This window comes from Eulemur rufifrons, chromosome 7 (assembly GCF_041146395.1).
Source record: "Eulemur rufifrons isolate Redbay chromosome 7, OSU_ERuf_1, whole genome shotgun sequence".
Classification (NCBI taxonomy): domain Eukaryota; kingdom Metazoa; phylum Chordata; class Mammalia; order Primates; family Lemuridae; genus Eulemur; species Eulemur rufifrons.
The window spans coordinates 105820824-105892912 of NC_090989.1; the positions used below are offsets into that span (position 1 = coordinate 105820824).

Below are 72089 nucleotides of genomic sequence, written 5' to 3' on the forward strand. Positions count from 1 at the left end.
TGGAATGCCAACAAAAATATGATTCATAATTCTCCTATTTTTCTTAGTTTCAAGTTTCTTGAATGATCTATCATGCCCTCTAACTTACAATACTTAGAACCAGAAACAATACAATGTAGCCCTGAAAATTAGTAAGTCCAGATTTTCATTATTAACTATAAATCCCTTTTCATATGCTTGCATATGTTTCCATTTTATTTTTAATATTTTTCTCTAGTTTCAATTTGGGGTTTTCCCCTCCCCATTTTTACACAGTGTGTAACACTTAGTAATGAGCTGAAAGAATCCATGTACTAAATACAATAACAGATCCAATTTAATTATCCTGTAATGCTTTTGACCTGTCTGATGTGATCTGAAGAAATGTGTTTTCACTTGGTGCACACTTTTGCTCCAGCAGCTTAGACGGTAGCACCACTGAACTTTTAAGATGAGAGACTTCATCTTCCCTTCAATTGGCAAAGAATTTGTAAGCAGATAGAAAGGACTTAAAGAGTTCATATCACTCTTTCTTTGTCATAATGACACATAAGGATAATCATCAGATGAATCCCAAAAGAAGCTCTTCTCCAAGAAAATGATCCAAAAGATGCTTGATGTGTGTATATTTAAAGCCAAAAAAACCCAAGAAAGTTAATGCTAAATGACCTTGTGAAATCTATTACATCTTCTAATCTGATCTCACTAGCCAGACCCCAAGAGCCTCAACAAACAGATCATGAACATGATTCTCTAATGACCTGATTCAACACTGTCAGCAAAGGTGACATTGAAATCAGAACAGCATTTCTCTATCCTGACACCAGTGGTAAAATAGAACCCTTTCACTTCTGCAGTGATCTATTTGAATATGTAACATGGTTTCACTAGTGTCAGGCTGTGAGCATTTTCACTCTCATGACACTTACGTTTCTTATAATGTTCACCTTGTTTTTCTCATCTCTCTGATTGCTCAGTCCTCTCAATGCTCCAAAGCTTGTCACAAATCCAACCTTATACAGGAGATTGCCCTACCCTGAAGCAGCTTTCCATTTCTCAATCTTTAGAACATCTATTATAACACATACTTAGTACTTTAAAAATATTATACATTTCATTTAAACATTTTACCAGTATAAATCTTATCTTTCCAAGTAATGGGAATTGCATTTGATTCAAGATTCTATCTTGATGCATGCATGGGTTTTGAGGCAGATCATTTGAATGATTCCAACAGAATGTTTTAAACAGGCATTTTGAAGGGCAAAATGGGGGAGGAACTGTTTATACCAATGGTTTTAGTTTCAATTCCTTTATAAGTATTTGACAATAGGTAGATTTAAGCTGACTGATAGAATGGAGTACATCACTATAATTAGAGGAAGTTGTTCAAAGAGAAAAATGCTGAAGAATTCTCAGAACAACTTTCTTTTTCACAGTTCGTATGTCTCTGCAAATGTTTAGAGGTTTTGTTTTCCTTTCTTGCTCTAGGTGTTTGATTTGTATAAATTTTCAATCTTTGTTGTTTAACCTATAGCCATTTTGAACATTATTTATATTGATAACTTCATAAACAGAGTTAGATTTATGTAGAACATAGACCAAACTTTTAATTATTATTTCCTTGTTTCTACTCTAAAATTCCACTGACTGAAGACTAACCATAAACTTTTAATGGTGCATCCATCTATCTCTATTATGTACAGAAATATTTACAAGAACAATGTTTTCATAGATCTTCCCATCAAAATACAGAACAATCAATGGCCTGACCTCTCAGGTTTCCAACTTATAGATTCTGGAAACAGTCTTCCTAGGAATGCTTAAATTTAATTATGCTCTTAAGGTTGTTTAAAGTGGAGCCTTTGATTTATAAAGACAATCTACTTTACAAAAAATTGACGTCACAAAGGTTGCTGCTCCTGTTAATCAGAAGCAAATTCTGTCCTGGAAATAAGCATGTGCTTTTCACTGCGAAGAAAAAAAAAGTGGTAAGATTGATATGCCCATCACCCATCTTGCCATTGCTTCATTCAGCATTTGTGGAGCATCCATGTCTTTCACCCAAAGGATATAAGCATACTTACATCCTTTAGATTCTGTAATTTACAAAGATGAATAGTATGCCACATCTGACATCAAAGAGCTTACCATTTAAAGTCTAGAACTCAGTTCATTCAATTTCAAATACTTATTGTTAACCTACTCAATTTAATGCTGTTTCAGATGTGTTGAGGATGCAACATTGAACAAAAGGAACCGGATCTCGCTTTCTCTGAATTTAGAGTTAATTGTGCATGATGCACACTAAAACCTGAAAGACAAAAAGCAACTAATCATGCAAAGATACTGAGGAAGGACATTGCTGGCAAAGGGAAAGTAAGGCACCAACCTAGAGAACAATGAAAAGTGTACTATTGTTTGTACTGTAGTGAATAAAAGAAAGGATAAGAGGTGGTAGAAAGAATATGGGTGACAGGAAAGTTCTCACAGAAGAAATTTCATAAAGTGGAAACTCATTAAATGAAAGGTAAGTAGACCTTCATAGGGTAACAGAAGGGAGAGGACCTTAAGACAGAAGGTGCTGCTGGACCCAAGTAGAGAGGCATGAGACAGCAAGATACACCCTTGGAAACGCACACTGACTAATGTGCAATGGCTAGAGTATAGAGTGGTGACAAGCAGTAGAACAGAGTGGCAAAGAAGGGGAGGCAGGCATATCGGTTAGGATTGCTAATGGCTGAAAATAACAAGAGCACAAATAACAGTGGCTTAAGTAATTAAGAATTTATTTTCTAACAAGGAGTTTTGTGGTAAGCAGTTATTGACTTTGACCAGCAGCTTAATTATATCAGAAATAAAGATCAGTCTCTAGGCCTTCCCCTCAATATGGCTGCAGCAGCTCCAATGATACCATCCTGACCCCATATTAAATGCAGAAAGTAAGGAATTGAGCATCACAGAAAAGAACCTTTTCTCTTAGAGCACTTCTTTCTTGTCAGAAATAAAAATTCTTTCCCAGAAACTCTCTAGAAAACTTCCTCCCATACCTGGGTAACATGCTCATCTTAGATGAAGAGTTCCAGGTTTCCTAACATTAAGGAATCTTGCTCTGATAAGTCAAGGTTTTCTTAGCAAGGAAGAAGGAAGGGAAATATATACTGTGGTGGTAACCATCGTGTCTGCCAGAGCAGAAGATGATGATGGAGGACCTTAGATTTTCTTGTGCTAAGCCATAGGCTCCCTCTTGTGAGCAACGGGCCTCTGGTTGAAGCCACAGCTTATGATAGCTTAATGATCATCAAATTTTTTATTCCTTTATATTTCCACATTTAAAACATCTTTGCTGTCATTTGCACATGGCTTCATTTCTTCCCTAGTTTGCCTTCCCTCTTTCTGTGGGTTTCGTAGATGAAATAAGTATTGCCTTAACTCTATTATTGTTTTGTAAGCTAATACATTCAAATCTAATAAATGAAATCCACCAGAATTGTATTCCTTCTAAGCAGTTTTCTAATATAACTTTCTAATAGACTTTTCTCTTAGCTCACAAATGTAGAAAAAAATATCATTTCTACTACCTTATTAATCATTATGTAAACAATGATTCATATATATTAGTTTTCACTCAGGAAAAGTGAAAATTATTCTAGTAAGAGAACGTGGAAAACGTGACGATTGATCCCTTATTTTGCTTTCATAAGCAAAATACCTAATGACCTCTATTTCTTACTCAACCAAGAAAAAGATACAAAACTAACAAGTTCACTGATAATGAAAATAATTTCCTACATTTCATTAGCTTTGCTTTTTTATGCTACATTAAATGAAGGAGTCTAAATAACTCCCTGCCTGCTTAGAAAGTTTCCTCCATTTATGCTGTGTGCAATTTAGTTTGTTGTTTGCTTCTTCTGCCCTAATGAAGAAAAAAGTAATAAATATTCTTATTACAAAAAAAATCTGCAATTGAATGCATTGTCCATTTACTATTTGTAGCAGTTAAGATAGTACTTTTTTTGATATATCGACAACAGAATAACACTATGCTTAGTAGCTGAGACGCATTATGAATATGTAAATAAGGGGCTGAATAGTGCCCATCATGAAATTCTAACTTACGGCAGAAACTATAGGAAATAGCTTTGCAATAGTGAGAGGACAGCAATTGGGAAATTTAGTCCCTTTACAATCTAGACTCTACCAAAGACTTCTGGAATCCCCTCTAGTGACTAATCACTCAGAACTCCACATGACTAGGGACTTCTCAACTTTCTCAGCTTGAGGACTTTTCCCTCAGATATCTTTGTGATGTTCATTTTACACTAATGTTCATTTAGAATCTATGACGAAGAAAACAGAGAATGATAAGAAGTTATTATACATCTAGTAATATTTAAAAATGCATTTGCTACCTGGATTATACGTGAAGGCTTGACTGTAGGTGATTATATCCTCTCCCTCGTAGCACCACAAAAATTATTTTAAAAATTAAAAAATATATATATTTTAACTAATGAGGAAAAAGAGAGGAATAGAAAATACAATATCAGAAAAATCTTTACAGTAAATGTTTAGAAAGTTGAATGAGATGGATGAGGGACATAGCAAAGCAGGGAATGCAAAAACCTAACAGACCACACAGAGGAGTGTCTGATGGTAAGTGAGTTCCTTCACCTCACAAATCCCCTGAGAGTCTCTGACTGTGGGTATGCAAATAAGTAATTCAAAACCTAAGGTGTTGGAATTTTAAAATATTCTGAGCCTTAGAGGAATGTGATTATGGAGCCTAGGTCATATGATAGGAAGCTGTAGCCTAGGTAGCTATAACCTTTCTTTCTCTGATTATAGATTAGTCTTCTTTTTTACCCATATTGTTTTGTAAAATATTGTTGATGACTAGAAGGCACCAGGGAAGATCACTTTCCTCCTCACTGTTGATCTTCATCATAGTTTAACTTCCCTCTTTCTTCTCTCACACAAAGACTTCATGACTATCACCTTGTCTAAGATGGCATGTTAAATACACTCTTTTAAATAGGAAAGGAAATGAAAACAAAATATATGAAAAAGAAAACAAAGTGCAACTAATTAAATTGTTGTAACTCATCAACTAGCCTTGCATAGAAATGTTACAATCCTGTTACATTTCTTTGCATTCTTCCTATATAAGCAACATCTTAACATTTAACTTTGGAGCACTGACCCCATTTCTCTGGAGTCTGTATTTTCCCGGTGACCATTTCCTGCTTTTCATCTGAATTAACCTTTCAAAACTGGATCCTGATCCTTTCAATTATTTCAGGTTTACATGGGAAGCAGGTAACCTGGAAGGTAGAAGTCAGTGTAAAACTGAACACTCAGAGTTTGAAAGTCTCTTTACTCCTCCATAAATATAAACTGAGAAAGCAAAAAGGTTAGTCTCTGGAGAAGTTGATTCAGGAAGCAATGAACAACATGAAATATAGAGGTTTAGAGTGAAAACAGGGTGATTAAATTCTTCTACACATATCCCCTACACTACCCACAGCCCTTTCCTCTGTCATGTTTCCAGAACATTGTTACCATGTTTTATCTTTGCCTGGAAGAAAACTGATGATAGTCTGTGTAAAAAACAAATTGAAAGGCCCCAGATAAAAGACCTCTAGATATTTAGGAATTGCCCAAGACCTATAGGAGTTCACCCCAAGGGATGTCACCTCGTTGGATCAGGTCCTCCCTTCCAACCTTCTTCTCCACCACCCAGAGCTTCTAATAAGCATTTGCACTTTGATTATATAGATTTTTATTGAAGAAGTAATGTATGTGATAGGAAATACTTAGACTAAAACAAATAAATGCTTGTAAAAATTGGACCTAATTAAACAAACAGATCAAATAATATCACATACATAAAACAAGAACAAGAAACTATTTTTTAAAAGATCAAAGAAAAAGGATATTGGAAATTAAGTTACAGTAAAAAATCATTAGAAGTCAGGAAAATCTATAAAGTAGCCAAAACATAGAAAGAGATGGAGAATAAGATGAAAGAGATTAGAAAAACAGAAGATTAATTTAAGTGGTTCAACATCCAACTAGTAGAAACTTTAGAGAGAAGAGAGTATAAAAAGAGGAAAGAAAATGAGGAAAGAAATAAAACAAAATGTCTCTAAAACTGAAGGGCTTATATCTTTAAGTTGAAAAAGACGATTGAATGACCAGCAAAATTAATGAAATAAAAATCACACAAAAGCATGTTATCATGAGGTTTCAGAAGACCTGGGCTAAAGGGAAGATTTTTAAAAACTCACAACATAAATATTAATCAGACTAATAACATGAGAATCCAAAAGATAGTAGAATAATACTACTAAAAATTCTGATGGGGCAGGTAGCTAATGCCTGTAGTCCTAGCTGCTCAGGAGGCTGAGGCAGGAGGATGACGTTAGCCTAGGAGTTCAAGGCTGCAGTGAGATGTGATTGCAGCACTGCACTCCAGCCTGGGTGACAGAGTGAGACCTTGTCTTGAAAGAAAGAAAAGAAAGAAAGACCTGATGAAAAATTATTTTCAGCCTATAATTTTATACCCAGGCAAGGTAGAGTATTAATCAATCAAAAGTGAGAATTGAATAAAGACATTTTCAGTGTAATACAAAAAAATTTACCTCCTATTTACTTTTGTTCTTTTGTCAAAAATTAATTGGATATATTTGTGTGGATCTGTTTCTGGGTTCTCCGTTCTATTCCATTTATCTATGTGTCTGGCTGTCTGTCAGTATCACTGACAGAGATTACTGTGCTAATGCCTTTTTAACACCTCTTTACTGTTTTTAAGTAGGGATTCAGGATATACTGGAAGTTAATGCATGTTTGATCTGCTGTTTTTTTACTGAAAAACTAATTATTTTTAATTTTCACTAGCTGTGGTAAAATTTGCTAATTTTGTGTATTTATAAAAATATTTAATTTCTATTTTAGTTAAAAAAACAGTGTAAGATTTACATGTACTTGAAAAATAATATATAACTATGTGACAAATGCTAAAATGGATACACACAGAAAATAATACCAAATCAGAGAGAAAACAGTAAAATTCACCAGAGGTAATACGGGGAGTAAAAGGAGGATCAGGGAAATTTAATTTAAAAAGATGACAACTGAGTTGTGTTTTCCCATATCTAGAAGGGGTGCCATGGACGAATTAGTGGTTGATCGATAAGATTAATTTCAAAATACAGCATAGGAAGACTTCCACTTCTAGTCAAAAGAGAATAAAAGAAATCAGATTTACCTACCATCTGCCTGAAACAATTAAAGACTAAAAAAAAAAATCAAATAATGACACACAAGGTATCAAACATCAGATAATAAAAGACAGTAAGTCTTCAGAGTCTTGAAACAAATATTAGCCAAAGTAGCAAATCTCATAATTTATGGAGCATTGGCTAGAATTTTCAGAATCTCTTGCTTCTTCCTGGGGAAACATTAACCTTAGTTCTTGTCCCAACCAAAGCTTTAAAGTAAAGCCCCAAAGGATCAAATTGTTTCCAAATAACCACATGCAGAGCAAAGACCAAGAATATTCATAGAAATACAAAAATATCTAAACACAAAAAGGTTAAATGTACAATATCTGGCAATCCAATAAAACAATTATTGTAAGGCATGCAAGAAGCACAAAAATACAACTCCTTAGGAGAAAATTGACCCACTGAAGCTGACTCAAAAATGAAATGAAGTGAAATGAAGGCATATGGAATGCCTTAGTTTTGTATTAATAGCATTCTGAGCTATTAGGAATTGGGATACTCTTCAGCGGGGTTATTAAGCATGGAAAATGACATGGTGATAAATGTAAAGTAGAAATACAGAAGTTAGTGGAACCAAAAGCTTAAAACCTTGAAGTACTCCCAATTATTTGGTAGGATGCTGGTTTTCCTACCACACAATGAGAAGAGGTTGGGAGCAAATTGATTAAAATCTTGAAGCACATGGTAGCCCCAGTAGGCTGGAGGACTTAAGTATGCTGGAAGCTGACTTTTGAGTTACACAAGCAAAACTAGTATCATTTTAGAATGGGTTATTGTAAGTGTGGCTAGGGAAATAGCACCCAGATTTTATACCAAGAACCTCGGGGTGATTTAAGGTCATTTGAAGAGTGCCGAAACTCCATCTGGGCCCTAACCAATACTGGACACAATTACATAGTGCTAACAAGTCAGGTGTTCAAATAATCTCCTTCCTCTTTTTCCTTTTTCTTAGGTTTTAAGGAATAATGAGATAACAAAATTTTATCGAATCTAGTCTCTGTTCATTACAAGAAAGGTATAAATAGACATAAATCTGAAATAGAAATATCCCAACCTCCACACTACCCAGCTCCATGTGTTAGGAACAGTAGTTTTGAAAACTAAAAAAAAAAGCAGGTTCTAAGCTTACTGGAGTTTTACACAAGCTTCAACCTTGGCTGTTCCGCTCTGTCTGTCTGCTCTTGTGGGATCCAACAAGGCACCAGCTCTCCAGCTGTCACTGCTGCTTTGCCCCTGTGCTCCTCTCAGCACTGTCCTCTGCAAGGCAGAGCCCCACAGCCCCCAAGCAAGGCCTATGTGACTGAATAAGGAGCCTCAGCAGCTACTCTGGAACCCTTTTAGAACCTGCCCAGGAGAGTAATTAAATGCAAAATGAAACAAGCTGAATCACAATAGAATTTGATTGATTCATTTATTTAACCAACCCCTAAACAATTTTCTTTGGCTTTAAATGTTAATTTAGATTTAGACAAAAACAGTTTCTTTCTTTTCTTATTTGAAGGTTGATTTCTATCTATGAACAATAATTTAAAAAGCTGTTTGTTTAAAGGGCTTATTTAGTCAGCAAAGTTGAAAGATTGGATTCAATTGATTACAGCTAAGAAATACCATTTTAGAAAGAACAATCTTCCGCTTTCCCAAACAATAACAGGTAGAACTGTAAGATCTTGACCAGGCCAGGATAAGGCTTCAGACAGCTGGGCCCTTGCCCAGGGCACCAATCTATAGGGGCACACAACAGTGTTCCCAGCCGGAGAAAAGTGTATTTATAGAACTTCTCTCTGTATGAATATAAAGTTGAAAGGATTATTTTGTTAAGCTACTTGGGATGGGACAGGTGAGATCCCTGAAGATGTTGTTGAAAAGCCTCACAAAAAGTAAAAACAAAGCTTTTATTTTGCCCAGTGGGTGTGGGGTATAAGTTTGAAGGCAGAATGGAATTGGCACATGACAATGGATGAGAGGCTGAGCCTCCCGCCAGCTGTCTTTTCTTATTTCCTTTCCTACAAGGTCCCTGGCTTCACCCTTAAGGTCTAGTAAACAAATATTTAAGGAAAATCAGTGTGAGGAAGCATGTAATATTTATCTGCTTGGTCCACAATATTATTAAGCCATCACATATCTTGGCCTTATGTTGGGCTTCTAGAACTCTGTCAACTTTAAATAACAAGATTCAGAAAATATAAGGATAGAGTTTATTTGAGCTGAGAGCTTAAGGATGGCCATCCAAGAGCATAGATTCAAGTTCCCCTAAATATACTCTCCAACCAGTAGAAGTTACAAGTGTTTCTTCCTTTTTTGGTCTTGCGACAGGTTCTCATTCCGTTACCCAGGCTGGAGTGCAATGGTGCAATCATAGCTCACAATTGTAGGGAGAGACAACCTTGGTTTGATCTTTTCTACCAAAGTGTCAGGAAGTAACACATTTCTGCATACCTTACTGTGCCTGACTAGCCCGTCAACTCTAAACATTTACCACACTAAGAGCCCCCTACCTCCTCTTCCTTTGTGTCTTAACAACACACCGTAGCCAGTCGGGTAAGAACAAAATTGTGTGGTCAATTGACATCCCAGCCAACGGGATGAGACACAGCCATAGGTCTTCATTAAGGATAAAAGGTGAGGAAACCCCCCTGTACCACGCATTGGCTGGCTGCTCTGACTGCCGCTAGGCGCCCTTCTGAGCAGAAGTAAAGGTTTTGCCTTGCCGAGACAATTTGCTGTGTCTATTTTCTTAACAACACCATGGGTCATTTCTAACAGTACAGCCTTGAACTCCTGGACTCAAGATATCCTCCTGCCTTAGCCTCCCAAGTAGCTGGGACTACAGGTGCACACCATCACTCCTAGCTAATTTTTTAATGATTTTGTAGAGATGGGTCTCATTATGTTGCCCAGGCTAGTCTCCAACTACTTGCCTCAAGTGATCTTCCTGGCTTCCCAAAGTGCTGAGATTAGCCTGGTAGACAACTAGGTTTTTAAGAAAAAAGAAGGGACAGTTCCTAAGTTGTTTGCCAATAATTTACATTAAAATAAATAAGCTACTGATTAGATATACATTGTTCTTTGTATCACAAATTCCAAGACCAGGAAGATAATGGGTGAGGCAGCTAGTCATGAACAAAATGCTTTTAAACAAATGCCCCCGGGGAATGGGTGTGAGGGGACATGGCTGAAGTTCCATACTCATATCTCTCTGGGCCCGACAAATTTTGCATACCTCACATAGATCAGACTCCTCTGAGCTATTCCTCTTTCTCATTTCCCCCTTTTCATCAGTATCTTCTAAAGAAAGGATCTTAGATAAACTCAAATGATTTTGGCTCCTTTTATCCTCAGGAGTTTAGTCCTATGTTGCTAGGAAGGCTCATTCGGGGATGGTCCTGTTCCAAGTTGGGGGTGGGGAGCATATATCTCAGAGAGAGTTTTAAGAGTGCCAAAAGCTGAATTGGGATAGCATTGCAGCGGGGCAAAAATGAGACCTCAGTCAAGCCATTGGTTTATATAGCTCCAAATACCTGTTTTGTTACTTGTTAAATCATCTTTAGTCTTCAGAATACCATGAGTTTCATTTGCTTGGAAGAAATAAAATAATGTGAGATACATAGTAGAAATATAATTTACATAAGAATTATAATGAAAAAGAGAATCTGTATGCCAGAACAACAGCAACCAAAAGCTTCTATTGGGGAGTCAACTAAAAGCATCATGAAAAAATTAAAATTCAGTTATTCTTTAGAGACTTCTTGTGGCCATGAAATAATTCAGGATTTATTAGGTAGACAGCAAGGGACCTCCCGCTCTCCTAGGGACAAAGGCAGGCACCTTGCCTTGCTGCAGCCTCCAGCAATTGTCCTATCTGGGGAAGAAGGACAAGGGTGGGCACCCTGCTTGGTGCTGCCCCACCTTGGTCCCGCCCCAAGCAATTGCCACACCAAGGGGAAGGAGGAATGCCCTGCTACTCTGCAAAACAATGCAGGGAATTCCCCAGGCAGCAGACCAGGCAGCTCAGGCACAATAGGATCTAGAAAGTGACCTAGAGTAACCTAAGGCTAATTTTCATTTCATTAACTGTCCGTCAAAGTGGTTGCATGGTGACATCTGAACCATGAGTGGGGGGTCCAATCCAGACAGTATCAGAAACCTGTACTCAAAAACACTTGTCAGGATCCTTTTCCATGGATTTTCTTGAAGAAGCAGCAAATTTTGGAAAGTAGTTGAGTATAAACCATGGTTTGAGAAGAATCAAAGTAAAACAATTATCTGTGGATGACAAAAGACTTAGAGTAGCCATGATTAAAGAAAATTATGCTTGAATGGTTCATTAAACAACGCTAGCCATCATCTTATTTCTTTGTTAATCACTTTTATACCCTATAATGTTAGACAGTTGCCACCTAAGGAAAGACCCTAGAGTTAAACATATGGGTATTTTACTGATCAAAAGCCACAGTTGTTTTCATAAAACCAATAATAAACTAGTTTTATTTACTGAAGATTTACCCAACTCATGTGACCCAAAGGCATTGATGCAGTGTAACAGGAAATTAGTAGTTGCCCCTCCTCCCATAGATATGGAAGGGTATTGACAGAGGGGAACATAGAAGAAATGGCTTGAAAAAACAGCAAAAATATTATATGTCTCTCTAAAACATCCTCCCTTCCTTTTGGAGAACTAGGACCAACATCCCTGCCTCGGGCCAGCAGTTGGGAGGGACAGGGAAGTGTCCTTTGTTCTTTGTGCCACAGAGGATGGGATTAATCTGGGTAGAGGTCACAAAGTTTGTCTTAGCCAAAGATAGGACTATGGGATTAATCAGAACCTTTAAAAGCTCTGTACTTCTGCTCAGAAGCAGGACATTGGTACGTTAGGACAAGAGTCTGCCAGCCTCCTCATTTGCCTCTTCTTTCCTTTTCCTCATACCACTTGTCCTCACTCTGCTGATCCTCAGAGATAAGTGCCAAACTTTCAGTAACAAAAATTTATATTTTTCTGATAAAATAATTCATTTAAGTGCTTACTTTTTCTTCAAGCCAACTAATTAGAGCTCTTTGATACATTTTTTTAGTGAAATACCACACACATGACCCATATAAAAATATAGACACACAGACACACAGAAGCAGGTTTTGCCAGTTTTTAAATAGTATCTCTCTCACATTAGACTATCAAGCTCTAAACCATTTTTAGCTAGGAAACTCAAAATTTGCATTCCAAATACATGACTCTTAGGTGAAAATTTATTATATATCCCAAAGGCATAGAACTTACATCTAAACACCATTATCTGCTGAGACAAAGAAGGGCATAAGTAAAGGCCCAGTCAGGACAAAATTGCCAGGAAAAATATTTTAAATAAAGGTAATTTTTGTTATGTAAGCTTTAAGCCAATGTTTATAGTGCTTTAGGTGCAAGGAAGAAGATGCCCTTATAAATGGAGATTGCCTTTATAGACGCAAATCTCTTTTGTAAAGAGTTTCAAAATAGCCAGCTAAATGCCAGAAAGTCATATTTGGGGAGATAAATCTAGTTTTATAGGTGATCTTTTCAACTTAGCTTGTTTCTTGATTAGATTATTGACTTCAGAGGGTGGAGCCCTTTAATGAAGAGGACAATGAAAGCATTTGTAGTTAATATTTAAATATGTAAAAAGCAGGCACAACTGGAAGGCAGCACATCTAGATCTTTAAAAATCAAGGATCTCACTTTTACATTGAATACCAGGTTATCCAAAGGGAAAGAGATCAGGTACTATTTTTACTAGCTCTTATAATTCTTTGTTATTTAACTACTTGGTTTCCTCCATGATAATATGAATTATAATTTGTGAATTAAAAGGATCATATTTCAAAAAATTATTGAACCTAATAATTCTATTTCATCTTAAAATTCTAAATACATTTCCCCCTTTTAAGAGAAGGAGATGTAGGTATTATATTAATATAATCTACAAAACTTTTTGAAATGTCCAGGCTTTTTGCAGTAATTGCAAAATAAGGGATTGTCAGTTTGGGAAATGATTAGGCTATTTAGGGCTGGAAAACTGTTTTAGTTGTAAATTCATGACCTTCTTTGATTTTCCTCTCTACTTAACTTTCTATTACTTTTCTTCCTTGGTTAGGATTTGAGACATTTGATCAATGAAATTAACTAGATCATGAATTTGAGAGGTAGCCCTACCGGCAATTATAATTGCCAATTCTTTATCTGATCCATTTGTGAAGTTTGTTAAGAGGGTATAATTTTGGTTGTTTACATAACTTTCTTCTGACAGGCCTGAATATTGTTTAAACCTTTTTTTTAAACCTCTCATAGCATGATAATATAGGCTTATCAAGATTTTTTCAGCATTATTATATTTTGTTTTAATTAATTAATCTTTGGAAAACTAAGGGGATAGCATCTAGTAAATCTTTGGCAGTGTTGCAGGCCTGTTCACAATCTACTTCAGAAACTATATGGAAGTCCTTTAAGGCTGTGGTCCCCAACCCCGAGTACCAGTCCATGGCATGTTAGGAAATAGGCCATTCATCACCGTCTCATCTCTGCACCATCACTCCAGCCCACCCACCACACCCTACCCCACCACACCCCTGGTCCATGGAAAAATTGTCTTGCATGAAACTGGTCCCTGGTGCCAAAAAGTTTGGGTACTGCTGCAGGATTTCTCCAACTTGCCTTTGCTATCCAATCTTTAGCTTTACTTTCTGAGACTAACATGTGAACCAGTTAATATAAATCAGAGAATTTGGGATCAAAAGTTTGAATGCTTAATGTGAATTCTCTAATGAATCCACCAAGGTACTGAAAAGGATCTGGGAATCTTTTAATTATGCCTTTAAGTTCTACTTTTGACAAGGTTGATAAACCAAGGCAGGTTCTTCACCACTAGGGTATTCCCCAAATGGAGCTAGGAGAGAAGCAGCAGAAGAAGGAGGGCCAAGGGAAGGCAGATGCTGGGCAAGGCATTTCAGATAATAAAGGATCAAGAGAAGGAGAAGTTAGAAGCTATGAGAGGTCAAAGAAAAATTTGGCAGCCTTTTTTAATTTTTTTTTTATTTCAGCATATTACAGGGGTACAGATATTTAGGTTACGTATATTGCCTTAGCCCCACCTGAGTCAGAGCTTCAAGAGTGTCCATCCCCCAAACAGTGAGCACCACACCCATTAGGTGTGAATATATCCATCCCCTCCTCCCCTCTCCCATCTGCCCAACACCTGATGAATGTTATTATTGTATGTGCACTTAAGTGTTGATCAGTTAAAACCAATTTGATGGTGAGTTCATGTGTTGCTTGTTTTTCCATTCTTGTGATACTTCACTTAGTAGAATGGGCTCCCACTCTATCCAGGATAATACAAGAGGTGCTAGATCACCATTGTTTTTTTGCTGCTGAATAGAACTCCATGATATACATACACCACATTTTATAAATCCACTCATGTATTGATGGGCACTTGGGTTGTTTCCACATCTTTGCAATTGTGAATTATGTCAGCAGCCTTTTTCAATTCATAAATTGCTTTAGACAGTCTTATTTTCCACTTGCAAAGAAATAACTTTTTTAAAACCTCTTTTAGAAACTTCTAAGTATCATTGAAAGTAAACTCTCCCAGTTATTTTGTTTTATTTTAGAATTGTTTTTCGAATTGAGCAAGCAGATAAACTAGGTTAGATACTTCAAAGTCATCCCATTTTGGCCACGATAATTTGAGGTCATCATGAGCTATCTTGACCAGTTTTCTAAATATTCGCATGAGGAGTTGCTGTAAGTATTAAACATAAATCCAGCTGGTGTTTCTAGTGGTAGATCTCTCCTTAAGTAGGAAGCCTCAGTTTTAGAAGTACAACTGGTTATAATTTAGGTTTTCCTTTTGAATGACCAAGAATACCTAGTGGAAGGAAGTTCTGTCACTCAAGAAGACAGTTTATATTTTTCAATTGAACTGAGCTTCAGAATATGACTGATTTTAAAGACTACAAATTCTTCACTTCAGCCACAAAGATTCACTTCTTCTTTTCAGAGAGAAACTGTTTTCTCCCTGATCAAAATTTTGAACAAGAGAAAAGGTTGTAAACTCTAATGAGTAAGACAAATAAAACCTTAACCTCAGAGAAAAGAGAAAATCACAAATCTGCAATCAGCAGAACCTCTAGAGAATAACAAACCAAACTCCTACCTTATGGTAGAACTTCAATTCCAACTCCAACAAATAGGAATGTGTATAGCTGTGTTCCCAAAAGCTTGGTACTTGTCCAGAGGCCAAAGCAGCAAGAATGAAGAAGGAGGACAAGTGGTTTGAGGAAAAGGAAAGAGAAGTTTATTAATTTACCAGCAAATGAGGAGAGCAGCAGACTAGCATCTCAAAAGACCACTACCCTGCCTCTAAGCAGAAAAAGGCGGCTTTTTAAAGGGGCTGGAGTTGGTGGTTGGGTTCGGGTCTATGTGACCAGTGTCACATGTTGTGGCTTCAGGCTACTATTGTTTAACTATAATTGGTGGTTTTGGTCAACCTTATCTCTGGTGATGATGATCTTGTGACCTTCGTCTGGACAGTTCTGTTGAGCCATCTCTTGTGGTTTAAGATACTAGAAAACAAACAACAAAGAACATTTTTTCTGCCTCTTTGATTACTGGCCTTGGGAAGGAATACAGGTTTTAATTCCCAAAAAGGGCGGGGGGGGGAGGTTTAAAGAGAGAACCCATAAAACATTTTGTCATCCTTTTATAGACCTTTACCTCTTTTACAGCTGGAATAAAGTCTGAATCCTTACCCAAGCTGGGAGGATTTGAACTAGAGAAAGGCCTTATCTGAGATTCCCTGCTGACTTTGGTGAGGGTGAATGAAAGTCATTTTTGCTGGTACCAAGGCTCTGAATGAGCTCTAAACAAAGTGGTGGAGATCACTAGAGGCCTGCCTTGGGTCTCACCTAGTGTGCCAAAATGTTAACCTTAAATAATGAGATTCAGAAAATATAATTAAGTGTAGAGTTTATTCAAGCTCAAAGCTTGAGGATGGTCACCCAGGAGGATAGAGTCAAGTTACCTTGAATATACAATCCAACTAGCAGAATTTGCAAGTGGGTTTTTAAGGAAAAAAATAAGAGGCAGTTGCTAAGTTGTTTACTACCAATTTACATTAAAATGACATAAGCTATTGATTAGCCATACATTGTTCTTTGTATCACAAATTCCAGGAAAATGAAGATGAGGGAGGAGGCAGATAGTTATTCAGGAATAAAATGTCTTTAAACAATTGTCCCTGGGCGTATGTGGGGGGTTTGGAGAGGGTGGGGATGACTGAATGGGTCTGATCAATTTTGCATACCTCAGGTGGTCAGACTGCTCTGAGCTATTTTTATTTTCTCAATTCTAATGTTGTATATCTAGCTGTGTATCACTGAAAAACAGAGATACAGGTAAGATAATATTTATACAACAGCTCAGAGAGGAAACATAAAGCATAATACAAAACTACACTTAGCGTAAATTACACAGTGCAGGTGCTCAATATTTACTTTTCATTAGGTTCATTCCACCTGTCCTGACATACTTTCTTTCTTTCTTTTTTTTTTTTTTTGAGACAGAGTCTCACTCTGTTGCCTGGGCTAGAGTGCCATGCGTCAGCCTAGCTCACAGCAACCTCAAACTCCTGGGCTCAAGCAATCCTTCTGCCTCAGCCTCCCCAGTAGCTGGGACTACAGGCATGCGCCACCATGCCTGGCTAATTTTTTCTGTGTGTATTTTTAGTTGTACAACTAATTTCTTCCTATTTTTAGTAGAGACATGGTCTTGCTCTTGCTCAGGCTGGTCTCGAACTCCTGAGCTCAAACAATCCGCCCGCCTAGGCCTCCCAGAGTGCTAGGATTATAGGTGTGAGCCACTGCACCAGGCCTAACACACTTTCTAACTCACCTGATGAAAAGTAGTAAAATGTTATCTTGTGCATTTTAGCATATTGTTTAACTGCTGTTTGGGGTTTATTTGTAAATTGAAAAATATCTTAGAGGCAGGAAGTCAGTGGAGAAGGTGACAAAACCAGAGTCCTATTTTCTGCAGAAATTGTGGAAAAAATAAGTTGAAAAATTATTGTCTTAGAGTTGAAGAAGGAAAATGTTGCACTACAATAAAGTAGGACCTACACATGTATTTATTCACCCACTTAACATATTTGAGCATAAAAATCTATGCTCCAGGCATTTTTTGTGGCACTGGGGAAAGAGCAAAAAACAAAACAATGTCCTGTCCCTGTAAAGATTCCATTCTGGAGAGATGAGAGAGACAATGATCTATTAACTATATACACTACGTCAAATGGAGATGAGTGCTATGGAGAAAAATAAGGTAGGGAAATGGGGAAAGGTTATACTGGCTGGGGATTGACTGATTTGCAGTTTTATTTGACATGGAGTGATCTGGGAACACATAACTAGTAAGATAAAGCTTAAGCAGAGATCTGTAGGAAGTGAGGGAGTGAGCCATGGAGTTCATCCAGAGGAATGATTCAGGTAAAGGGAGCAGCAATCACAAGAACTGGAGCATTGGTGCATTTGACTAACAAGAAGAAGGTCAATATGTGTGGTCATTAGAACAGAGGAGAGAGTAGCGGGAGAGGTCGGAGAGAGAGCAGAGGGCCCAAGTCACATAAGGCTAACTGTTTATTGTGAAACATTGGATTCCAAGCAAGATGGGAAACTACAAGAGAGTTTTGAACAGAGGAATGACATGATCTCATGAATGTTTTTAAAGGATGACTTTGCTACTGTATTAAGCCTGTACTGTAGAAGAGAGGCAGGGGAATGTCCATGGAGGTCAGTGGGGAGCTACTTTAATAACATGAAAGGAAAGAGGAGAGTATGGACTAGGAAATGGCCAAGTCCTGGGTATGTGGAGAAGGGAAAGACCACAGAATTTACTGATCATTTAGATATGGGGTTGAAGAGGAAGTGAGAGTAAAGGAAGAAAGACTCCCAACAGCAGGAAAGATACTTTATCTTCATTTAAGGTGGTTCCAAATGTGATAATTACCAATCTATTTAAAATTTTCTTTTGATGAAAAGCGTATATTTCTGGGGCAAGTTTTCCTTCAGAAAGATCCGTGAAATTATTTTAGTGGGAACATTTGAGGTGAGCCCCTACCTAAAAAGTAAATTTAGAGTAGCAGTTTAATACCTATAAGGCCTCAAGGAGTATTACTTACATGATTTCAGTAGTGGTTGACTATAAGCAAAGGATCTCACTAAAGGATAATTAATCTAATATGATTAAAATATAGAAGAAAAATTAATTTTATACAGATTCAGTTAAAATTATCTATGAAGAGGTGAACATAAAGTTGTTTTTAAAACAAAACCCTGGCCGGGCGCGGTGGCTCACGCCTGTAATCCTAGCACTCTGGGAGGCCGAGGTGGGCGGATCGTTTGAGCTCAGGAGTTCGAGACCAGCCTGAGCAAGAGCGAGACCCCATCTCTACTAAAAATAGAAAGAAATTATATGGACAGCTAAAAATATATATAGAAAAAATTAGCCGGGCATGGTGGCACATGCCTGTAGTCCCAGCTACTCGGGAGGCTGAGACAGGAGGATCGCTTGAGCTCAGGAGTTTGAGGTTGCTGTGAGCTAGGCTAACGCCACGGCACTCACTCTAGCCTGGGCAACAGAGTGAGACTCTGTCTCAAAAAAAAAAAACAAAAAAAACAAAAAAAACCAAAACCCTAAATTCAAAATTGTTAGGAAACCAATCTCTATTCTGACGACTTTTCATGTTCAAATGTATGTTTTAAAGATTTGTTTTATTTTATCTGTGATATATGATAAAAACTGGCTACAAGTACCAAAAGAAAAAAAAAAGATTATGGAACCAGTCAGGAATGTTGACATCTCACAATGTAAATGAGAGATTCTTTTTTTTACTTTTTCTTTTTTATTTCTTAATAATTTGCAAATAATTCCAAAGATACTGGGGGGTGGGATTAAAATTACAGGGAAAGTAAAAAGTGAAGTTCACATAAAACCCAACAAGAACATGTGTTGGGCTGGGTAAATAGACAAAAGATTATGGTCAGTTCAAGGCTATGTTGACAACTGTTACTTCTTTTGCCAGGAGAAAGCAATAAGTAGAGATCACCAATATTGACCTTAATCAAATCAAGGCAAAGGATAGGGTAGAAACTTCTGTGTGTTAGCAAAAGATATTTGTTTCCTTTGAACCATAAGAAATTAATTTGGGGAAGCAAAGTGAATGGCAAAATCGAGGAAATGGCCTGTGGAAGAAAGCTCAAGACTAAATGCAGAAAGATAGAATGAATATTGAAATTTTAACAGAAGGAGAGAATGCTGAAATGTCTTATTTATTTAATCCATCACATTATTGCTGGAACCTAAAATTCAAAAGAATTAGACAAGGGCAGATTTAATAGATGTTGATATATGTCTATGATTTCTTGGCCCAGGGAGTAAAAACTAAACAAGCAATAAGTTAATAGAGGAAGTGATTAATTTTTATTGACAAATATTATCACATTTAGCTTTTGAAGAAATACATAAATTACTTTTGCTACTTCCTTGTCAAGTTAACAAAAATCAGAAATCCCAAGTATGTTCACACATTTACATGGGGAGTAAACTCCCAGTCTGGTGTTTGAGCACCATGCAATTTCCTGATGTTATTATATTTGCTACAACAGGCAACTTCTCAATATTAGGATTTAATTATAATCTCTTAGGACAAAAAAAGCTTTTAAAAAAAGAATCTTATAAAGGCTTGTCTGTATTTCCAGCTCTCACTCTCAATCCCCCACTGTCTTCTTTACCTCTCCATAGTTCCAGTTGATTCAGGAATATTAGAAAAATAAGTAAATAAATAAACATTATAAACTTCTGATTGTTGTCACTTCATATTCAGCACAGTTCTCACTGCTGTTTGAAAAATCCTTTGTTGATTTTCTTTTGTAGTTACAACAAACGACTCTCCATTCTTTTCCCATTTTCCCTGAGCCCATATCCCTTACACTCTGAGAGAGAATCTTTTTTCATTTTTAAATGAAAACTTTGAATCTGAAGTAGGAATATTAAATTCACCTTTTCTCTATTCCAAAAGCTCTCTGTCATTACTTTCCTTACTTTGTTCTATTAAAATCTTCTCTGAGAGAAGGACCCTGTCCTCTTCAGAGATCCACTCTACCCTTTTAAGGCCACAGTGGTTCTGGATTAATTTCCACATACCCTCACATTCCATCCAGGACTGTCTGCATCCCTCCTACCCAATACCATGATATGTTGTGAGTTTCTTTCCCCCATTTCCTATAAATATGGTCCATTCCCCAATCTCCTTACATTAAGGATCTTTCTTCTTCATTTCCTAGATAAATGTCTAAAAATAGCCACAATTCCTCCACTTCCTTCTTACTTACCCCTTAGTGCCTTCTGCTTTACTGAAAATGTTGTCTTGAGGTCACTGGGACCTTCCTAAACACCAACTTTGTCTTTTGAGGAGTCCTCAATCGCTTCTGTTTTCTGCAGCATCTGTACCTGCTGATAGAAATTTTAATAATCTCTCTTCTCTAGTATTTTTTATAATAGTGAATTCTCCTTTGTCTCTTGGGCCATCCCTTCCTTGTCTCCTCTCATTGTTCCATTCTCTAAATGCAAGTCATTCCAATGCTCTATCATAAATGTCTCCTCTTTATTGTAATTCTTTCCTTTTTTAATGTCATTTACTCCCATAACAATCAACTATTACCTTTAAAGTTTCTGAAACTTACTTTCAATTAATTTCTTTTTTATATTTTTATATCCAGAAAGTTTAATTCTTCTATTTATCCATGTATTGATTCATTCAAAGATGTATTAGTACTCATTAAAGTTTAGATAATAGCATTACTTAATGAGCTCTGGTATCAATTTTTAGTTCATTATAACTTACAATAAAATATATATAAAATATAAATGACAGAACAAGATAAAATGATAGGATCAAAGTAATGAAAGAGGCAAGAAGTACTAAATGATTCTATGACTATCTTAGTTTGTTTTCTGTTGCTGAAACAGAATATCACAGACTGGATAATTTGTAAAGAAAAGAGATTTATTTGGCCATGGGAAGGCTGGGAAGTCCAAGATCAAGGGGCCATCTCTGGTAAGGGCCTTCTTGCTGTATCATCCCAGGGCAGATGGGTGAAGCAAGCATGTGAGACAGAGAGAGAAAAGGAACGAAACTCCTGAGATAAATAACCCACTCCCACAATAATAGCATTAATCCATTCATGAGAGTTTTGTCCTCATCATCTAATCACCTCTTAAAGGTCCCACCTCATAATACCATCACAATGGCAATTAAATTTCAACATGCATTTGGAAGAAACATTCAAACCACGGCAATTACAACCTAGAATAGAAGGAACATATAGTTCATTATGAAAGTAAGACAGAGTTTCCTAGCAAATATAGTTAAAAGGGAAACACACTATTGTGCATGTCTAATTATTTAAGAAAAAGACAAGTACAAAATCATTAAAATTCTATTCTCCAAGAAGAATTTGTAGCATGATAAAAATTTTCATATTGTGACAACAAACAATAAACAAGTAAGTATGCATAGTGATACACCAAACAACAAATAATGCTTCCCTTAGTTTGCCATTTATTTTAGAAAAAAGTAGAAATATAGGGGTAAAGTTAAGCTCAACAGGCAGATGCTGTTTTTTCTCAACATGTAACTTGTCAACAAAAGTTGACAAGGTGCCACTTTGCTATCCTTCTGAGGAATGCCTTCTGAAAATTACTGAAACAGATTTTATGGCTAAGGTTATAAAAGTAATATTCCTTTTGGTGAGCTTCACATTCTAGCTTCTTATACTTCAGATGTACTTCATATATGAAAGTAATACATTGACACAATTTTTTTCCACAGGAATAACTTGAAGCTAGTGAAAGTTTCCTTGATCTATTTTTCTACTAAAGTGAATAAGCTACTATGACTAAATTCCAGTAATCAATGGTTATAAACACACCAACTCAAATTTGGCAAAAATTAGAATGTCTGCAAAAAAGAGAATAAATGCATTTGTACACATATCTATCATGATATTATTTAATTTGGGTCACTATAAGACAAAGATCTGGCATCCACAAATGTCAAGAGGTTATGGCTGAGACCTGAATTTTGTGTTCTGACTAGGAGTAAAAGAAATCACATCATGCTGCTTACTCATCATCTCAACATATATTTGGACTGTCGGTGACACAAACTTGGGTAGTTTTAGATAAATTTGTATTACTCCTTGAAGTCATTTGTTATTTAATTACATTTTGTCCTACAGTGACTTTAGACTGCAAAGAGATTTCAAACCAAAGTGAAACTTACACATTTGAGGCTTTTTGCCAGTTTCTTTGAAGGCAAAAGTTAAATTTTGTATTGTTCCACCAAAAAAAACAAAATTTTTCCTGTTTATAATTGCTTTCTCCTACAATGACTACCATGCTGAATAACTAATTTCTCAAAATGCACCAATGTATTCTTCAATAGAAACAGACTTCTGCCAGTCATTTTGAATACTGGTTCTCAACAGGAGAATAATATATTTCCACCACAATGTTGGACACCAGCCTCAAAAAAACAATGCATTATTGTATAGAAATTATATATTTATTCACTGTGTTTTCAGAAAAATACTACCCAATTGCATAAAGAGGAAGAAAGAAAACAGTTGGAAAGAAAACAAATAATTTTGCTTACAGAAAAACAAAGTCATCAGTTAACCGTGGCTTATATTTTAACCTTAAGCTTAAAATGGTCATGGTCCTGAAATAATTCCATTTGTTAACAAGCTACCAGGGGAGAAAATGTATGATTCAACTGCCTTCTTTAAATTTCAGAAGGTTTTTTAGAACTAAGAAAACTAGTCTTTAAATTGATACATGTAAGCTACTTGAGAAGTATTTGTAAAAATGACATTGTTTACAATGGGTAAGGAATGGGTATTATTATTTATTTTAAAAGCTTTATGATAAAAAGATAGAATAAACATACATAAGCAATTAACTATTCTGAATCATTCATATAATAGGTAACCCAAGAACAGCATGGGGAAAATGTACATATATTTTATTTATTTATTTACTTATTTATTTAGCTTTTAAACAACAGAAATGTATTTCTCACAGTTCTGGAATCTGGTAGTTCAAAATCAGGGTGCCAGCATGATCAGGTTCTTGTGAAGTTCCTCTTCCAGTTGCAAACTACTGATTTCTCCCTGTGTCCTTACGTGGTGGAAGAGCTCTTTTAAAATACAACTTATACAGAGAAAATATTATACTGTCAATTAACTAAAGTTTATTTAGAGCCACAGGCAAAGTTTCCTCTCACAATGTTATCTCATTTAGTCCTTATTAGACCCCCGTGAGTGGTATTATTTAAGAAAAAAGACACAAATGAAACTAATTAAATTACCGAATTTTTCAAAGCTAAAGTTTAGTCATCATTAAAGAGGGATATTTCTTTACAAACCCAAGTCTATGAAGAGGGAAGGTCATTGCCTCTGCCCTACACATGGGGAATCACAGTCAAATGGAAGCTTTCTCACAACATATTGCACAGCAGATGTAAACCACTGAAAGGAAGTTGGGAACAGACATAGCCAACTGCCAGGGAAGAGCTACTGCTAGGACATGTACAGCTTCAGCAGACACACCTCTGGGTCTGGCTGAAGCACATATTAAGAAAGACAGGGGATTCATAGGTATTCCTTGATCATCACAACAAGATCCCAGAAAGAAGAGAATAGTACAGTCTAATTAATAATACAAAATAATGTCAGAAGAAGAAAAATAACAAATTTTTGGAGTGTAAATTAAAGATATTTAAGAAAGCACTAATAAATGTCCAGAGAGTTGCATAAGTTGTGGCAAAACCTAAATTTTTAAATATATCCAATTATTTATAGAATTTTGCTAATTTCTTTTTAGAAATTACACAGCTGCTGCAAGTGTTGGCTTTTAAGGGCTCACAACTGTCCCTTCCCAGGAGAATTGTTCTTAGCTAACGAGAGCTGCCTCCTTTCCTAGAGTAATACAGCCTATGACTGACTAGCCTAAGTGAAAGAGAGAGACTGTGTCTCAAAGAAAAAAGAAAAGTCACATGTACCCTACAAAGATATACAACTGTTATGTACACATAATAAACATTTTTTAAAAACTTAAAAAAAGAAGAAAGTATCACATCAGAAAGTTCCCAGTCTAGTGAGAGTTAGACAACTAGACATATTTGAGTACAGTTGAGATTATATAAACATACAGACAGATGTATCATAAGCAAGCTCTGGGAAGATACAGGATGAACACCTAAAGAAGAAAAATTGGCATATGCTGGGTCTTGAAGAATAATTAGGAGTTTTACAGGAAAAGAAAGAAATTTGATTTTTAGGCAAAGTAACAGTCTATGCAAGGCCAAAGAGATAAGTGAGAGAGTATGATCCATTAGAGGAACAGTAAGGATTTCTTTATGACTGAACCGTGGATTGTAAATTAAGATGTGGCAAGTGATGTGATTGGACAGGCTTGAGTCAGATTGGGAAGAATCTTGCGTTAAATAGTTTGAATTTATCCTTGAAGCACTCGGGAATATTTGGAGTTTGGAGAATGTTAAGCAATCGAATAATGTAACTATATATTTAGCCCCAAGGAACTTTTATGCTAACAACTTGCAACTTGAGCACACCATTTCTTGATAACACTCAAACTTAGAATAGAAGGGAACTTCCTCAACCTAATGTAGGGCACCTAAGGGAAACATCACATTTAATGGTAAAATATTGCAAGCTTTCTCCCTAAGATCAGGGGAGGGCAAGTATGTCCACTCTAACCATTTTTATTCAGCATTGTACTAGAGGTTATAGCCAGGGCAATTAGGCAAGAAAAAGAAATAAAAGATATCTAGATTGGAAAGAAAGAAGTAAAACTACCTCTAATTGCAGATGATATGATCTTCTATACAGAAAATGCTAAGCAATTAACAAAAATAAACTATTAGAGCTAACAAATGAGTTCATGAAGGTTGTAGGATACAAGATTCATATACAAAAATCAATTGTATTTTTCTACGCTAGCAATGAATAACTAAAAATGAAATTAAGAAAATAAATTCACTTACAACATCAAAAATAATAAAATACTTATAAATATATTTAACAAAAGAAGTGCCAGTTTATACACTGAAAGCTGTAAGATATCATTGAAAGAAATTAAAGAAGTTTAAATAAATAAAAAGACATCTCATGTTCTTGGATTAGAAGACAGTATTATTGAAATGGCAATAATCTGCAAATTAACCTACTGATTCAATGCAATCCCTATCAAAATCTAGCTGCCAGGTTTTGCAGAAATTGACAAGCTCTTCTTAAAATTTATATGTGAGTGAAAATGACTCAGAATGGCCAAAACAGTCTTTAAAAGGAAGAACAAATTTGGAGGATTCAAACTTCCCAATTCCAAAAGTTACTACCAAGCTATAGTAATCAAGACTGTGTGGAACTGGGATAAGTATACATATATAGATCAATGGAATAGAATTGAGACCACAAATAAATCCTCCCTTTGTGAGTAACTGATGTTTGACAAGGATGCTGAAAGAAATTTACTCGGGAATAAGCATAGCCTTTTCAATAAATGTATCTGGGACAACTAGATATCCACATGCAAAATAATGAAATTGAACTCCTACCTGACATCATGTGAAAAAACTAATTCCAAATGGATCAAAAACCTAAATGTCAGAACTAAAACTATTAAATTCTTAGAAGAAAAGGTAGGAGTAAACTTTCATGATTTTGGCTTTGAAAAGAGTTTCTTAGATATGACACTTAAACATAATCTATAAAATATAGATAAATGACATCAAAATTTAAAATTTTGTGCTTCAAAGAATGCTATCAAGAAAGCGAAAAGACCACATACAAGGATGGGAGAAAATAGCTGCAAATCATATGTGTGATAATAGTCTGATATCCAGAATACATAAAGAATTCTTACAACTAAATAATAAAAAGATAATAACTCAATTTGAAAACGGCCAAAATGCTTTTCTTCCCTGGCTGCTTGAGGATCAACCACCATCATGAACGACACAGGAACTACCTGGACTGGAAAGTTCATGACCAACTGACTACTTCAGAGAAAACAAATTGTCATCAATGTCCCTCACCCCAGGGAAGGCAACAGTACCAAAGACAGAAATTCAGGAAAAATTCAGCTGAAATGTACAAGACCACACCAGAAGTCTTCTCTGTATTTGGATTCAGAACTCACTTTGGTGGTGGCAAGACAGCTGGCTTTGGCATGATTTACAATTCTTTGGATTATGCAAAGAAAAATGAACCCAAACACAGACTTGCAAAACATGGCCTAGATGAGAAGAAAAAGATTTCAATTCAAGAAAGCAATGAAAGGAGCACAAGAACAGAATGAAGAAGCTCAGGGGGACTGCAAAGGCCAATGTTGGTGCTGACAAAAAGTTGAAGGAATAAAGATTCTGCAATGACATTCATTATCTGCAGCCATTGTGTAGGTTTTTCACAAGAAGATTAATAAGCTAAAAACTTTTACGTGAAAAAATGGCCAAAATTGAATAGACATTTCTCCAAAGATCTATAAATGGTCAATAAACACATGAAAAGATGCTCATCATGATTAGTCATGAGGGAAATTCAAGTCAAAACCATAATGAGATACTACTTCATGCACACGAGGATGACTGTAATAAAAAAGATAGACAATATCAAGTGTTGGTAAGGATGCAGAAAAATTGGAACCCTCATACATTGGTAGTGGGAATGTAAAATGCCACAGCTGACTTGGTAAATAGGCAGTTCCTCAAATATTGTAATCATGCTAAACATGGAGTTACCATGGCTCAGCAATTCCACACCTAACTACATACTCAAGAGATTGAAAACGTATGTTTGCATAAAAACTTATACATAATGTTTATAGCAGCATTATTCACAACAGCCAAAAAAGGAAACAACTCAAATGTCCAAAACTGATGAATGGATAAAACAAAATGACCACACATAGGGATATTATTTAGCCATAAAAAGGAATGAAATACTGATGCATACTGCAACATGGATGAACTTTAAAACATTATGCCAAGTGAAAGAAGCCAGACACAAAATGCCACATATTGTGTGATTGGATTTATATGAAATGTCTAGAATAGACAAATTATTAAAGAAATAAAATAGATTATTGATTGACAGGAACTAGAGAAATCAGGGATTAAGGAATAACTTCTAGTGAGTTCCAATTTTTTTTAGTGTGATAATATTCTGGAATCACATAGTAGTAATTGTACAATCCTGTGAATATACTTAAAAAAACACTGAATTGTACACTTTAAAAGAACTCATTTTATAGTAATAGAATATCTCACTTAAAAACGTGTCATGTAAATTACATAGGAATAAGTTTCCTTTGCAAATAAGTGATGTAAAGTACATTCTGATATATAGTTCATATCCAACAAATATTTGTTGAAAATATGAATACATAGTAACTATGCTTAATAATAGAAATTATAGAAAACTATAATATACCAGGTATAATTAAGAATTTAATCACGAACAGAAAAGATCAGAAAACCAAAAATAGAATTGTTTTTGAAAATGAAAACTGTTACAGAGATTTAAACCATTTTCCCTAAAAATGTACCAATTTTTTTCTGAGTAGAATTACTAAGTAATATCTAAATATAGTGCTGCCAAAAATTACTTGCTAAGGGTTATTCAAAATGGACATTGAGTAGGTTCATTAAGGTTCCATTTAAGAATCGTGACTTTTGCAAAGGTTTTAGGTTAATATGAAATTTTAGGAGAGATTAATCAACTCTGACTTGTAACAAAATATTGTAATCATGCTAAGTCCTAAATTATTCTCTAGCATATTCTGTATCTAAAATTGATGAAGAGACTTTTTGTCTTTCACCTTTCACTTAGGACACGTATTTTAAAGGATGGTTATATTTATTCCAAATTTATTTAGCTAAAGATAGTGATCAATTTTGACTTCATTTGAGATGAATATGACAGAAAATAGAAGCTGGGTAAGGCTGCTCTTTTAATTATTTCATTCCTAACCTCTTTAGTTCCTTTAACAATGATCTTATTTGAAGGGTATATATATATTTACATATCACATCTATGAATTATCACATGTATATTTACTGGCATATATTCAGGCAGTTAACAAGTAAGTTAATCATATCAGTTATCATACATTTCAAAGAGGAAAGAGAATAACATTTTAACTATAAATTGCAGGTTATAACTAAAATAAGATGTATTTTTAGACTGTAATGCTGTTAGATTAGTCAGAGAATATTCTTGTGTTAAAACTGACAACCGACTTGACTCAAGCAGTGAAGGTATGTCCTAATTAAGCTTAATGTTCTTGATGGTGAAGGGGCATTTTCTTGGTATATGTTAAACGGTAGTGAGATGTACTGATTCAATTGCTCTGGAGTAAATCTAATTTTGTTATCAGTCTTTACTTCATAAGAGTGAGAACAAATGAACACATCCTGTCTAACTTGGCTTTGGTCATTTGCAGATTGATTTTTACAATTAATCCACCATATATACCTATTTGTTTGACAGATTTGCAAGTGTCTTCAAGTTATTTTGAAGCTCTTGATGGCATTCACTCTTTCTGTTAGGGTGTTGCTTTCCTTGATGACATCCTCACGATTCAGGGATCACAATCGAGTATGCAACAGATATTTTTCCCTAGTCAACTTTCCTGTTCAAAAAGAAGGACTACAGTGGCGCTGCCAAAAGAGGATTGATGCACCTAAACACAAACATAATTGGAAAGAGCAAGTATCCACTTGAAAACCAGAGATATCCCTTAGGGCTACGGTCCCCAACCCCCAGGCCACTGACCGGAGACCTCCACCCCCGACACTCTCCCTCATCTCCGTGGAAAAATTGTCCTCCGTGAAACTTAGGAACTGCGGCCAGACAAGCAAGCAAACTTCATCTGTATTTACAGCGGCTCCACATCCCTCATCGCTGGCATCACTGCCTGAGCTCCGCCTCCTCCCCCTTCCCTCCCACCAACCCCTGTGCCTGGAAAAATTGTCTTTCGGGAAACTGGTCCCTGGGGCCAAAAAGGTTGGGGACCGCTTCTTAGGGGACACCTTACGCCTCTCATTTCTCCAATTGGTAAACTAAGGAGCAGAGAGTACCCAGAGTTACAGAAGGAATAACCAGGACCCCAGCTCAGGCTCCTGGCACCTACCCCCTGCCTGTTCACGACAGCTGGGTGTAACGTGTATGTCATTTCTGCAGCAATTCTCCTCTTAAATGTGATGAAGACAGCACCAGAGAGTCTCCTTTCTTCTTGTGTTCATACTCATGTTCACACATGCTGTTTTAATTGATTTTATAATACAAATACAGCAACATGAACATTATCCTAATGAGAGAGATATTTCTCTCACAGTCATGGCAACTTACAAAATAAAACTCTCCACAAACACTTCTAGACTCTGGCACTAAGCAACCTTTAGATTCATTTAGTTGCCATCTCAGTGTGACCACAGCTTTGACCCCTGCTTTTCTCACTTAACGTAACAGTACGTAGATACTTTCTGTTGCTGTACGGAGAAAATTATACATACATTTCATATTTTTCATCTTCAAAACTGCCCAATATTTTAATATTCTGATGTGCCCTAAATAACTTAGTTATTCCTACAAATGGACATTTGATTACTTTTTTCTATTTATTTATTTATATTTATTTATTTATTTATTTATTTATTTTTGAGACAGAGTCTCACTCTGTTGCCTAGGCTAGAGTGCCGTGGCGTCAGCCTAGCTCACAGCAACCTCAAACTCCTGGGCTCAAGCGATCCTCCTGCCTTAGCCTCCCAAGTAGCTGGGACGACAGGCATGCACCACCATGCCTGGCTAATTTTTTCTATATATATTTTTAGCTGTCCATATCATTTCTTTCTATTTTTAGTAGAGACGAGATCTCGCTCTTGCTCAGGCTGGTCTCGAACTCCTGAGCTCAAACAATCCTCCCACCTCGGCCTCCCAGAGTGTTTTTCTATTTTTTTAAAAGACAGTGGTGTAAGGAATATATTTCTGAGTTTTTCCCTCCAAATTTTATAATTATTGCCTTAAGGTCTATACTCATATATAAAATTAACCTGATGAACAGTATTTATAGTTTTAATTGTTCTTGATTCTTATTATTATCATATTGCTCCCCAAAAGGGCTCTACCAGTTAGTTGCTTCTAATAATGCATAAGGGTATTTTTCATTGGATCCTCACCAACAATGGGTATTATTGCTACAACATTTTTCAAATGGTCAAAATACTATATTTTATATTAATTAATTTATTTTAATTTTGGCTAAATTAGGTTGATTATTATTTTTCTGTATGTTTTATGTATGGATTCGTTACTTCTTAAATACTAATTACCTTTTTCAACGATCAATTAATATTAATATATTTATTTTATGTTTGATTTTCTTTAAAATTTCATTCACTAATTAACTCATTCAAACAGTTGCTGAATACCTAGTGCATATAACTGGCCTGAGACTTCATAGCCCCTACCCTCAAAGAGCAATATAGATTGTGAAATATAGATTGTGATTAGGAATCATGGCAAGGAACTTATCACTACCGTATAAGGAGCCCTATTCCAGGCATATGAGCTAGATTTAATCTGCCTGGAGGCACAGGTGGATATGACAAAGAGCAAAGTACTGAAGGAACAGGGTATGCAAAGAAGCTCCTTTGCTGCTTTTTAATTTCACGTTTGACAAATGGAGTCACATACATTCTAGAGAGAAGAGTCTCAGCTCTGCAGCTTTTTACTGCTTTGGGGGATCCTGTATCCTAACACAGACTAATATGCCTTATGAGTCAGAGGAGGCCTAGAGTTTGTGTTCATACTCAGCCAGCTAGTTGGAGAGACTTTAGGCTTTGATATACTGGACCACACTCAGGGATTCCCAAACCAACTCAATCACTTCAGCGAAATTCTCTAGAGATAACATGGAAATATCAACTCTAAAAATCTATCAATATACTCCATCTTATTTTCTCTTTCTACTTCTGCCAAGATAACTATTCACAGGTGTGTCTTTTCTCCACGTGGCACCAGCCGTGTAAGAATCTGGCCATGTAATGTATGTTAATAATGTAATAGCCAGCCTGAGCAAGAGCGAGACCCTGTCTCTACTAAAAATAGAAAGAAATGATCTGGACAGCTAAAATGTATATATAGAAAAAATTAGCTGGGCATGGTGGCACATGCCTGTAGTCTGAGGCTGAGGCAAGCCCAGGAGTTTGAGGTTGCTGTGAGCTAGGCTGAGGCCACGGCACTCACTTTAGCCCGGGTAACAGAGCGAGACTGTCTCAAAAAATAAAAATAAAAATAAATAATAAAATAAAATACAAAAATAAAAAATAATGTAATGGGTGCGGAAAGGTTTTGAATCTGAGATGGATCATATACACTTTAGTTTTTGCTTCTGTCTTTTTGTGTTACTTTTGTGCTAGAGGTGATGAATTATTCTTAAACATTTACACATTCTCTTTTTTCATATACAACCAGCTGAATAGCAGCTTCTACTGTTCCTGTGGAAATAGAAATCAAGCTCCCCTTCTCCTTTATGTGGCAACTATAGAGGTTAACTTTATAGAGAGGCTAACTTTACATGGCAATTATATCTGTTTTCATTCATTTTTTTTAAAAAACAGAGCAAAATAACTGTCAACTGGAAATGTGTTTACAATATTATCAAGTGCTTGGAAGATTTGACTCAGATCCGTTGGGGTGGTCACACATTATATGAGAGGAAAGAATGGTTACATTTTGAGGGGCATGGTCTAAATTAAAATTTCATTTCCTAAGTTTGGATAATGAGGATAGTTATTGGAAAGTAGAGTGAAGCAAAGACAGCTTAATTATTAAACGTCAACACCAAAATAAAAAAAAAATCAACAAAGCAGCAATTACCACATTTGGTTAATTTTAAGAAACAAACAAACAGTGTTCAATTTTTAAAAATCCATAAAATGTATGTATTTCTATATTGGAAATTCATAAGAGTAGTGTGATAATAACAATAAATTATACCCCCCCCCAACTTCATTATTTTCTGGCTCTGGCCCTTCCTATTTTAAATAGTGTCTGAGATGAGTATTCTTATGGGCAGATGGGTAAAATATTGTTAATATTAATTAGACTTCTGGTAATTTTTTAAGAAAAAGCTTACATATAAGAATGTAAACTAAAAAGTATACTACAGAGATGAGGTATTTAGAGGGCAATATGCATAATTGCACTTGAATATTATTTTTGAAAACTGTGAAATATAGGTTGTGAGTAGGAATCAAGGCAAGGGAAAATTATCACTACTGCATAGGGAGTCCTATCCCAGGAGATAGAGCTAGATTTCCCTAGAGGTATCTCATTCTATGTATCTAGTCACAAAACACCTATTTCTTTTTTGAAAAATTTTTAAATTTCAATGAATTTAGAGGGTACAAGTTGAATTCCTTTACATGTATTAATGTTAATATATATTGTAGTGGCAGATTCTGGGCTTTTAGTGTACTCATCACCTGAGTAGGTGGCCATTGTACCCCATGGGTAATTTTTTGTCCTTTACCCCTTCAAAACCACCCCCTTTTTAAGTCTTCAATGTCCATTATACCACTCTGTGTGCCTTTGCAAAGCACCTGCTTCTGTAAGTTTTTTTACTTTGCAAAAGGAATATTCCTCTTTATTGATTTCCATAAATGAAAATTCAAGTGATGGAAATAACCTGAAAACTTTAACTGTAGACTTCCTTTTAGCTCTGCCTGACATTATGTGGACCTTAACTGGCAAGTGTGTTGTGAGAATGTAATGAATACCAGGAGCAGAAATAATCAGTCCCATCATTCTTCGCCTTGTTTAAACAATGGTTTATACAGTGACATGAACAGCAAGAAATCTGGTCTCCTCTTCCAGCTGGAATAGTCATGCTGAGATGATTTATTTAATAATTACTAGCTAAATATTTACAACAGTGAGTTGCGTTTGTTTTAAAGTTCAGAGTCAAGAAATTTAGAAACTATGATGAGTTTATTTCCAGTGGTAACAAATTGACTTTCTTGACTTTAGGAAAAGATGATCATATTTGGTATAACATTTTTACACATGTTGGTGTTCCTGATTGGGTGTGAAACATTGAGTTCATCTCTGTCAAAGCTTACCAAAAAGTTAGGAATCGTTTTCACTGTTAATTTATTTAATGCTTAAACTACTACCTGTTCTCTTTCATAGGTACTGAAGATTATAAAACTTGAACTAATTAATCACCAATCATGTTCAATCAGCATTATGGGATTATCATCTGGTGTCTTAATCAGATTTCATGAGACTGTGATTTTGTTCTATTTAATCCTGTAGAAAAAAGGTAAAACTATGTCATATAATTTAATTTCTTGTAATGTGATTTTACAGGTAGAAGCACTTATTGAAGAGAATCCTAAGAATAAAGAGATTGGGTTTTTCAAAATAACCTACCACACACAAGCTAGGTAGCAATGTGCATTTCAGCATTGCTGCCAGACACTGCAGAGACTGGGCCCTGATACCCTTTCAGCCCCAACTTTTTGGGCTCCTCACTTCCTTCCCCAAACTTCAATAGCATCTTCCTTCCTGATCCTCCAACATGCAATTCCCTTTCCACTTCAAGGAGCTCGTAGATTCTGTGTTCTCTTACAATAACTTCTCCCTTCATGGCCTACTCTCCAGAGAATTGTAAGTTACCCTTCCAACTTTATAGGCCGTTTGTGTGTACAATTGTATGAAACAAAATGTATATACAAGAGAAGTGCACAAAACAAAAATGTATAGTTTAATGATGCATTGTTTTCATTCTTAATAGTATCTATCAATGAACACAAGTTCTTTATTTTAATGTTCTCTGATTTGTAATTTTTTTCCTTTATGTTAGTGTTTTTGTTTGTCCAATTTCATAAATTTTTCCCTACCCAGTGTTGCAGACTGAGTGTTTATTTCCCCCACTCTCAAATTCTTACATTAAAATCTAATCTCCAATGTGATGGTGTTAGGAGGTAGAGCCTCTGAGTGGTGATTAGATCATGGAGCTAGAGCCCTCATGAGTGGGATTGTGCTCTTATAAAAGAAGCCTCAGAGAGCTCTTTTGCCTATTCCATCATGGGAGGACACAGCGAGAAGGTACTATCTATGAACCAAAATATGGGCCTTCACAAGACAGTAAATCTTCCAGTTGATCCCAGCCTCCAGAATTGTAAGAAATATATACAGCATCAGTTGTTTATGAATCACTCAGTCTGTACTAGTTTGTTATAGCAGCCCAAAGACACTGAAAGCAATGAATGTATTTTTTTGTTTCTTTCTAAACTCTTTATTGTTTTGACTTTTGCGAATGGTTTTTCCTTTCAGAGTTCACCAGGAATTGATTTTGTTTTTGTATTTTTATATTAATAATTCCTATGAGGTAGAATTTAACATCCCAGGCAGAAAGAATAGGCAACGCAAAGACTTTGAGAGGTCAGGGTTCTGTGTCTGATGAGGTAGAGGAAGAGGCTGGAGGCAGTAAATGAAGCAAGAATAGAAAATGAGGTTATAGAAGCAGCCATTTCCAGGTACTGAAGAGCTTCTTTGACCCTGGTAAGTTTTAAATTTTATTCTAAATGTATAGAAAGGTATTGGAGAGTTGGAAACAGGAGAGTTATATGATAAGATTTATGTCTTTAAGAACTACTAACAACTGTGAGAATAAATAACAGAGATGCAAAAGTAAGTGCAGGTGGACCAGTTGGGAAGATTCTGCACTTTGCCATGTGAGAGATGATGGAGGCTTGGACTGGGAGCTCAACAGTGAAACGTGAACAGATCTGAGGTTTATTTTGAAAATAAAGCAAACAAGATTTTCTGATAGATGAGATACGGATTTGAGAGAGAGAAATGTATCAAATATGATTCCAAGGTGATGATATTTACTGAAAATAACAGGAAAAAATATCAGTTAACATTTTACTGGCTTAATAAAACTCTGGTCCATGTTATGAATATTTCCAGAAGTAGTCTATACCACCAATTTTGCACTTGATAATAAAAAGTTACCGGTATACTTGATAATGCCTCCTAATTAATGTATCACCTCAATTCCTATATTTAAAATGATTACGACACATAACTTTCAGATATTTGCCAAGCATTCTCATAGGCACTATTTCACCCAACCATTCTCTTGACATGTAGGTAGAACCATTAGCCCCCCTAATTTTCAGCTGAGGAACAGTAAATATAATATTTAACAGGTAGTGAAGCTGAATCTTCAACTGTCTCTGACTCTAGAATTCCTTGCTTCTTTTGTATGTCTTGTGTAACCTCAGTAACTACTATATCAATGGCCAAGCACAAAAAAACACTCATAAAATGTTTGCTAATTGGTTGACTGAATGGTACACAGCTGCTGTATCTGGGCAAGAAAGAGATTTTAGCCTCTTGTTAACTATCCACTGATTATATCATGAAGCCAAAACCTGGAATTCTATTTCTTCTACTTAAAGCTGCTATCTGTTTTTAATTAAGTTTATCTAGAAACATTTAACTTTTAAGCCCAAACCTATTTTCTAATTAAAATACATGAACATACCCTGGAATTATCCCCCTGCTAAATTTTTCTAATCTGTTTGTTTCAATTCTCCTTAGCAAGTAAGTGTGAATTGAAGCATGAATGATAAAGAACAAATTGCTGTTTCTACCTGAACTTAAAAATTCAACAGAAAGAACTGTCAGCAGCAATTAGTGGTGAAACCCAGATGGTCAGATGAGACAGGCTGTCACCTGATTTTATTAATTTATTAAGGAAATGTTCAACGTTAAGATGGAATCTTCAGAAATGTACCCCAAATATGCTATTTTTCTAACAGGATAATTAATTCCAAGTGGATTGATTTGAACACATTACCATTATTTATCTAAAGAGAAAGAACAGGTACAATGAGTTCTAATACAGTGGCGTAAACACAAGACTGAACACTTTAAATAATTAACATGAATTCAGATAACAATAGTTTAGAATCTGAACATGTTGAACTGTTCTTTTAGAATAAGAACCAAAATAAACTTGTAATACCTGGCATTTGTCTAGTGCTTTATAACTTCCACAAAGCACCTGTACATATTCTGATTCCATCCTTACCCTTAATTATATCTATAGTTCATACTCATTGATTGCTTGCGCCAGGCACTATGCTCAATGTTTTACATACATTACTGTATTTCATTTTTTCCTAATAATCTGCAAGTTAGATGAATTGATTAATGGTTTTGGTGATAAGCAAAACTGGCTAACGTAAGCAAAATAAAGAACATACTAAAATTGAAGACTAGAACTAAGGTAATTTGAAGCATTTCCTTTGAAACCAACTAGTTACAATGTTTTTTCAAGCTTTATGAGATTCTGTGCAAGGTTCACATTCTTAGGAGCACTGTTTGGCCTGATTTGGACCATTGCCTCTTTCTCTTGCTCAGATGTTTTAATCTGGTTAGGACTAATTTCTGAGATTTAAAGGTGTAACTAAAGGAAGGTTCCTTTCCCTGTAACCAATCTGGCATTTACACAGAAAATAAAGCATATCACATATAAGTTAAGGGGGAAAAAAAACACAAGAAGAGTTCATTCTACCTCTCAGAATTCCAGACCCAGTAGAGACAAAGGGGAGGAATCCCAGGCTATACAGAGAAGACAAAGAAGAGGTCATATGGTTTTGCAGCTTTTAGGTCTGCATTTTCCTGAGTATTTAGAGATAAACTGCAGTTGGTCAGATGATAGCTAATAAGAATGACTGATGAACTATGGTTTTCTGTTGGATGGACCTTTCTTCTCTGAAAAAATATCTATTTTTTTCTCTTTCAGCTCACTGACTGACACAGACTAGGGTCTGGCCTTCAGATTTTCCTTAGTATTCATTCATTCCAAACGGAGTGGCTGCTATTCTTAGGAAAACCTAAGCTCACAAACTAAAAAAACTGGAAAACCAGTAAGTACAGCTACTATGAATAAAAACAAAAAAACTGTAGAACATATACTCTCTGAGGCAAATGCCATTATTATTGGCACTCACACACTATTCGTGCACAATGTAGTATTTAAATTCAAAGTGCTGCGTTAAAAATCCAAGCAATACTGGCTATCAATTAAAGTTTGCACCAATGTGAAGACTGTTATTGAAAACATGGATGCTGGTCACACAAAACCAATGGCATTTTGAAGACTGAAATGATGTAAATAAAGTGCCTACATGCCTGGCATATAGTAGTGGTTAGTAGGTTTGAATTTCTCTCTCACTTTTAACAATAATACTCTTAGAGAAGATTTGTGTCTGTTTTTTTTTTTTTTAATTGCTATAGCTTCTGGCACTGTATTAGTTTCCCGAGGCTGCTGTAACAAATTACTACAAACATGGTGGCCTAAAACAGAAATTTATTCCCTCACAGCTCTGGAAATCAGAGTCTGAAATCAATAGCACTTACCTGAATCAAGGTGTTTGCAGGGCTGTGCTCCTTCTGGAAACTCCAGGGGAGAATCTATTTCCTGTCCCTTCCTGTTTCTGGTGGCTGCTGACATTGCTTGGCTTGTGGCTGTGTCACTCCAATCTTCAAGGCCAGCATCTTCAAATTTCCCTCCGCATTGTCTTCATATTCCTTCTATGTTGATTTCAAATGTCCCTCTGTCTCTCTCTTTTAAGGACACTTGTGATTATATTGGATCCACCCAGAAAATCCAGGATAATCTCCCCATCTCAGGATTCTTAACTTAATCACATATATAGAGGCCTTTTTTTTTTTTGTCACATAAGGTAAAATTCACAAGTTCTAGGTATTAAGGTGTGGGATGCATTTTTCAGCCTATACCATAAGCACCTATGCCTACACATAATAAATGGTCAATGAATATTTTTTGAGTAAAGTCTGTCCAAAGTCTCTTTCCACTGCCTCTCCTAGCTCCTATGACCTGTATTATCGACAGCACTTTGTCATGTACTCTATAGATATTTTATGTGCATGTTTTCTCTTCATTGTTTCTAGTGATCAGCTAAGAAAAGTATTTCTAAACAACATGGTTGTGAAGAAGATGTCATAAACATATTAGACTGGAACCAGATGTTAGCCTTAAAATTTTGTGTCATGATAGAAAGTAGCAAGCAACAAGAGGATGGCTCATTTAAAAGTTTGTGGTTTTCCCAGTGTACACATTTTGCTAGTCATTCTTCCAAAACGTGAATAAGAAGAACATTAAGGACTTCTGTAACTTGGAAGTAAGTTTACCATCAGAAGTTTAAGCCATAAGAGTGACCTATCATGGATAACACCAGAATGGTCTTCAAAACAGTGGTTTTTATAGTTGAAGAAATAATGCAATTATTAAAGGCCTGATATGGTCAGTGAGAGTATATCTTAAACAAATGAATCATGAGCATGAATGACTAGATTCTTGGAAAGAGGGTGTGTTCCCAGTCATGGACTTATACAGTCTCATGGGTGGGTGAGGACATGCTCTGTTTCCATCCTTTTTAAGAAACCTGTTGTATTAATAGTTGGGGAAGTTCATAGTCATCATTCAATACTGAAAACAACTATAGGTTGTCTCTGTCTTCCAACATAGAACTGTTCACAAGGAGATAATGAACTTGTGATGGAGACATTAGTAGTCAGGAAAATGTTATAGCCACAACTCTCACCACAAGCAAATAAATTAGAATTTTACTCATTTATTCATCCTCCTGAGCATTCTGAAGCTATTCATTAAATCAAAAAATACTTATTGAGCATCTACCATATGTCTGATACCTATAAGGTGCTTGGTATATAATGGGGAGCTACATGAGTTTAGCCCCTTTCTGCATTCCTTTGTACTGACAAAGTCATATCCTGTAAAATTTCAACCCTTTACAAAAAACAAATGAATAAGCTGATGGTCTAGCAAAAATATGTCACCAATAACTGCAGCAACGTTCATTCATTTATTCATTCACTGATGAACATATGCTGATACAATGATATGATGATTAAAAATACAATGATATAATGATACAAAAATACATATGATATAATGATATCAATGCAATGATAAGATGATATAAAAATGATAAGACCATAATGGATTTTATTTAATTAACTAATTAGGCACTGAGAATATTGAAATAAATAAAAATGTTGAATCAGCTAAATAATAACATCTTAGTTATCAGAAATAACAGCTGTGGTAAACAATATAATTGAGTAATGCAGATAAATCAAGGATAGTATATCTTAAAAATGTTTATTACCAAAAAAAGTGAAAATAAGATTTAGTATAAAATTGTACATCCAAAAAGAAAAAAAAATTCGCAGTTGAAAAAAACCAGACTTCAGTACATAATACTTTAGGGGACAAAGAGTCTAATCAATAAAATCATAAAAGAAGTTCCTTTATCAAGAAGAAATTTAAAAAAACTTTCAAATTAATTTCTGCATCAGACTACATGGTGAAAGCTAAGATGCAGACATTTTAAATGTAATTAAAATAGCAATTAGATTACTATCTGAAGGAAAGCAGGTGAAAAGCTACTTCTGGAGAACTGGTATGATTTATAGGACTAACTGATTATGCAACATGCATGACTCATTTTTCTTTCATGCTACTGAGCATGGAATAGACAGGCATTCACAATGTCCCACTACATGAAACATTCTTCAACATTACATCTTTAAGTCCAGCACACCCAAGACCTCTAGATTTAATTGTGTATATGCTGCCTAAGCAAGCACTTCTAGATTTAATTGTAAACTATCTCATTTAGCTTGTTGATAGAATTCTAGCCACCTCAGACCTCCAAACACAAAATCCCCAAAATCCCCAGAGGGAGTAGAGCAGCTATCCTAGGTCTGACTGGTTTAGTGTTGTATGTAAACTTATTGTCACTTGTTCTACTTGCTTGGGCATTTTGTTTAACTTAGTAGCCTGGTTTCTTTTCAAGATTACTCTGTTATAGATGAAAAAGGGTTAGAACAGCTAAAGGCATAAAAGTGACAGTTGACAATGAGGAAGAAGTTCAAAGAAACACCAAACAGCAAATAGCTGTTGTCCATGGCTAACCAGCCTATGTATTCAGAAATCCCCTAGGGCAATGCTGGATTGCAGCATTATATTTCATACTTGAAGTTCATGAGGAGCAGCCTGAGTCATCAAGAAAATGTCAACCTATATTCAAATATTCCTTGTTGAGTAAGACTCAGAAGTGTGTAATAAACTAAACTAGAAAGCTTTGTTATTTAAGGGAGGGGCCAAGCTTCCTCTCAAAAATTTACTTGGTTGAAACTTTCGTTTCTTTGTAAAGCAGGTATTGAGCTTTCACCAAAAGATACCTCAACACATGCTCTGAGGTAAACTTTACATCTCTAGGAAGCTAAAATAGCATTTCATGAAATCTACAGTGCCTGAGCCCCAAAGATTATATTCAACATATAAAAGAATTTTTAAAATTTTAAAAGTTTATTATTCCAATGTACTTAATAATGATAATAGAAATAATAGCAGATAACACTCACTATATGTCAAGCACTGTTGGTTTCCTTATAGATTATCTGATTTCCTCTCTGAACAACTCTCAGGAGACATTATTATGATCCCCAAAGTACTGAAGAGGAAACTGATGCTTTCACTGGTTAGACCCAGGTCCCAATGAAAACAAGGGGCAGAGCTGAATTTGAACTCTAGCCATTTGACTCAAGGGACAGCAGAAATCTTTGATTCAGATAGTTTTCTTTATCATTGCATCAGGAGTATGTTTCTGAAAACATTACTTTTTAAACATGTTAAGGTACTCTCTTAAAACTAAATGTATTCAGAAAATGTATCTCTGTGGTTTCAAACTGAAGTTGAATTTCTTGATAAAAAAAGTACCTGGGGAATCAAAGAAGCTATCAGAGAGAAATTGATTCAGAATTTTAAGGTATGCTTTCAGCTAATAGAAATCAGTCAATAATGTGTGGTTTCATCAATTTTGTGAATGGTGCCACTAAACCTATAAAATTGTATGTGATTTATTAAGTTGCTTCATTCAATAAAACCTGTATCAAAACAAATTTGCTACTTGATGGAATGAATAGTCCAAATTAGGAAATTTATGAATACTAGGAAAAATAAAGACTTTCAGATTTATTACTTTGTAAATAATATAATACACATGCATAGCTATCAATATACATAGTTATTATACTATTTTTAAAAAGATGTTTGGAAGTAAAGATTCTATGTTTTAAAGTTCTCCTTCAAAAATAAAAAAGATTTAATGGTTACTATAGATATCAATCTGTTTCCAAAATAGGATAAGCCTTAAATTTAATCTCTTATATACCCTGCAGTCCAATTTCTTCTGCTCTTTTGCTTAGCAAATTCTTATGCAGAGAAATTGCAAAGACATGTCCAATCCAGATTAAATTCACATGTTCCCAATTAGTGGAGCCTGAGATTTTATGTGAGTTCTAATTCATAAAATATCTTTACCTTTCTATGTAATTGCTCTGTGATTGCACTTTTGAATGTCAAAGGCAGAGTAGGGTAGGTCACAGAAAGGATTCAGAATTATCTGGAGATTTTGTGTTTATTTGAATGCTAAGGAAAATTTTAATGAATACAATAGCAGAACATTGCGCCCTGATGATTCAAGCTCCTGTTTAGCTTGGTATTTTCAGGAAAATACAGTTACCTTAGCAACTAGCATATCACATGGGACATGCTGTAGCATGCAGAATGTCTCAAAGTCAAAAGCCTTTCCCTCTGGAAGAGATCATACTAAGAAACAGGAAAATAAATAAATCAACATCTTCCACATAATGAATTATGTTACTTATCTCTATGACAGGCAGAAAATAATTTATATTTAAATCAGTTTTTCTTTGCTATAATTCCATAAAAATGGCAATAGGTGTATTACATAGGTGATTTTTTTTAAAAAAAGAAGCTATAGATCATAACTGTACAAAGTACATCTTCAACTGAATTAGTCTGAATATTTTATTGACTAACTGGTAAATCTATGAAACTGAATAATTGGGAAGGGATGTTATAGTTATAGGTAAGATGCTCTTAAAATTTTAGGGTTTGGTATAGTGGCTCACACCAGTAATTCTAGCATTTTGGAAGGCTGAGACAGAAGAATTTCTTGAGACCAAGAGTTCAAGACCAGCATGGACAACACAGCAAGACCCCCGTCTCCACAAAAAAGTTTTTAAAAAAATTACCCTGGTGTGATGATGCATGCCTGTATTCCCAGCTACTCGGGAGGCTGAGGCAGGAGGATCACTTGAGCCCAAGAGTCTGAGGTTGCAGTAAGCTATGATGATGCCATTGCACTCTAGCCCAGGAGACAGGGCAAGACCTTGACACAAAACAAAAACAAAATTTCACTAGTAAATTATTATCATTAAACATCAAAAAGTGGAAGTATTTTTATCTTGTTAGCAGTAACTCCAAAGTTATAAAATAATAGTATGAGAATTTAAAACTATACTTTTACAAAATAGCCTGTGTGAGTGAAATATGAAATCAAACTGATTTCTATTTGCATTGTTATAGAGAACCAAATCTTAATAATTTTAAAAAAGTGCCTTACTATTTTTTTAATCATCAATGTGCACATTGTTGGAGAAACAAGTATCTACTACATGCCTTTCAAGTGCAAGAATTTTCAGTAACAAGACAGAAAATGTGCCTTCCTTTGAAAGTTTATGTTCTAGTTGGGAAACACATAGAATTTTTTAAGAAATGAAAAAAACCAAGATAAATTACATTGTGATTACTGCCATGAAGAATATAGACCAGAACTCCTTTCCCTCTACTCCTTTCCCTTCCTTTCCTTTCTGAACGTTTTGGTCCTAAAACTATTAGAGCAGAACAAGGTAAGGGGAGGAGGAGTTCAGCTACCTAACGTAGATTATCAGAGTCTGAGCAGGGTGAGCACACCTGCAGCAGGGATGGTAAAGATTGGAGATTGATTACAAACAGGCAGATTGATCATATAAGAAAATATACTAAGGATAATGGAAGCTAGGTTTCTTATCTTTAGGAAATAGAGTTACAAATACAGAAAGTGAGAAAACTAGAATTAATTCTGTACAATTAGGTTGGAATGGAAAATGTATGGCTTTCAATGTATCTGTAGATAAATATGGAAATAATATATTTAGAAATATATTTTTATAATATATAACAAATATATTTAAAATATAATTTTACATATGATGTATAATTGTATTTTATATATGTGTGCATGTATACACACACACACACACACACACACATATATATTTTTTTCCCCTTGCTCCTTCCACTGAGAGGGCTCAAGCACCAATACGCCAATACCGATAAGCTCATCTGAGGCCCAGATTTTGGATTCTAAATACTATTTTTCACCAAAAGGAATCAGTCTTTTTGAAAAGATCACTAATGGCTAATTCCAGGGCTAGGGCAGGGAAAGTACAAGATGAGCCTGGAGCATTTTATCGTGCCAGAAATCAAAGAGACACTCACATGATGACAGGAATATGTCAAGAGGGGAAAAAGGCCAGTTTGAAGAGTTAAATTTTCAAGAGTTAAAGCATATTAAATAAAACAGAGAATCATTCATTCATACAGATTTAAATCAGTAAATGAAAGAAACTGGAATTTCAGCAAGGAAAATGATATTTACAGTTTTAAAGTACTCCTCTACAGAATGCTTACAAATTACAGAGGGAAATGAGTGATTTCATAGTGGAGAAGCCTAGTAGACACCACCTTCGTCAAGTGATCACAGCAAACGTCACTTGTAAAGAACACAATCAAACCCGTCTGCCACCTGGGAGGATGCAGCAAGAGGAACACAGCATCATTTCTGTGATATTTTTGCCAGTGATGCCTAATTGAATCTAATCATAAGGAAATACTAGACAAACCCAAACTGAGGGACATTCTGCAAAATAACCTACCCATAATCTTAAAGAATGTGATCGTGAAAGTCACAGAAAGAGTAAGAAACGTTTCCAGATCAAAAAAACTAAAGCCAACTAAACACAATGCATAGTTTTGAACTGGATCTTTTTGTTATAAAAGATATTATTGGGACAATGTGAATAGAGCCAAACAATTAAATGGTAGTGATGCATTAATTTTAATTTTCTGCTGTTGTTACTTGTATTGTGGTTATTTAGGGGACTGTCCATGTTTGTAGGAAATATCCACTATACTCATAGGGAGTGACTGGGTCATCACGTCAGAATCTTACTCTTAAGCAGTTCAAGGAAAAATTTCTTTGAGCTATATACTTCTACGTTTTCTGTAAGTTTTTAACTGTTTAAAAATAGAGTATATTTTAAAAGTTAATATGGTAGATGAATACCACCCGAGCAACTCCTTTGTGTTGTCAGAAAAATTCTCTGAAGAGTTGACATTTTAAGCTGAGAGCTGAAAAATGAATGAGTCAATCATCCAAAGATATGGCCAAAAAGAGTTCTAGGCAGAAGGACCAGTCGGGTGCAGAGGCCCTGGACATAAAGGAGTTTTGTGAGTTCCAAGAACAGAAAAATAAAAGTGTCCAGCTGGAGGCTAGTGAATAAGGGAGGAGTGATGCCTACACAGGCTTTCAGGGAGGGCCTCAGTGGTGATGGATGATGAGAAATTGGGAACTTTATTGAGGTGCTAAGGAAAACCACTGAAGGATATGAACAAAGAAGTAATATAAGCTCATTTATATCTTCAAAAACCACTTGGCAAAGGAGGAGGACAAGAGTGAACATAAAGAGATAAATTTTAAGGCTACTTGCACTAGGAGTAGAAGATGGAGAGAAGTGTCAGATATGATTTGGAAGTAGAAGTGATAGGATTTACAGATAAATTGAATGAGGATGATGGGGGAAAAAAGAAAATAAAGGGTACTAAGAACAGCTGTTCCTTATTTAGAGCTTACTATGTGCCAGACAAGCTCTAATCACTTCGCATACATTTAGTTCTTCATTCAAGTCTCATAACAATCCTATGAGACAAGAATTATTGTTAGCCCCATTTAAACCTACTGAAGCATGAAAATGTTAAGTGACAAGACTAAAGTCACACACACAGCAGGTGGTAGAACTGTGATTTAAATCCATAAACTGCATACTTAGCCATACTTTATGTATGCTTTTTTTTTCCTAAATCAACTTTTTGGAGTATAATTTCCACATAATATAATGTGCCACTTGTAGGTGTACAGTCGGTGAATTTGAACAGATGTATGAAACTGTGTAACTACCACCACAATCAAGAGACAGAACATTTCCATCACCCAAGGACTTCCCCTGTAATCTTTTACAGTTAATTCTCTCTGCCCTGTTTCTGAACCCCTCAACTCCAGACAAACACTAATCTGCTCTCTGTTACTATAATTTAGTTTTACCTGTTCTGGGATTTCATTTAAATAGATTCATAGAAGTATGTGCTCTTTGTGTCTGGCCTCTTTCATCCAGCACAAATGTTTTTAAGCTTCTGCCATGTTGTTACATGGATCGAGAGCTTGTTTATTTTATTATAAAGTACTACTTTATGGTATAGATATAACATTTGCTACCCACTCACTAGTTGATGAACATTTGAGCTTTTTCCAGTGTTTGCCTATTTTGAATAAAGCTGTCAGGAACATTTGTGTACAAGTCTTTTTATAAAACTTTTTTTTCATTTCTTTTGAATAAATGTAAACCTAGGAATAGAATTGCTAGGTCATATGTTCCATTTTGTGAGAAACTGCTAAACAGTTTTCCAAAGTGGTTGTTTAATTTTATATTCTCATCAAGAATTCCATTTGTTCCTCATTTCTGTCAACATTTGGTATCGTCAGTCTTTTTAATTTTAGCCATTCTTTTGCATGTGTAATTTGCATTTTGTGATGACTAACGTTGAACATTTTTATGTCTTTATTAGCCACTTATATATCATCTTATATAAGTGTCTGTTTACTTTTACCCCATTTAAAAAAATGTTTTCTTTTTGCTTTATTACAAGTCCTTTGCCAGATACATGTGTTGTGAATATTTTCTTCCCATCCGTGTCTTCATTTTCTTAATGGTGTCTTTTGAAAATCAAAAGTTTTTAATTTTGGTGAAGTTCAATTAACGTATTTTTCTCTTATAGCTCATGCTTTTTTTGTCCTACAAAATTTTTTTTGAAGTTCCAAAACACTTTTTAATGAAACTGTCCTGCAAAATTTGTTTACCTCATGGTCATAAACATTTTCTCCTATGTTTTCTTCAGAAGATAGTTTTAGTTTTAATTTTAGGTCTATGATTTATTTCTAGCTAATTTTGTGTATGGTGTGAGGTAATAGTGGAGATTTATCTTTTCTGATCCAGTTGTTCCAGCACCATTTTAGAAAAGACTATTTTTTCCCTATTACATTGCCACTTTTATAAAAAAAAAAATCCATTGATCATACATGTGGAGATCTACTTATGGCCTCTGTATTCTGTTCCATTGATTATTATGTCTATCCTTATGCCAATTGTATCTTATTTATTGCAATTGTATAATAAATCTTGAAATTAGGTAATTAAAGTCCTGAACTTTGCTCTTGTTCTTATTTTTTTTTTTTAAGTAGACCTAGGGAGTTCCCAAATACCCTGCATCCAGTTTTACCTATCATTAACATCTTACATTGTAGAGTACATCTGCCACAGTTAATGAACCAAAATTTATACACTATTATTAACTAAAGTCCATACTTTATTCAGATTTTCTTAGTTTTTACCTAATGTTTTTCCTGTTCCGGAACACCACATGACATCTACTTGTCATGTCCCCTTAGATTCCTCTAGGTTGTGCCAGTTTCTCAGACTTTTCTTTTTTGATGACCTTAACAGTTACATGGGGTATTAGTTAGATATTTGTAGTATGCCCTTCTATCAGAATTTTTCTGTTTTTTTTGTTTGTTTTTAAATCATGGCTAGACTGGGGTTATAGGTTTTTGGGAGAAAGACCACAGAGGTAAAGTGGCATTTGTAACACATTATATCAAAGGTACACTGTACCAACATAATTTATCACCAGTGATGTTGACCTTGATCAGCTGGCTAAGGTAGTTTGTCAGATCATTTCACCATAAAGTTACTCAACCCTCCCTCCCCGCACCTTTCCATGTGTTCTTTGGAGACAGGCCACTGTTAAGGAAGTTGGGGAGCTGTGTTCCACCTCCTTAAGAGAGGATTAATACATAAATTATTTGAAATTCTTTTGCAAGAGAGATTTGCCTCTTCTCTCCATTTATTTATTCAATCATTTATTTCTATGAAATCGTGAATATTTATTTTATAGTTTGCATTATAATCCAATACTACATTATTTTGTTGCTCAAATTGTTCTAGCTTTGGCCACTGAGAGCTCTTTCTGTTGGCTCCTGTGACCCTTTAACGTACCCCCACTGATGTAGAGTTGTTCTTGTTTTCGGGTTTTCTTTTTTCTCTTTCTTTCTTTCTTTCTTTTTTTTTTTTTTTGGCAATTCTTACTTTCCAGCAATACAAGATGGTCCAGGCTCATCTATAATAGTATATTTCCTGCCCCAGTCTAAGAACCAGCCATTTCCCCAAGGAGCTCTGGGTTTTTTTAATTGGAGTGCAGATGTGCTCTGTTCTTTTGAGAAATTGTTTTGGGTTTTTTAATATCTTTTGCATTTTTATGGAAAAACTAACTTCTATTTTTATTGAGATCATACTGAATTCCTTCTAGTTTTTAGCTTGAGTCCTGGAGAGATTATTGCACCTTTTACTGAAATTGGAAAATCCATGAGAAAATTAGATGGGAATGGGGAATCAAAAACTCTATTTGGGGCACTAGTCTAAGCTCTGTCCACCCTCCCAGATCTCAGGACCAGAAGATTATTAACGCAATATGAGCAGAAATCAGTTAATTAATTAAATAGTGGCTTAAAATCTTGGCTGGTAATATCCAAATCATTAATTTATCCATTACTAGTTTGCATATTTCTTGACATAAAAGACCATGAGTTTATAACTCCAACTATTGCTATGTATCTATATAGAGTTTCAGAAAAGGAGAAAGAATCTAACATCTCTTAAGCACCTCTCCCGCATTTTAGATATTGTTCACGCCTTTTGCATACAATATATATTTCAACACTTATAATAACCTGAAAAGTGGCTATTCTTCCTAGTTGGCAAGTGAAGGTTGAAGTCTGAGAGAGTAGGTGCTTCTCAGTCACACAGCAGGGAAATGTACTGCTGGGATTTAAATCCAGAATGGTGTTGCCTGATAAAATATTGCATGGGAAATATACTAAAAAATTATCCATTATTCATCTGAAATTCAAATATAACTGAACATTCTGTATTTTTATAGGCTAAATCTGGCAATTATAATCCAGGACCATCTGACCTCAAGGCTGTGCTCCTTCTACCCCATAATATGCACACATCAAGAAATACATGGGAATCCAGCAAATATTTTTCCCTATATTCTGTAATTTAATTTAGTTTAGTTGCCGTACATATATATGTATAAAAATATGTATGAAAGTTTTCCATCGTTTATACTTCAAAAGGTGTAATAGAGGTCTTAAGATGAGGAAGGAATTTTTTTGCTTTTTATTAAAGCTACATGAGCCTTTAATAAAATTAACCTTTTGCTTCAATCAACTCTCATCAGATCGGAACTTTTTTCCAACCCAATAATTCCATTACGCATTTAAACTGTTCTGTAGCACTTAAAACACAATCTAAAATATCTGGGGGAAAAAAAAAAACAAAGGAGACACAATATCTTGTCACATTTGATGTTCTCAATCTCTAATTAAAAATATCATATGGGTAAGACTATTGATGGTATTGTTCCTTCTCTGGAGACAGAGCAACCTCCTAGTAAACTAGAAGAAATAATTGGTATTCTTACTTGCAATCAACTCTCAGTGTAAATTTAAATTCTTTATCATAATCTTCAAGGTTTTGTGACAACATCTCTTCTCTCTCTAGCCTTAAACTCTTTAAAATTATGATTTTTCTACTTTAACATGTCCCCTGTTCTTTATTTCAATATGTAAGCATATTGCTTCCCGTATTGGTAGGCTCATGTGTCTCTTAGTTTTGTAAACGGGAGAAACAATGTAAGTTCTCAAAATTTCTATAAAAGTTTTTATAACCTTGGAGTATGAGTGATACTTTCTAAACAAATATAAAAGTTTTAAAAAAATAGGAAAATTGATAGATTTACTATACAAACATGTAGAGCTTCAGTATAGTTAAAAATCCAGTAACAAAATTAAAAGTCAAACATCAATTGGTCAAAGTATTTGCATATAAATAGCCAATAGTCCCCAAATTATTCATTGACTAGTTTATCCTATAGTTTTATATTTTTAAAACCATACAACATTGCTATTATTTTTGCCAATGTATTTAAAAATTTATGTTCTTTTCATTGTTTCTTATATTCCAATCATTTTATCATGATGCACTGTTTTTTTTCCTTAAGCTACATCCTTTATTAGCTATTTCAGTAAGGGTCATGGATGATAAATTCTCTTGCTCTTTCCATATCTGCATTTAATTCTAACTCTTGAATGGTAGCTAACTGTCTGAACTTTCCAAAGCTCAAGCTAATTGTTCGTTCAGATGAATTTGGTCTTTTCCCTCTGACATCTTTTAATTTTTTTTTTTTTTAGTTTTGATGTTTTGCAGTTTAACTATGATGTATCTAGATGTGGATATATATGTATATCAACTCAAATTTTATTGTTTTTCAATTGGTAAAAATAACAAGTAGAGGTTAAATTTAAAATCATGTTTTAGAGTTTGATATCTAATTCATTTTTCTTTTGAAATCTTTATCAGTTGTTCCAAACCAGGAAAGTAGTTCTTTTTTTGTCTTTCAGAATTCATATAGACATTGTGCACTTCATGACATTTCTCAGAAAGAGGTGTTTCTCATAAGTGCCCTTGTAACATCCCACTGTAGTGTATAGTACTTGTCTATTGGTGTCTCACCAGACTCAAGGTTCCTCTAAGGTTGAATCTATGACATATTCATTATTTGTGTTTTCAGCAATATACCTGGAACATAGCTGGCATTTAATAAATCTTGAATTGTTTTAGAAACTCCTACCTTGATTTGCAGGGATGAACGTAAATGTACTTTGAGCCAAATTTTACTGGAGTTGCTTCGTAAGTACTCACAATGAGTTGTCCTGGCATCTGAATCTCCTACCAATATCATACCAAGGGATAGTTATTGGAGAGGAAAAAGAGGTGAAAGGAGAAGAAAAATTGAGAAGGGAGACATTGGAGATGAGATAGCAGTACTCAAAAGTTGACTTGAAGTATAGTAATTAAATCTTGTGATTTTTATGTCCAAATTATGCTTTATTATTCTCTACATCAGTATGATTATGAAAAAATACATGATAGGATTAAAAAGAAAAGAATGGAATATGATTGAAATATATGAAAATAATGGGATGTATCTGTAGTCCTCTAGAAATTCTGTTAAACAACTTCATGCTAACAAGTCACAGGGAAAATATATAATGTTTTAATATATATTCTTGAAACTTAATTTGAAAAAATTCAAAATCAGTATAGGTATACCTGGAAGATATTGTAGATTCAGTTCCAGACCATCACAATAAAGTGAATTAAAAAAGTCACACAAATTTTTTGGTTTCTCAGTGCACATAAAAGTTGATGTTTACCTATACTATGGTCTATTAGCTGTGAAATATTATGTATAAAGAAGGTACATACCTTAATTAAAATGCTTTATTGCTAAAAAGTGCTAAGGATCAGGTGAGCCTTCAGTGAATCATAATCATTTTGCTAGTGGTGGGTCTTGCTGCTGAATGATCAGGGTGGTGGTTGCTGAAGGTTGGGGTGACTCTGGCAACTTCTTAAAATAAGAAAACAGTGAAATTTACCCCATCGATTGATTGATTGATTCTTCCTTTCATGAAAGCTTTCTCTATAGCATATGATGCTATTTGATAGCATTTTACCCACAGTTGAACTTTTTCCAAATTGGAGTCAATCTTCTCAAACTCGGCCGCTGCTTCATCAACTAGGTTTATGAAATATTCTAAATCCTTTCTTGTCATTTTAACAATTTTCACAGTATCTTTATTGGTATATTCCATCTCAAGAAACCACTTTCTTTGCTCATCCATAAGAAGCCACTCCTCATTTGTTAATTTAATCATGAAAATGCAGCAATTTAGTCACATTTAATTCTAGTTCTCTTGATAATTCCACTACATCTGCAGTACTTCCTCCACTGATCTTTGAAGCCCTGAAAATCATTCATAAAGATTGGTGTCAACCTCTTTCAAACTCCTGTTAATGTTGATATTTTTACCTCCTCCCATAAATCATAAATGATCTTAATGGTATCTAAAATGGTAAATTATTTCCAGAAGATTTTCATTTTACTTTGCCCAGAACCATCAGAGGAATCACTATCTATGACATCTTCACGAAATACATATCTTAAATCATAAGGCTTAAAAGTCAAAATTACTCCTTGATCCATGGACTGCAGAGTGGATGTTGTGTTAGCAGGCATGACAACAGTATTAATCTCCTTGTACATCTCTAGCAGAACTCTTGGGTGACCAGCTGCATTGTCACCGAACAGTACTGTTTTGAAAGGAATATTTTTTTCTGAGCAGTAGTTCTCAACAGTGAGCTGTAAATATTTAGTAAAACACGCTGTAAAGAAATATGCTATCATCAAGGCTTTGTTGTTCCATTCATAGAGTGCAGGCAGAGTAGATTTAACATAACTTTTAATAGTCCTAGGACTTTCAGAATAGTAAATGAGCATTAGCTTCAACTTAAAGTCACCAGCTCCATTAGACCCTAACAAGAGAGTCAGCCTGTCCTTTGAACCTTTGAAGCTGGGCATTGACTTCTCCTCTTCAGCTACTATAGTCCTAGATGGCATCTTCTTCTAATATGGAGTTGTTTGGTCTACAATGAAAATCTATTGTTTAGTGTAGTCACCATCATCAAGTATCTTAGCTAGATCTTCTGGATAGCTTGCTGCACCTTCTCCATCAGCACCTGTTGCTTCACCTTGCACTTTTGTTATGGAGATAGCTTCTTTCCTTAAACTTCATGAACCAATACCTGCTAGCCTCAGACTTTTCTTCTGCAGCTTTCTCACCTCTCGAAGCCTTCACAGAATTGAAAAGAGTTAGGGCTTTGCTTTCAGTTAGGCTTTGGCTTAAGGGAATGTTGTGGCTGCAGAGATGGGATTTTAATTCAGGCAGGCAGGCTCCTGAATTTGTATTTTTAACCATTGTACTATATTACATAATAAAGAACAAACTCATTTCTTCCCCCCAAATAATACACACACATATACACATTTTAGGAAAATATACAAGCGGCCAATGACATTGAATATTTTTGACAAGAGTGACATGGTGGGAGTGAGAGGAAGCTTTTAGTTTTTATTTTACAGAGTTTTGTACTACTTAAATTTTTTAACCATGTGGATATTTTATTTCTGCTTTCATATGAACAGAAATATAATAAAAAAATGCGTGTGAAGTCCCTGAGGTAGGAAAGAGCATTCTTTGAGAAACAGAAGGAAGTTTTTCTGACTGATGCATAAAGATGGATCCAGAAGAGAAATAATGATAAGCTTAGAAAGGAAGGCAAGTCTTTGTAGGCCACTTTAAATATTTTAGATCTTGTTCTTAATATAATAGGAAATCATTTGGAATTCTAAGCATGGGGGTAACATGATCAGATAAATGTGCTTTAAAAGATCACTGGGTCAACATTGTGAATAACAGATTCACAAAATGGCAAAAGAAAATGGTAAGGACTATTTATGTGTGAATTAGAGTAGTACAGAAAATAAGATGATGGCAATTGAGACTGTGATAGTGGTAGAGGAGAAAAAAATAAGGGATGGATTGCACAGCAGTCAAGTAGACAAGATCAATGTGATTTGGTGATTGATAGATGGTGAGAGGTAGAGAAGAGATAAGACTAATTCCCAGTGTTTTGGCTTGTATAATCTGTGTGTGAGGGTGTCATTCATGGATAGGAAGGAGAAAACTAGGGAAGAAAATCTAAGTTCAGTTTGGAATAAGTTGAGTCAGAGATAGCAGTTATGAATCTAAGCTATTGAGACTGCAAATAGATGTATGATTTTGGAGCTCAGAATAGAGATCTCTCTTGGGCACAGCAACATGGCATCATGAGAGTAAATAAGAACCTCTCGGGAGAACGTGGCTCATGAGCAGCAGGGCTAAGACAGAGACAGTTCTCAGAAAACTCAACAAACAATTGTTGGATGAATGAATGGAGCAAGCAAGAAGACCAGAAAGTTTACCAAGAAGAAAGAGAAGGAAAGTCAGATAGGCATCATAAAAGAAACAGAAGAAAGAGTGGTCAATTCAGACAAATGAAGCTAAGAAACAAATTTCATCAATATAGATTGATATGGGAATTTATTTGAAAAGAATTCCAGTGTTAGTAGAGATCTGATCTAAAATCTAATATGTTCCTTAAATATAGTATTTTACAAGTGATGATATCAATTATGATATTGCTGGAATAGTTTAAGTGGTAGAATCAAAGAAAAATATCATTTTGGCCAATATGCTCTGATCGAAAATATAGATTAACATATGATTCTGGCAATCATTCACTTATTTAAAAAATTAAAGTAATCTGATCATCCAAATTTCAAAACAGATAATTTAATAAAAGTTTTTAAAATTGAACCTTAAATATATTGGATATAATTAAGAATACCATGGTTTCAACTAGGTCAAATCTGTGATTTATAAATGTGTTAAGAGTAGAATTTTGCCAACTATCTCAGAAATAATGACTCATGACTGACTGAGTTTGTGGTATTTTCATTCTTAATTTTATTTTCCTGCTATTTCTAGAGTGCTTACCACTCACCAAACCATCTTTTAGTATGAGGGATAACGAGGCAATTTAACTCAAGGCATCTGCTCTAGAGCCCTGCATTCTGGTGGGGAAGAGTGGTGATAAAAACATAGTTATTTATTTGAAAAGATACAAATATGCACAAGTTATAGGGGAATTTCAATACCTGTTAGAGAGATCTCCTAGGGAATTTATGTAAGAACTAATCAGGAGTCAGGCATACCAGGAAGAAGGAAAAGCAATATAATCAGAGAAGCAGAAACAAAGGTTAGGTTTATTGTATTCAGGAAAAAAACACGATAAATCTTTATGAGAGGATAAAATACAGGACCTGGAATAAAAGGACTTGAGACTGGATTGCCAAGTATGGGGCTAGGAGTCCCAGGGGCCATGAGGAGAAATATGAACTTTTACCTGGAAGTGAATGGGACCTTTTGAAGCATTTTATGTAGATAAGCAATAATTACACATGCACATGCACACACACAAAATCTTATTTATTTATATGAAATCAGATCTCTGTGTTGATGATGTATCTACAGAGAACAAGACTTGGAGTCAGAAAGATAGGAAAGAAAGGTATAACCCTAATTTAGGAGAATAGCTTAGACAAGAAAAACAAGAGGAGTGGAAGTAGGGGTAGGGAGGAAGGAATCGATTTGTGGTGGACATTTAGTATTTTACTTTTCTGTGCACCACCTCTTTCTCTGGTTCTTCTAATAAAACGAACTCCTCCATTTGGAAGCTAAATGCCTGCCCCCACCACACCAACGGTGTGACTCTAACAGGGGCTACTACACTGATGGATCAAATTCGTTAGCTCCTCCTACCCTTTTACCCCATCCCCACCACAATAACTGGGCCAAGGAGTAGAGATATGACACAAGGACTGGAGTTTGGAGGGGAAGGACCCTTTCTTCTCCATATGAAGCTGTGAATCTGAAGTTGCCAAGAAGGATACAGCCAACACACTGGAGAAGCAGAGCTCAGTGTGGGGGTGCCACAAGAGAGAGATTGAGATACTTAGAAACACCGGATAGCATTTGTTCCCTTCTCCCTCAATTAAATTTCTCCAGTCAAGGTGACACAAGACTATACAGTTTCCCTTTTGCCTAAGGGAAATTGAAGTTGGATTTTGTTTCAGTTCCTTAGAACCCAAAGTGTCATCATTTATAAAAGTCTTGGGTGATATTTAGGAAATAAAATAGGAAAGTCTTGAAAATCACCGCTATGTGGGGATGAGAAAATGTGAAAACAAGAAGGAGATTAATACTCTAGTTTGTGATGGGTGGAGCATGGCCCTATTAACTGGGATAAAGGATACAGAAGTATAAGCAGGTTTTGGGGAAAAGATGATGATTTGAGCTTTACACACATTAAATCTAAGGTGACTATTAGCCATTCAGAAGCATTGAGCTCACAGGAGGATATAGATAGACTTATATCCAGTTCTGGGACATACAGGATGGAGAATTATCACATAAAGATGATAGATGAAAACTTCAAAAATGATGACATTAGACTGGGAAAATTTGCAGAGTGAGAAAAACAGTGGGATGAGAATGAAAATCTGGAAAATATCAATTGTTAAGAGTCCAAAGTGGAAGAAACCATTAAGTTGATAGAGAAAGAAAGATTATAAAAATACAAAAAGAAACAAGGTGCTCAGTGCAATAGAAACTAAACGGTAGAGAATATCTTAGAAGAAGTTGCTGTTTTAAAAGCTATAAAGACATCCAATCGGACAATGTCTTAAAAGTCTCCATGGAACTAGAAAGCTATTGGTGGTCTTGTAGAGAACTATGTTTATAGAATGATGAGAATAAAAGCAAGTTTCCAGTGGGCTGGGATAAAATGTGAGGTGAGGAAATTAGCTGTAGCCAGGGCATTTCTTGTCAAATTCTTGTAAACAGAGGGCAAGAAGTTAGACCATAGTTACAGGAAAACACAAGTAAGGTTTACTAGGTTAGGAAAAACACCAGTGGGGAAACTGTACAAACACACACACTCTATGAATTATAAATACAATATATTTTATATTTTTTGAGGGGATCAGAACTCTGGGATTTAAATATTATTATTTTTTTGTACCAGGACAATTTGTATAATGTCTCTGTGACTCCTTTATCCTTCCTGTAAAATGGGAGAGATGGCATAATAATAGAAATTATGTATTGGAATTGTGAGGATTAAATGAGTTAATGGGTAGAAAGAACATAGAACAGATAATGGTATACAGCAAGCAGTCAGTGTTAGCTATCATTACAGCAAAGACAATCCATCTTAGAAAGCTTTTATATTCATTTGGAAATCTCTTCCTTCAAGGATGCTCAAGTGTGTAGGTGGAGAAGGTTGCCAGCGCTCACACAGATACATTATTACCTCAATTTTTTCATAATAGACAGCATTCTCAATGCCAAAAATCCTTTGGATTGGCTGATAGGGCATTAAACATTGATTTTTCTGGCTTTCCCTGTCAGTCTTCTTCCTCCTAAGTTATTTATTTTCCTTTCAAGTCCAGACCCTCAGGTGTCCTTTTTATCTAACTAGTCTGACATGCATTCTCTTCGACTGCTGGAAGTGCCACTTTCAGTGCTACAGATCACATGACATAATCACCACAGGGGCTCACGGGCTTCATTCTTTAGCCGGCCATTATTGCTGGCACCTGCCCAGGACTCTGCCGTGCTGCAACACATACAAACTCACTTCTCACAAATGTTGGATATACACTCTATAGAATATGCAGCAATTTAAAAATTTATGAAGAATTATTAAGGGTAAAGTTCTTATGATATGTTGTAATAAAAATCAGAATGCAAAAATCCATCTACACTATAATTCCAATTCTGGAAATGCATGCAGGTGTGCATTTGTTCTGCTAGAAAACACAGACTGGAAGGAAAAACACCAACATCTTAAACGTATATATGTCTGAGTGGTATGGTTTTATTTTCTCCATACTTTTCCAAATACTTACAAAGGTCTTCTGTTACTTTATAATTTAAAAAGTTCTGTTTTGTGGGCTGGGTATTCAGAAAAGTTAGAGACACTGAAAAGTTTCCTCCTTTGTATTGTTCCCAGGCAACTTTGTAGCCAACTTTAATGCTCTCAGAGCAAAGCCTTTTGTGAAAACTCATAATTGAAAAGTGTCAGTGGCAATCCAGATCTTAAGTCATTTAAAAAGAAGAGTTTTATCCATTTCTTCTGGTCCTACTTAAAGTGGCTACTTTTTTTTTTTTTTTTTTGGTTTTGACATTCTTTTATACAACAAATATTTGTGTCACATTATGTTTGTGTCACAATATGTGCCAGGCTTTATTTCCTGCAAATAGTGCAGGGAACAATGCAGGCATTAATTCCTGTCTTCACACAGCGTTACCCCACAGGATATATTTAACACTTAAGTATCTCATAATAGAATATTACTATCCATCCAACCAAGGATGGATACTGTGATACAGGGCAGCACTCCTTCACTGTCTGTCAGGTAGTGCATACCCATCATAGCCCGACTAGACCACCCCTTTTTCACCCTCTACTTGACCCGATCATACACTGCCCTATGACCACCCAGCCCTGGGGTTGCCACAGTTCTCTCTCAGGGTTCTTGCTGCCTCCCCCTGCAGGACTCATTGTGCTGGGGTGAAGAACATAGGGGAGCCAAGACAGGGAAAGATAATGGAACTAACATACTTCTAGCATATTTGTTATCATTTAATCCTTACAATCTCATGGAATAGGTAATATATCATTAACTGCCTTCTATAGATGAGGAAACTGGTTTAGTGGGGTTAAGTATCATTTCAAAGGTCTCAGGGCTAGTAAGTGGTAGAGCTAGGATTTGACCGATGTCTAACTGACTGCAAAGCCTGTGTTCCTCACTGGGCTGTGATGCTGCATTCTGGTTATATGCAGACTAACGCAGGGCACAGACTCCCACCCAAAATACCCTTTTTAGTCACCTGCTCTGTGATAATTTCAGTCAATCAATCAAGCCATCAATTTTCACTTATTAAGCTTTTCTCATTGCCTAGAAGAACAAATACCTTTCTGTGAGATAATTGCATCCTTACAAGTTGGTTTTTAATGGGTAAAAAGGAGAAAAGAAAGGAAAAAAAGAAACAGTGAGAACCTGACAGGGATGCCTTGGTATAAATTGTTTCGTCAACTTTCCTTCACTTTACCTTCCCCTATCCCTCCCTCACTGTCTCCCTCTCTTTTTTCCATCCTTTCTTCTTTCCATCTTTCATTTATTCATTTATCCATTAATTGACTAAACACAAATTTGTAGAGTACCTAGGTTCTAGGGATGAAATGATGAGTGAAACAGACCATAAACTAAAACACGGGAAGTCAGGAATAAGAATTTTGTGATGAGAAGGCAAGTTTTAGACAATAAATTCCATCTAAGGAGTCTGAGGGTCCCACCAGGGCACCCCACATATGGGCCAGGAGGAAGAACAGGAGGCTCACATAAGGTTCAGAAGGGGGAAATTTCCACGATACCGTTTGCTGCCCCATTTCTTCTCAGGACCCTGTCTCCAAAGCCAATCACCCCCAAACCTGATTTTCATTTCGAATCAACTTTATGGAGGTATGATTTGACTTAAATACAACAAAATTGATCCATTTTAAGTGTACAGTTGGATGAGTTTTAACAAAGGTGTATACCCATATGACCAACTCTCCAATCAAAATACAGAACATTTCCATCAGCCCAGAAAGTTCTTTCCTGCCACTGCCAGTTAGTCCCCAGCCCCTGTACACTCACAGACTTAATTTCTATCCCTCTAGATTCATTTTGCCAGGCTTTACACAAGCCCCAAGTTGGATGCCTATCCACGGTGACTGTAATGTCTTGTTGCTGTGATTTTGCCCACATTCCTGGCTTCTCACTCGGTTTCTCAGAAAAGGTATAGTCGTTAAAATCAATGGCACTTTTACTGGCATGGTAGCTACAGAAGTCACTTTCCACAAGTAGCTACAGAACCAATTATCCCCAGGTAGAGACTTCTTAGAGGCTGAGCCAAGACTGAACCTGGCTCTGAAGCCCTGGCTTCTGGGAATGTGGCCGAACTGATTGAGGAGGTCTCCCTTTGGTTTCTAGGAATGATAGTCACAGTTGTCCAAATAAAAACTCTTACGTGCTTGAAGTTCTGTTAGATGCTGAGTGCTGGGGTTATTAAATCCTCTTATAAGAACTTCAGTAAGAACATTTGTAAGTATTCTAGCATTCAAAACATTGATCTGCTGAATGATTCACTGTCCTAAAGTATGATTCACAGTTCTAGAGGCCTTAATATATTTGTAATTGTTATAGAAAAAATATCTGCTATTAAAAACAAAATCAACTCATGCTTTTGTGAGATAATTAAAAGGCAAGTGTGTAAATTTACCTACTGAGCCATAAGAATAGGGATATCAGATTGTCTTACTATAAGGTCCTGTGCTATAAAATGCTTATGATTCACATACTTGCTTTCACTAATATTTCCCTTATGGGAAGTAGACTAGATACTCCTGTATCTTTTCGGACAAAGAAGGGGGAAATTTTTCAGAATTCACCAGATTTTATTACTTCTATTCAGCACCCAAACCTACTACTCCTTTATGGAATTAATAAGGAATATAAAGGAAAAAGGAAAAAAAAACTAGAGCTTTTTTTGGGGGGAGAGGTTGTTCAATTAGTACTGCTGATAACATAAAATTTTACCAATTCTAGGAAGCAATTCTTCCTCTTATCATTTTTCTATCTACATATGTAAAAATAGTTCCTTTCTACTAATTTATAAAGCTGTAATTTTTTTTGGTATGGATCGCTATGTTTCCAAAATGTTTAGAGTTTAAGAATTCTCAAATCTCAATTCTCAAATCTCTCTTTGTAAGCCTATATTCTGAAGACAAAATTAAAATGAACAAAAAGTTAACATGTTAGCAATCCTGTATCTAATAGATTTGCCAGAAGACCAAGGCCCTCTATTTCCAGCCCAAACTTGAAAAAAAATCACCGTTTGTCTCTAAAAGCGTTACAAGTACCATCTGAAAAAAAGGAAAATGAGCCAAAAGATAGAGAAGGAGAAGATAGGGATGCAATCAAAGAAATCTCCAGTCTTCTGGAGTCCGGTTGCCAGACCTTCTAAATCAATCCCAGAATCTATAAGATATTAGAGTTGTGCTATTCCAGGCAGAAAGCACCATTCCTTGGGGGCTCCAGATGAATTCCTAAAGCTTCCCATTTGAGATGGGTTTGTATTTTTTTTTTTCCTCACATAATTCTCTTCACTCTTTATTTACTATGACAATTAATGTGGAATTGCCAGTGTGTTCTAATTAATTACATGATTCTACCATTCATCAGTGATATGTTATGCACCTTGAGTATATTAAACCCTGTGCTGGGTGTATGCCAAAAGTAAAATTCTCTTAAAATGTTTACATGATATGGAAAAATAATAATAATTATCATTTATTTTAATTTTACTATGTGATAAATAAGATGATAGTTGAAAAACAACCCTATACATACACAATTACATCATGATTTGATAAGGGCTATTATGAAGGTAAGTATAAAGGGTTAACAATGAGACAGAGGAGGGAGGATTATATAACTTTGTCTGTTTTTCCCCTTAGAGAATGTGGCATTTAAGCTAGGCTATTTCAAGTTTTTATTTTATTTTACTGTCAGTGATAGAAATCACATTGAGTTATCTTAATTTAAAAAAAGCATGATTTGTTAAATTAACAACAACCACTAAAGTGTATTGGAAAGATAGGAGGGTGGAAGGGGCAGAATAGCATAGCTGGATTGCATGAGTTTAAATCTCAACTCTGCTAGCCATTAGCAAAGAGACCTCAAGCAAGTGACATAATCTCTCTGTTTCATGATAGTTAATGAGTTATTGTGTGAAAAGCGTTCACAACAGCGCCTGGCACATGGCACACATGGCCTGGGAAACTAGAGCTGGAATTGGGGAGCCAATGGAAGCCCGAGGTCCTGTCTTCATCTCTCCTCTTTGCCTCTATCTGGCCTTCTGCTTCTGACCCTGTTCTCTGTCTTAGGCTGTAGGTAAAATGGATTTGGGAAGGCAAATGTAGGAAAAACAAATTGTAAAGGGCTTTGCACACAACACCAATACGGTTGAATTCACTGTCAGAGTGTAAGAAGCCGAAAGTTTTTAAAGGACTGAACATGCTCATTTACAGTTGTTAGAGTGTTTAAGAAAGATCACATAGGGCAGCACGGAGACCAGAGAGAAAGATAGATGAGACCCTGTTTTATCCTTTGAATATTTATTTATATTTATTTTCCTGTATTTTATTTTCTTTTAGTAATCCACCTAAGATGGATGGAGAGATAGAGAGATAGATAAGAGAGATGATAAGATGTCTTGTTAGGGAAGACTAGAGGATTTTTTTAGGGAAGGCATATTAGTTTGCTCAGGCTAACAAAATACCACAGTCTGGGGTAATAGAAATTTATTTTCTCACAGTTCTGGAGGCCAGAAGTCCATGATCAAGGTGTCGGCAAGTTTGGTTTCTCCTGAGACTTCTCTCCTTGATTTGCAGACAGCAAGCTTCTCACTACGTCCTCACTGGTCTTTCTTCTGTGTATACACATCGCTGGCGTCTCTCTCTGTGTCCAAATTTTCTCTTTTTTTATGGACACCAGTCAGGTGGGATTCGGGCCCACCTATTGGCCTCATTTTAACTTAATTACCTCTTTAAAAGCTCTATCTCTAAATACAGTCACATTCTGAGGCACTGAGTATTAGGAATTCAACATATAAATTTTGGGGAGGACACAATTCAGCCTATAGCAGAAGGTATAAAGCTCTTGTTAAGGAAGATAAGAATATTCAGTGATAGTGGTGATTGGAAAAAATGGATTACAGATCATTTTCTCATGTGGAATTTATGATTGATTTGATATGGAAGATGAGGTATAGGAAGAATCCAAGTTTTCTAGCTTAGGCAGCTGGATATACAGCAGTAATATTAACTAATATTTAAAAATTTAACTAAAATTTAAAAATATAGGATGAAAGGCAGGTTTGGAAGTAAATTAGGAAAATCACTTGTTAAACAAATATTTATGAAGCTTTTACTATATACCTAGCACTTTTAGAGAAACAAATTTCCCTAACCTCAAGTTCACATTCATAAGTTCTCTGAACATGTAATTTTTGAGATATCTATTAGATAGTAAAAAGATTAGATATAGAAAATCGGAGATGTTGCATAAGCAGTTAAATACATAAATTCGAAACTCAGGAGTGGGGTTGGCACTGCAGATATGAATTTGGCAATCAGAGTAGACCTACTATTAAAGCCATGAGCCTGAGTGATTTCACCTGAGAAGTAAGAAGACTGAGACCCAATCTCCAAATCAGGCAAATGCATACAGGTTATAAAGAAGAGGAAGGAAGGACCAGTAAAGGAGATAGAAAATCAATCAGTAAAGTAGGAGGAAAACAAATAATGACTTCAGTTTTGACAATATTCATCTGAGACTGCCTGTAGAATTTTTGTATGTGTACCTTCAAAAATTAGCATTACAGAATAACAATTTTTAAAAACACGGTTTATATATTCAGGTCGTAACAGTAACTCTAACAGGATTAAACTTGACTTTCTAAGGAAAGGACTTTAATGTATTATCAACACCGATCTTTAATCAACAAGAAGCAGCTCAAGTCTTTAAGGAGTCTGTTTCCTTTCCCAGATGTTTCTCTGACTCTGGCAACCTTGTTTAAAATACCAATTTGTTAAGCATAGACTGTGCAAAGGTAAACTGGAGCTGGCTGGCCCTCACTGGCACCAACTTTAGACATTCTGTGTGATATTGACATATTTTCCCACTGACACTTGCATGCCTGTCTAGATCTCCCTCGTTTCCCATTATTCTCTCTGAGACTACCCCACACTGCACTAAGAATCTCTCTTTCTTTCACTTTTAAAGCCTTTAATTACTCCCCCAGACATCTATTCCCAGTTTGGCAGTGCAAAAACAGACTTCAGGGAAAGGTTTTCTAGAATTAAACAAACAGATTACATCAGTGTTTTCCTGTTCTTTTAAGAATTAGGGCAAAATTACGTCTTTGTCATGTTAGTCCACGTGAGGCTCAGCCAAAGAGGAGGTTGGCAATTATTCCTTGAGGAGAAAGTTAAGTAGTCCTTCATCATCAGTCACAGTTGATGACGGTAATTTTGGGATAAACAAAAATGAAATCTTTATGGCTCCTATGATAAGACCTTCATTTCCTTTCAGACATTGTTCTCATTTCCCCATGACCACATTCATGCTGCTAGTGAAGTGCAGCTCTAATGTGTCCTTGTCAGTTTTCTCCCCAGTCTTTCCAATTTTTAAGGTCACTATTCCCATTTTGTTTTTAAACACAATCCACCTTTTGATTAGTAATCATCTTTCCAAATTTTACAAAAATGAGTTTCTTTAAAAATGCATAAGGGTAATTTTGGCTTCTCTTAAGAATAAGGCTATTACACATTCTCTGGTTCTTAGTAGCCAAAATTTGGAGAGGATTCACACTTTTGAACCTTATTCTAAATGAATGGTACTTTATAAATTAAATACAGAGGAAGTCAACATAAAGTTGGTCAGACAGGTGAAGGACAAAGGCCAAAACTCTGGCTTACTTCTTCTCTACCATTTCCTCTTAATTCTCTGGTTGGTTGTTTGTCTCCCCACACCCCCCCACCCCCCTGCCTCCGATTTCTTTCTCTCAAGCATCTCTCCTCAACTTGAGCACAAAGACAAGCCACAATCCTCATCCGTGATGCAGGTGCAAGTCCAGAAGACACAAAATAGTCTCCTGCTCTCTTAATGTGATGAGATGGGGGGAGCAGAGCCTGGGGCAGATAGAGCAGGTCCCACCTTGTCAGAGAAACGAGGTACCTAGGAAGTAGTTTCATCCAAGAAGAGCATAATCTGATGTCTTCAGGGCCAAGAATGTGTCATAAATAAACAAAGCTTAACAAAAATGAGTATGGGTCACTGCAGAGAACATACCCCATGTGGACAGAGCTGACGGTATGCATCTCTGGCCAAACATTGCCGTTTAGAAATGCGGGATCAGTGTTGCCAGATTTCTTATTATTGTTATTTTTGAGATAGGCAGACATAAGAGGGTTTTTGTAAGTGTATAAAATAATCTAATTTTGTAAGTCAGTTAATTTTCTTAACATCATCATGCTTAGGGACCACCAGTTTGAAACCTCCTGTTTTGCAATAGGAAAACAGTATTTCAGATGTCTGCCAGTGAGCAACATGCTCGTTAGCAGGCAGAGCCCAGACCAGTGTATAAATCCTATTCCTCTTGAATTTTCTCTAGGTGTTATGTAGATACGTTTCCCAATTTACCAAATTTTGAAAAAGAATACAGGAGGTAAAGGTAATAAATTACATTTCTTTTTATTTTTATTTATTTGTTTATGTTTTTTTGAGACAGAGTCTCACTCTGTTGCCTGGGCTAGAGTGCCATGGCGTCAGCCTAGCTCACAGCAGCCTCAAACTCTTGGGCTCAAACGATCCTACTTCCTCAGTCTCCTGAGTAGCTGGGACTACAGGCATGCACCACCATGCCTGGCTAATTTTTTCTATATATTTTTAGTTGTCCAGTTAATTTCTTTCTATTTTTAGTAGAGACGGGGTCTCGCTCTTGCTCAGGCTGGTCTCAAACTCCTGAGCTCAAACGATCCTCCTGCCTCGGCCTCCCAGAGTGCTAGGATTACAGGCATGAGCCACCGCATCCGGCCTCTCTTTTTAAAAAGAGAGATAAAAGGAAAAATAACAGTATTTTCCCTCTCTTGTACACTATTATGATATGTTTTGGGGTTTCTTTCATTCTAAGTCTTTTCAGAAAATAAAGAGATATACTTCCAGAGAGAGAATTAATCCATTTTGAGGATTTTTCATGTGCCAAGAAACTTCATTAGGACTATGAGTATGTTATATCTTTTCATTTTATTTAAGAAATTGGAGGACCAGGCACAGCAGCTCATGCCTGTAATCCCAGAATTTTGGGAGGCCAAGATGGGAAGATCACTTGAGGCCGGGAGTTCAAGACCAGCCTGGGCAACATAACAAGACTCTGTCTTTACAAAAAAACTTTAAAAATTATCCAGAGGTTGTGGTGCACACTTGTAGTCCCAGCTACTCAGGAGGCTGAGATGGGAAGATCACTTGAGTCCAGGAGTTCAAGGATGCAGTAAGCTATGATCATGTCACTCACTACACTCCAGCCTGGGCAACAAAGTGAGACTCTGTCTCAAAAAAAAAAAAAAAAAATTGGAGAGAGTAAATAGGTAAACAGTAAAAGAAATGAAATCCAAAAAACATAATGTAAAACTTCCTTCACATAAAAATTAAAAAAGAATTAAAGAATAAGAAAATGATATATGACTTTAATTTCTTAAACATGTTGCAGGGCAAGTATTGAGATCTGGGAACAACTCTAGCACAAGATTATCTAGAAGTTAGTGATAGTAAGAATCCTGACCTCTGACCCTTCCACCTCCACTTAAGGAACTGAAGGCACTTCTTTGAGACACATAAGATTAAGATTTTTTTTTAGGCCGGGCGCGGTGGGTCACGCCTGTAATCCTAGCACTCTGGGAGGCCGAGGTGGGCGGGTCGTTTGAGCTCAGGAATTCGAGACCAGCCTGAGCAAGAGCGAGACCCCATCTCTACTAAAAACAGAGAGAAATTATATGGACAGCTAAAAAATATATATATAGAAAAGATTAGCCGGGCATGGTGGTGCATGCCTATAGTCCCAATTACTTGGGAGGCTGAGGCAGTAGGATCGCTTGAGCTCAGGAGTTTGAGGTTGCTGTGAGCTAGGCTGATGCCACGGCACTCACTCTAGCCTGGGCAACAAAGTGAGACTCTGTCTCAAAAAAAAGAAAAAAAAAAAAATAAAAGTAAAAAAAAAAAAAAAGATTTTTTTTTAATCTTTGAATCTTTCATTGAATGCAGCTCTGCTTAGAAGCAGGCTAAGAGAGACTAAATGAATACATACAGATCACTAAAGGCTAAATTTCCTGTGTTAACGTGAGCACATTGAGGGCAAAATAGTGTGTTTGCCAGCACAAAACTGGTATGTCTAGTGATTTTCGTTTTCTCCTTTTTTCCTTCATTCATTGAACATGTATCTATTATATCCCTCATAGCTCAAAGTACAGGGGATATAGCAATGAAAAGGTCCCTCCCTTCATGGAATTTATATTCCATCAAGAAGAGACAGACAAGAAAAACAAAAAAAACAGAGAGACAGACAACAGACAGAAGAAAAGCAAATAAAGAAATCATGTAATTTTTAATAATGCTAAGTGCTAAGAAGAAAGCAAAGAAGAGTATTATGAAAAAAAATGATGATAGAGAGGAGCTAGTCTAGATAATTTAGATCAGAATTAGTAAAATCTAGAAATGAAGATATGAGAAAAGCAATGCAGAACCACAAGTGCAAAGGCCCTGGGTTTGGAATGAGCTTGAAAAGTTCAAGGAACAAAAAGATCTGTGAGGCTGAAGAGTACAGAGCGAGGCTCAGAGATAAAGTGAGAGAGGTCAAGGAATAAAGTTTTCTATCTTGAGAATTTTTTATTTTATTCTAAGTACAGAAAGCCACTGGAGAGTTTTAAGTAAGGAAATGCCCTGTCTCTTGGGGAAGATTGAAAGGATTCCTGAACCTCCATGGGAAAATAGAAAAGGAGACCATCACTTCTCTGCTGTCCAGAACAAAAGGGAAACTCCAGAAAAAAAGAGGGGTTTCTGAGCTCTATATACAAGTAACACACAACAGAGGCCTAGAAACCTCCAAGGGAATAGTCCAACTTTGGCTGCTTTGTGCAAAGAAATGGATTTGGCTGGCTGAGTAAACACTGGCCAGAGCTGGAAGAATGACCAAATCTTGCTTGTAAAATACTACTCAGAGCCCATTAAACAAAGAGTCTAAACAAGGACTTAAAGACAGAAGATCAAAGCTAGTTTAGACCTGAATAGAGAGAGTCCTTTCCAAAGACTGCAGTTATCACTGTGGATGACTGTGAGGCTTTGTATTGGCACAATTTGCCTGTACATCTTACTTTCTAGACTTTGGTTGGTTTTTGCTCTTTAATATAATCTCCTTACTGTTTATACACATTGTTGGTAGAAGTGTAAATTGGTGCAATCTGAACATATGTATCAAGAATGATAAAAATGTGCATTCACTTTGACCTAGCAATTTTATGTCTATGAATTTACCTTAAGGAAATGATCAGAGATGCAATGATGAGATAAGCAAATGGAAAAAGCATCAATGTGCAATAATAGTACATAGTATGGGTAAATTATGGGGTAGTCTTAAAGCCATTCAATATCATGTTCTGGGACAATACTTAAAGACAGCAAAAAATTCCACAAGATAATTTTAAGCAAAAACAGAGGCTACAAAGTACTACATACAATATTAGCTTGATTTTTAAACTATGTACATTTATGCATACATATTTTATTGATATTCTGTATTTTAATATATTAAAGTGTTAATAGTGGTTCCCTAACGAAGGTAGAGAGAATTTTTCTTTCTCCTTGATTATTTTCTGAAGCTTTTATAAAGAACATAATTTAGTTTTATAATGTAAAACAACTCTATCAAAATGCACTAATGCCTCCCTTGAAAGCTTTGTGTCTTCTAGCCTGCCCAGTGGGGTTCTGGGAGGCCGTCCTGGCCAAGAGAACAGTGGGCATCCTAAAGTATAATCCAGGCCTCTCCAATGGCCATTTGTTACAAGAATCACACATATAAATGTTCCCATGGCTCATGTACCTTAAGCTAAAAAAGAAGAAAAACAAGCTGCTACCCACTCCTACTTTGTAATTCCAAATGTTTTATTTTCATATTTTTTTCTTATTTTTGGACTTCCTTAATTTTTAAAAGTTTTGTGCATTTGATAGAAATATTCTCCTTTTCTTACTAGAATATAAGCTTCACAGATAAGACAAAAGTCTTTTGTTCATGCCATATCCCAGTGGCTGGTAAATATCACAAACTAGGTATAAGTATTTGCCAAATAAATGAATGAATAAATTTAAAAAAATGAATGAATCCAAGCCCTATTAATGGGTACTCAGAGAGAAACATGTCACAATAGCATTGCAAATATAGGTGCATTTAGGTCAGTGTTCAGGAAAAATGAATGTGTAATGTTTAGGAGGACTGAATTAAATTTTTGCAAGTGTATACTTTCCTACAGATGTAACTGGAAAGTGCCTCTTTGCTCCAGCAGTATTTTAGGAGCTACTAATTTTTCCTATGAATGGCTTTAGACAGCAGTTTCTTTGCCACAACAAGCAAAAAAGATTAAAGCCTAGGGAGAAACATTGATATTCATAGACTAGTATTGATGCCAAGTTATCCATGATGGTATAAATGAAAAGGAAACACCTCACAGAGAAGAAGAAAGAGAAGTAAAATAGATGAGACTATGCAAATTATAAACATTCTATAAATATTTCTTCTATGCTATTGAAATTTAAAATTATAAATTCAGAGAACACACCCCACGGTATTTTATACAATCCAAATAAGTATAAAAGATCTTAAAACTGTTCATATCTTATGCTATAGTGATGCCATTTCAAGGATATAAACAAAGAGTAAATAATAAATGCAGACAGATATTTGCGTACAAAGTTGAACCATGGATTTGAAGAAGAAATTTTATACATGAATCACAGGCACATAGAGTTAAACTGGGCCTTATCAGTTCATTCAGAGTTCTCCAGGGAAAAAGAACCAATAGGATGTGTGTGGGGGTAGAGGGGCCAACATCACTTTAAAGAACTAGCCGTGGTATTGTGGAGGCTGGCAAGTCCAAATTCTGCCAGGTGGACCATCAGGCTGGACACTAAGGGAAGAGGTGATGTTGCAGCTGGAGCTCACGGGCAGACTGCAGGCAGAATTCCCTCTTCTTCTGGTAGGAGTTGTTTTCTAGTAAGACCTTCAACTGTCTGAAGGTCTTCAACTGACCCACATTATAGAAGGTTATCTCCTTTACTCAAAGTCCATAGATTGAAATAATCTCTTATAAAAACAAAAGATCTTGTAAAAAAGAGAAATGTTACGTATTGCTCTTTGAGAAAATTCATTGGCACTAGTAAGGTTTTGGGGAACCAGCAAGTTATGATTGGTAAGTGACAGCAATGTGGTAAAACTATTCTGGCAGTCACTGGAGGGGGGAGTTTCGGCAGCCGTTAGATAAAACTGGTTTCAGGTTATAGCAAGCAGTTTCAGCAGCCAGGCTTGCAAAGAATTACATTCTTGGAGCAATGTTTTATTCCCTGAGTGTTTTTCCCCTGACCTTTTGAATATGTTTTACTTTGGTATGACAACAATAATACAATTCATATGATCAAAATTCACAATAAGAAAAGATTGTTACTGAGTAGGAAGAGGTAACTTAAGTATGAGGCAAATATCTGTCAATTGAGAAGGCTGTTGAATTTCGAGGCGTAAAACTGAAAACTGTATTTATAGACATTAAGTTCTAAAATTTCACAGTCTGAAATATTGCATATACTCACTTATAAGTGGGAGTTGAGTGATGGGTATACATGATCATACATAGTGGTGTAATAGACTTTGGAAACTCAGAAGAGGAGAGGGTGGGAGCAGGGTGAAGAATCAAAATTTACCGATGGGGCACATCATACATTATTAAGGTGACAAAGTACACAAAAGCCCTGACTTTACTATTATACAAGTCATCCATGTATCAAAAAATCACTTGTACTCCCTAAATCTATTTAAATAAAAATAAATACATAGTAAGATAATATAAATTTTCTCAGTGTGAAGGAACATTAATCTAAAAATCTCTTTTTTATAGTTAAGGGGCTTGGAGAGACTGTTTAAAGATTAGAACCCAATCTGGTGAGTTACCTATGACACAATTTGACATTCAAAATTTTATATCCCTGTATTAGTCAAGGGTTTTAAGAATCATACATACGTTTTATCCCTTTAATAAGATCATAAGCTTTTCAGGAGAAGCATTTCCTTTTTTTTCTAGATCCTCAGAATCCAACAGAGTTTTTGGCTCAAAAAACATTTGCTGAGTATCACATCTTAAAAGGCATTCTCTTGATTGTTATTCATCATTTTAGCTCTTTATAAAAGCTTAGCTTGTTGGTTCTTTAGAACTAAAACGTCTATATCCAAAATTTTCATCATTGTTTGTTTTTAGATTTTTCAGCTTTTGTTCTCTCTTTTCTCACCATCTGATACCTATTTGTTGTTCTTTTTTTATTTCAGAAATAAGATAAAGAATTATGAAACTAATCAAAAATTTAAATTTTTTTCTAAAATAATATAAGTTACATAGGAACGAAAGTGATTATCTTTGGAAGAATCCTCAAACAAATTATCTAGTCAAAGAAAACAAAAAATAATCAAAAAAGTTCAATCCAATTAAACCAGTGCTGACTAAACTTTCTTATGTTTTATGCAGTGAAGCTATAACAGCAAATAAGACATAGATCCTACCTCAAGAAACTCACATATCAGTAGAAAATGAATACTGTATGATAATTTGATCAGTTAATTGTATTTTAAAGCAGTAATAATATTTCATACATATTAAGTATCAAGTATTTTATATGCAACAAAACATTTAATCTTCACAACAACTTTATAAGGTAAGCATTATTATACATTCATTTTACAAATGAGAAAACTGAGATATAGAGAAATTGTGTAGATAGTTTTTGGTAAAGCTGGTATTTGAACCAGGCAATGTGGATTCAGAGCCTGCTTCTTGTGCCGCACTATACTGCCTCTCAAAAAACCACAATTTCTTAGTTTTGTTAAAAATTTTTGTTTTGTATGATGATCTATTTCTTTGTACACATATATAACCAAAATTAGAAATTAAGATTTGCTATTTATTTTATATCAGGACAATAAATCTATTTTTGACCTTTGAAAGACTTCTCATGCAGAAGCAATTTGAAGATTATAAATGTCTTTACAAATATATGACATTGTTAAAACATTGTTTTTATTTGGTGAAAATGTGTATTTAGAAGTGCAAACATCTGCTATAGCATTTACATGAATTTCTGAAAACCTGGCTATGCTACACTGTACAATTCAAGTTCAGAGTTAATGGGGAAAAAATAGAATTAGTGTAGACCACTCAAAACTTATGCTACTTTATGGCCAGAGCACTAATAGCAACAATAAATCTTTTTTTTTTTTTTTGAGTATTTGATTTGATTTGATTGATTTTTTATTTCAGCATATTATGAGGGTATAAATGTTTAGGTTACGTATATTGCCCTTGCCACAATTTATCACTGTTTTTTAAAAAGCGTTAAAATCATTAAAAGCTAATACTATAGTAACTAATAGAACTTTATTCTAAATACAAATGAAATACATTACAAAATACATTGTACAAAATACATTAATAGGCTGTCAGAATGAGGTATTAATAAAAGAAAGACTGCTGAATTATGATGACAAGCACATTATCAGAAATTGTAAATGAATAAGCAGAGGTAGCAAAAATATTGACTTATGATTTTGGACCATTAGCTTGTTTCTTTTGCACACTATCAACCTTTAGAGAAGGTGGGATGAATGGACATGAAGTATAGTACTGTATTCTTCCATGGCTTACTGAATTTCAGCTTTGTTAGTGTAATTTGTGTTCTGTTATTACTGGCAGCACAAAATGCTGGGAAAAATCACTTCTGATTTTCCTTCTGGTCTC

At 35.5% G+C, this 72089-nt stretch overlaps 1 pseudogene; it reads left to right on the forward strand.

The window, feature by feature from the left end:
* Positions 1-26383: 26383 nt before the first annotated feature.
* Positions 26384-26792, forward strand: LOC138386573 (small ribosomal subunit protein eS24 pseudogene; annotated as a pseudogene).
* Positions 26793-72089: the final 45297 nt, after the last annotated feature.